The following is a 72,089-nucleotide window of genomic DNA, read 5'->3' on the forward strand; positions in this document are numbered from 1 at the left end:
ATTCTCTTTCAGTTTTATTAGTATAAGGCCATTTTACAAAATTTCAGAGGAACACATCTACAATTTACTCGCCATGCTCTAAATCTACAAACAACATCTTTCTAAATCACTTCATCCTTGTTAGGTTTATCTGATGTGTAGCTTAGAAAGGTACTTAAGGTAATTTCACAAAATTCTAGAAGCACACATCTCTACTTTATTCACCATGCTCTAAATCTTACAAGCAATATCCTTCTTTCCATCCATGTCCTTTCAATACTATCGCTTGCTCGTTTAAAAATTTTAACTTGTACTAAATCACTCCTAAACTGTATCTTCAGTTAAGCCATATATATGCTTAAATCTTTTGTTACAACTTCCATCCTTGTCCTATTAGGCATTTTGTTTGCCCTTTTATAACCTTCAAATTAAATCAACTAACACTATCGAAGATTAAATCTTTTTTTACTATCTTTACCATTGTCCCTTTAAGCCTTTTATTTGCACCTTTGCCATTTATTTATTTTCGTTAAATGTATTTGTTCTTAGTTATGTCATTCCTTGTCTTCTTGGACAGAAATTTCACAAAACTATCTAGGTATACAACTTTACTGTATTCACCTTACTCTAAATTTATACGAACCTTTCACGATCGCTTAATTTGGCTACATTCAACTTGGTGGACTCGACAAAACATCTAATATGGTTTTAGGCTGTTCTCCTGTCACGCCCCAGACTCGGTAACCGGACCTCACAAGGAACCCGATGACCGGTTCTGGCCGCAACAGCCTCCGTAGTACCCCATTCTCGGCTCTTGAGACAGGTTTTGATCCTGGGATCCTATAAGGAGGATTTCTATAACAATGTAATCATCTCTAATATGAGCATACCCAAGATCACAACAAGTAAATCTAAGAATAACAAAGGCACACATCACAAAATCCACTATGAATTTGAACTTTTACAAGCTTACATCAGGTCCAAAAGGACATACATAAGATAACAGAAGAAAGAAGGAAGAGAATCTGCAACATTAGGTCCTCGGCTCGCACACCTATCCAAGCTCTGCTACTAAGATGCCAACTTAGGATCTCCTGCACGCATCAATCGTGCATAAGCTTATAGAAAGCTTAGAGGGTGGTGAAAGTGTGTGACAATGGTGCTCAGAAGAAGATAGAGAATGCAGAAGGGGGTCATGATCAATACCAATACCACTAGCCTTATCAAGGCTATCATGAACGCAAGAAACTATACCAAGGCAGTACGATAATGCAGGAAGCTATACTAAGGCTATATAGTGCAATGAGTAATGTAATGTAATGAGTACTGGGCGTCATGCCAAGGCGATGCAATATGAGGCTTACACAGCCGATGCAAATGCAATGCAAAGTAATGCCAGTGCTCATATCCAATCCACATATTAAGTACATTTTCATCATAAAAAAATCACCGAGGTCCATTACACTGCTGGATGACTGCCGCTTTACAGACCCTGCACAGTCAAACGAGTGTAAGAGACCTCACTACCTGCCTGTGGACAGTCAATCACCAAAAAGGCCTGCCGGTAGCAGACCCATTCATGAGCTGGTCAGACTCAGCCTAGCAATGCCCCCTTACATCAGGCGAGTAAGGCCACACCTCTATCCAACCGACTACACGACAGTGGGAGTCGCGTCCTATCGATATAAGGCCCTCGTGCGCTCATATATTCCACCCGGTCACGGCGCTAGAGCAGATCCTCGGTACCATGGAAGTTTTGAGAATTTCACTCATGGGCATCCTATGCACCCGGTATGCTTAAGTAACATTTTCGGTGTCCAAACATGGCCATCCACGATGTATCTGTGGAGGTTACAGCCCTGATGAAGCAAGGGCGATAATGATCATATGTTATTTAATGCCAGATGCATGAATCACACAATCAACTATGCATCAATTCTAAGCATCCAACGTGCTCAAGAGGGAATACTACGTCCCTCGGGAAGGCATCATGCAATGCCCAATGGCACAATCATAACCACACACACAGTGTCATCCAAGCATACAATGATGTACATGGGTCATGAAGATGGGTCTAGATGCATTATGCGACGATATACAAAGTAGCACACTCCTCTATCCAAGAAGGGACCAAGACTAGGTATTTAGACAATATTCATAAGGAATCCCACGTCTAGTGGGGGCCCATTTACCTAGGGTAGCCCACGAGACTAAGCATACAAACTACCTGTCTAAATAATACAGAAATAAGTCTAGCAAGAGTTTAAAATGAGCATCTAATCACATTTAGATACAATCAGGCCTAGAGGGGTTCATAATGGGGACATTTAACCATCATTCCCCAAGAGGCGTTTCAACCATGAACTATATGGATACAAGGCCCAAGGCCCTCATTCAAGATAAGAACACAGGTAACCACATACATATACCCCTCATAATAGGCCATAAGAAAAGGATATAATACCACCTTTAACAACAGGGGCCCCAAGAGGGAAGTTAAGGCCCAAGGCTCATTTTCCAATGGCCATAGAATCCATGCATCAAGTTGGACTTGGTGGGTAGCCCGCGTACACAATATACGACCCAAAAATGAGTTCAAGTTTGGATGAAATGGGCCGAACTAAGTCAGCCCAATAATTAGCAATTTAAGTGGGCAACCAAGGGCCTAATACTATCCTTATCTTAGCCCACAAGTCCATCAAAATGGTGGAAGTCGGTCTAATGTATGGTTGGGCCAAGCTGGGGCGTCCCAACCCACTATGGGCCCATGGGATGCCCCAAAAATCTGATCTAAGATGGGGTCCTCATGTGATCACTAAAGGTGACCCAAAAGAATGCAGTGATTAAGCCCAAAGATTATAAGAAAACATAAGATGCAACACGTGCACAAGTTCTCCATATGGTGGGCCCCATAGCTAAATAAAGTTTTAATCATACAATTATACATTTAAGGCTCTTTGATAAACTTTTGGTCCGTTTGTCTTCCTAGACCTGCCAAGGTCCAGAAATTTATTAACTATGTGGAAATAATCTCCCGAAGGCCAACTATACTCACTGAGGGATCCCACCAAATGGAGAGTGTGTATATATATCATGAAAAGATCAACTGGGCCTGCTACTGGATTGTGAGTCCAATAACAACCCAAGGCAGAGAGTGCTTCCATGATCGGGCGATCTAAGGCTTGGACAGCCTGGACCAAACATACGTTAAGGTAGGTTCCACATACATGCACAATGAGCCTTAAATAAATGGCATAGGGTCTATGGTGGGCCTTTAACCACCCATAGAAAAACCCATGGGCTTACCTTAGGATCACCTAGGAGGACATTCAACCTCAACTGGTTTCCAAGAGATAGCCTGCCACTACTTGTATAATATAAGGTCTAAAGCCCACGTAATGCATGGCCTAATGGGCCATACACCAAGCCCAAATCATAGGCCAGATAGTGGGCCCTCAAGTAAGGTTTGGGCCCAACCACAAGGGTCATAATTCCACATATTGTGGTGGGCTTCATGGGCAGCCCAGTAATTCATTTACATGGGCAAGTTTTACATTTAACACAAGTGAGTTGGGCCTCACTTTTGGCCCAAGTACAGGGTCAATTTAGTGGGCAGCCAAGAGCCTAACTTCTTGTATATTATTGCCCTTAAGCCCATCACAATAGATGGGAGAGTATAACCCCAAGACCAATGGGCCTATCCAAAAGAACTGAGTCCACAAGGCCTAATCACCGCCACAAAAAGGGTGGCCATGCATATACTGTATTACATAATGGGCCCTAAGGAAATGACCCAAAACAAAAGTCATCCAATTCATGCTCTATGGTGGACTTAGAGGGCAGCCTATGAACCCAATAATATACATGAGCAGGGCCTAAACCGACAGTGTGGGCCTTGTCATATCAACCCAAAGACTTAGCAAGGCCCTCCACAATATGCATCAATGTGGGCCTTGCAAGTCAGCCCATAAATAAGTACTTCATGAGGGCATCAAGGCCCATAATACACATGATCAGCTTATAAATAGCCCATTGGGCCCACAATTTGATAAGGTCAGCCCTTGCACAAAGTTGGGCTTAAGGAAGAGGTTTACAGCCCATTGGGCATATAAAACTACTTAGAAATCTGGTTAAGGTTAGCCTACTATAGAGATGGGCCATAAGGGGCACTAATTAAGCCCAAAAATGTTTAAGAAAAGAAGGCAAGAGTGTGTACAATACTCCCTTAAATCTGGTGGGCCACATAAGCTCCAAAAAGGTCAACCATGCTGCAAAATTTGGGCCCCTTGTTGGAATTCCAGCCCATCCATTTCCTGGGCTTGCTGGAGTCTAAAAATTTATTTAATCTAAATGGGCTATTGACCCATGATAACCCACATATATTACAGTGGGCCCCACTAGATAAAAAGGGGGATATACAACACTTACTTCAAGTTGGCCATGCTGATGGAATGCAGGCTCAACAACTCAAGGTAGGAGTGTCCCATGGTGGTTAGTTCTATGGGCCTGGGTATTTGGCCCAAAACTGATCCAAATTGCAGGCCCCACGACGGTCGGTACAGAGGTCCGATGGCCCTGAAAATTTATAGAGTGGTCCTTCCATGGGTGGGACATACCTCCAAAAATTTTCATAATTTTTGGACATCTAAAAATATTTTAATTAATTTAAATAAAACAATCTGTCTAGAAAATCGGACTAGCCTGGATGTTCCAACGTGGTGGGCCAGTCCAGCCCTCGCCACGGTGTGTACAGGGGTCCATTGGACCTGAAATTTGATAGGTGGGTCCTACCATTGGTGGATCATATCTATATAAAGTTTTATAATTTTTAGACACCCAAAAGTATTTTAATAAATTTAAAGAATACAATCTATACAGGGTGAACTATTGCTGGAATGTAACTATCCTGAATTTGGGCCATCCAATGGGTGGGTTCTGGGCCTCCTAAATTCATGAAATTTGGACCCAAGGTCCCTCATCAAGCCTACATTAATATGGGACCCAGAAATATGGCCTACCTTCTGAGAAAAATATTTTTAAAACTTTTTTTTTAGGGAACTATACTGCTGGACTACACAGCGGAATTTTTCTGGCAGTCCACTATATTGGCCCGTTTGGATGCCCAAATGGGGTCCATTGGCCCTAAAATTTTGCAGGTAGGTCCTACCATGTTTGGGCCACCTCACTGAAAAATTTTAAAATTTTTGAGATAGTATAATTATTTTATTTATTTCATACAAATTATGGACAGCAAGGTCCAGATTTTATTTTCCTGCTACAGCAATGCTGCTGTCCCTGACTTGTGTACCCCATTAGAGAGGGCCCAGGTCTGCCAAAATTTGGAGAAATGCGAGGCCAACATCCCTGTCCAAGTATAAAATAAGGTGGGTTCCAAAAAGGTAGCCCACCATTTCAACAACTAGCTGACATTTATGTTTTTCCAGCAAGCAGAGTAGCTAGACAGTCCAGAAAATCTGGACCGTCCAACCTCCTTGGTCCACCCTTTTGGGTGATCAAACAGGGACGGATGAGGGTGAAATTTGTCATACTTCTAAGTGGGGTCCACACCTCCAGAAATAATCAAAAAGTTGAGGTAAAACATCCTCCAAATCAGCCCATAAACTATGCCAAAAACAATCCAAAAATAGTCCAGAATTTTTCTGGACAGCAAGGTCTATCTGAAAACAAATGATCATAGCTACTAAAAAAAGGGAGAAATACCCCACAAAATTTGTGTTGTGGTCCACCTCAATGGGCCCCACAAACTTCCAGACAAAAACCCTTCACAAAACCCATTGCATGCATCCAAATAGGAGCAAATGGGGTGTCAACGTCTAAGGGAATGGACTGCCATGGGCATCCACCTTGCTTGGACGGTCTGGATATTCCGGGGCCACTAAGTGGGCCACACATGTCAGGAAATCAAGAATAAAATAATGAAAAATAAAGATAATCTAGCCACAAGAGAGGAAAATGACATGCATCAAAGGAAGATGCCATGATGGGGTCCATGGAGAATGGCCCCATCCATGGAACATGCATGCAAAGAAATGGGCCATTGGCCTCAATCATGGAGACATGGGGGACTTCCATCATCACTTGATGGGTCCCACAAGTTCCTAAGGAAGATGAATGAGAATTTAAGAGCACCCACCTCAAAGCTTATCCTTCTTCTTCCACACTTGGGTTCTATAGCTCCAATGGTGAAGTTTTAATGGTTGGGATGGGTTTTTGAGGGTTAGATTGGGAGAGATCTAGCTTGGAAGGGGCTGGAGGATTTGAGAATTTTTGGAGGAAGGTTGCAAGCTAGAAATGAGGAGGGAGACATAAGGAGAGAGAGAGAGAGAGAGAGAGAGAGAGAGAGAGAGAGAGAGAGAGAGAGAGAGAGAGAGAGTTGTAGGGAGGCAATCATGGCCTCTCTCCTTAGTTAGAGAAACCATAATGGCCTATGGTGACAATAACAAAATGATATGCTTAGTAGGTCTCTTGGTGGTGTTTGTGGTTAGTGGTGTTAGTTATGGATCTTTGTGTAGTGTGTGGGTAGTGTACCTTGAAAATTGTGCCAAGGGAGGTGGTGGTTCACACATGCATTCCACCTAAGTGGGCTACATGATCAATGGTCATATAATGAAATGTACAAAACTTTTGATCTACATATCAGATGGATGCACAAGATGCGGCGTTGGAACCGCGGCGACGATGCGGTCGCAATGACATAGGTTTCAACTCAATTCGAGTCGGGTCTTCATGACTGGATTTATAGATGACCGCAAACACTATCTAAGCGTCACGAGTCACCGGGATTCGACAGGTAGGACCGCGGAACCAAGGTGGACAGAATGCATACTTACACACACATGCACACATGCGAACTTGGGCCGGGTCTCACATCTCTCCCTCTCAACTGTTCTTTGTGGTGTGGTTTATTTGAGTTTCCATTTGGATTAATTTTTAGTTCTAAGGGTCTATAAAAAAAATAATTATTAAATAATCAATAAAATAAAATAAAACAACTATTACCTTGTGAACATGGAGGTAAAAAGAAATAACTTGAAGTCCGATAGTTTAACTGAAGATATGATCCTTGGCGGAGTGGCGTGGCTTAATAGGATTCATGTGGTTGACCAAATTAGTTGGGACAAAATGCTTTGATGATAATAATGAGGATGAGGTGACGTATGTATGTAATCATCATCATCATCTCAGCACTATCCCAGCTAATCTAAGCTTTACAATTCTGTTATGTCCCTCCAATCCATCCATGTTCCATTCTCAACTAAATTGTTCTTCCTTAAATCTTCTATTAGTACATCCCCCCTTTTTAGCCTTCAACTTACCAGTCAACTCCTTCAAACCGGCTTAGTTCCTTATCTTCATTACACATCGCCAAATAATCACAATCTTAATTACCTTTGGTGTTACTCCTAACTTTCATTTAAAGCATTCATTTCTAATTTTCTCATTCATTGTCTTCTCACACATTCATCTCCTATTCCTCATTTTTGTAATGCTTATCGTATGAATATGTTGTTTGGTGGTTATCCAAAATTTTAATATATGTATAATGACTGTTCTCATGCATTGTAATTAGACAATTTTCAAAAAGTTTTAGATTTTTTATCCTTTATTAACCCTTTTTTCAATTTTTAATAATAATTAAAAAAAAAACTATCAGCTTAAGCGATAGCATAATTTAAAAAAAAAACTATCAGCTTAAGCGATAGCATATCATGCGATGGCATTCTTATACATAATAATTAGAAAGTTTAAAAAAACAAATATTAGATTTTTTCTTTTTTCCTTTTTTTTCCTATTTACCATTTTTTAATTTTTAATTTAAAAAAAAAAAACCCTCAGCTTGAGCGATCACATGATGGCATAAGCAATCAACCTAGGGTTATGGCTTATGTTGGTTTATTTGATTTAACAACCTTGCTCATTTTATGAATTTGTCAACTATCCAACATTTTGCCCCATATGTCATGACCAGTCTTCTACCCATCATATAACATTTCTCTTTCAGTTTTATTAGTATAAGGCAATTTTACAAAATTTCATAAGAACACATCTACACTTTGCTTGCCATGCCCTAAATCTACAAGCAACATCTTTCTCAATCACTTCATCTTAGTCGGGTTTATCCGATGAGTGGCTTAATTTCACAAAATTCCAGAGGCACACATCTCAAATTTATTCACCATGCCCTAAATCTTACAAGCAATATCATTCGCTCCATCCATGTACTTTCAAGACTATCGCTTGCTCGTTTAAAACCTTTAACTGGTACTAACTCATTCCTAAACTGTCCTTCAACCTATCAATCAACTCCTTCAAACCCGTTTTGTTCCTTATATTCATTACACGTGGCTAAATCATCTCAATCTTATTACCTTTGGTGTTAATCCTAACTTTCATTTAAAGCATTCATTCCTAATTTTGTAAATCTTCGTCTTCCCACACATTCATTTCTGGTTCCTCATTTTTGCGATTCTCATCGTATGAATATGTCATTTGGTGACTGTCCAAAATTTTAACCCATGCATCATGACTGTTCTTATACATAATAATTAGACAGTTTTTTTAATAGATTATTTTGAAGTTTTTAATTAAAAAAAAAAAACCATCAGCTTGAGCGATCGCATAAGTGATCATGTGATGGCATAAGCAATCAACTCAGGGTTATGGCTTATGTGGGTTTATTTGATTTAACAACCTTGCTCAGTCTATGAATTTGTTATTCCTCAACTGTCCAATATTTTACCCCATATGTCATGACCAGTCTTCTACCCATCATATAAAATTTCTCTTTTAGTTTTATTAGTATAAGGTAATTTTACAAAATTTCATTAGGACACATACACTTTATTCACCATGCTCTAAATTTACAAGCAACATTTTTCTCAATCACTTCATCCTAGTCGGGTTTATCCGATGAATGGCTTAGTAAGGTACTCAAGGTGATTTCACAAAATTACAGAGGCACACATCTTGACTTTATTCACTGATGAGTGGCTTGCTCGTTTAAAACTTTTAACTTATACTAATTCACTCATAAACTGTATCTTCAGTTAAGCCATATATATGCTTAAATATTTTGTTACAATTTCCACCCATGTCCCATTAGGCCTTTTATTTACCCTTTTATGACCTTCCTATATGACATTATCAAAGATTAAATCTTTTGCTAGTACCTCCACCAATGTCCCTTTATGCCTTTTATTTGCCTTTTTGCCCTTTATTTTTATCTTTTACACATAAAAATCATCTTGGTTGACTTTACCTCACATTATTACTCATTGGTGTTACTCATGACTTTCGTTGAATGTATTTGTTCTTAGTTATGTCATTCATAGTCTTCTTATACAGAAATTTCATAAAACTATAAAGGTATACAACTCCACTACATTCACCTATCTCTAAATTTATATGTAATATTTTTCTCGATCACTTAATTTGGTTACATTCAACTTGGTGGACTCAACAAAACCTGGTTGTGCTCCCCCTCTCAATTGTTCTCCATGGTGTGGTCCATTTCAGTTTCCATTTGATTTAATTTTTAGTTCTATAAGTCTTAAACGTGGAGGTAGGAAGAAATGATTTGAAAGCCAATAATTTAACTGAAGATATGTTTCTTGGCGGAGTGGCATGACATAATATGATTCATGTGGTTGACCCAATCAGTTGGGACTAAATGCTTTAATGATGATAATGAGGATAAGGATGACATATGTATGTATATCATCATCGTCATTGAAGTACTAATCCCAGCTAATCTAAGCTTTATAATTCTGTTATGTCCCTCCAATCCATTCAGGTTGTATTCTCAACTAAACTGTTCTTGTTTAAATCTTCTGTTAGTACATCCATCCTTTTTACCCTTTAACTTACCAATCAACACCTTGAAACTCGTTTATTTCCTTATCTTCATTGCACGTTGCCAAACCATCTCAATCTTATTACCTTTAATGTTTATCCTAACTTTCACTTAGAGCATTCACTCCTAATTTTGTCATTCTTTGTCTTCTCACACATTCACATCCGGTTCCTCATTTTTACAATGCTCATCGTATGAATATGTCATTTGGCGAATGTCCAAAATTTTAACCCATGTATCATAACCGTTCTTATACATGGTAATTAGATAGTTTTTAAAAAGTTTTAGATTTATTTTTTACTTTTTTTTCACCTATTAATCATTTTTTCAATTTTTAATTAAAAAAAAACCATCAGCTTGAGCGATCGCATAAGCGATCAATCAATGCCATAAGCGATCAACACACGGTTATGGCTTATATGATTTTATTTGATTTAACAACCTTGTTCATCTTATGAATTTGTTATTCCTCAACTATCCAACATTTTGCCCCATATGTCATGACCAGTCTACTACCCATTATATAGAAATTCTCTTTCAGTTTTATTAGTATAAGGCCATTTTACAAAATTTCAGAGGAACACATCTACAATTTACTCGCCATGCTCTAAATCTACAAACAACATCTTTCTAAATCACTTCATCCTTGTTAGGTTTATCTGATGTGTAGCTTAGAAAGGTACTTAAGGTAATTTCACAAAATTCTAGAAGCACACATCTCTACTTTATTCACCATGCTCTAAATCTTACAAGCAGTATCCTTCTTTCCATCCATGTCCTTTCAATACTATCGCTTGCTCGTTTAAAAATTTTAACTTGTACTAAATCACTCCTAAACTGTATCTTCAGTTAAGCCATATATATGCTTAAATCTTTTGTTACAACTTCCATCCTTGTCCTATTAGGCATTTTGTTTGCCCTTTTATAACCTTCAAATTAAATCAACTAACACTATCGAAGATTAAATCTTTTTTTACTATCTTTACCATTGTCCCTTTAAGCCTTTTATTTGCACCTTTGCCATTTATTTATTTTCGTTAAATGTATTTGTTCTTAGTTATGTCATTCCTTGTCTTCTTGGACAGAAATTTCACAAAACTATCTAGGTATACAACTTTACTGTATTCACCTTACTCTAAATTTATACGAACCTTTCACGATCGCTTAATTTGGCTACATTCAACTTGGTGGACTCGACAAAACATCTAATATGGTTTTAGGCTGTTCGCCCCCTCTCAACTGTTCTCTGTGGTGTGGTTTATTTGAGTTTCCATTTGGATTAATTTTTAGTTCTAAGGGTTTATAAAAAAAATAATAATTAAATAATAAATAAAATAAAATAAAATAACTATTACCTTGTGAGCATGGAGGTAGAAAGAAATGACTTGAAGTCCGATAGTTTAACTGAAGATATGGTCTTTGGCGGAGTGGCGTGACATAATAGGATTCATGTAATTGACCAAATCAGTTGGGACAAAATGCTTTGATGATAATAATGAGGATGAGGTGACGTATGTATGTATATCATCATCATCATCTCAGCACTTTCGCAGCTAATCTAAGCTTTACAATTCTGTTATGTCCCTCCAATCCATCCAGGTTCTATTCTCAACTAAATTGTTATTCCTTAAATCTTCTGTTAGTACATCCCCCCTTTTTAGCCTCCAACTTACCAGTAAACTCCTTCAAACTCGCTTAGTTCCTTATCTTCATTGCACATCGCCAAATAATCACAATCTTATTACCTTTGGTGTTACTCCTAACTTTCATTTAAAGCATTCATTTCTAATTTTCTCATTCATTGACTTCTCACAAATTCATCTCCTATTCCTCATTTTTGTAATGCTTATCATATGAATATGTCATTTGGTGACTGTCCAAAATTTTAATCTATGTATAATGATTGTTCTCATGCATTGTAATTAGACAATTTTCAAAAAGTTTTAGATTTTTTTTCCTTTACTAACCCTTTTTTCAATTTTTAATAATAATTAAAAAAAAACTATCAGCTTAAGTGATAGCATATCATGCGATGGCATTCTTATACATAATAATTAGAAAGTTCAAAAAAACAAATATTAGATTTTTTTTTTTCCTATTTATCATTTTTTTAATTTTTAATTTAAAAAAAAAAAATAAACCTCAGCTTGAGCGGTCACGTGATGGCATAAGCAATCAACCCAGGGTTATGGCTTATGTTGGTTTATTTGATTTAACAACCTTGCTCATTTTACGAATTTGTTATTCCTCAACTGTCCAACATTTTGCCCTGTATGTCATGACCAGTCTTTTACCCATCATATAACATTTCTCGTTCAGTTTTATTAGTATAAGACAATTTTACAAAATTTCATAAGAACACATCTACAGTTTGCTCGCCATGCCCTAAATCTACAAGCAACATCTTTCTCAATCACTTCACCTTAGTCGGGTTTATCCGATGAGTGGCTTAAGTTCACAAAATTCCAGAGGCACACATCTCAAATTTATTCACCATGCCCTAAATCTTACAAGCAGTATCCTTCGCTCCATCCATGTACTTTCAAGACTATCGCTTGCTCGTTTAAAACCTTTAACTTGTACTAACTCACTCCTAAACTGTCCTTCAACCTATCAACCAACTCCTTCAAACCCGTTTTGTTCCTTATATTCATTACACGTGGCTAAATCATCTCAACCTTATTACCTTTGGTGTTAATCCTAACTTTCATTTAAAGCATTCATTCCTAATTTTGTTATTCTTCATTTTCCCACACATTCATTTCTGGTTCCTCATTTTTGCAATTCTCATCGTATGAATATGTCATTTGGTGACTGTCCAAAATTTTAACCCATGTATCATGACTGTTCTTATACATAATAATTAGCCAGTTTTTTTTTAATAGATTTTTTTGAAGTTTTTAATTAAAAAAAAAAAAACCATCAGCTTGAGTGATCGCATAAGTGATCATGTGATGGCATAAGCAATCAACTCAAGGTTATGGCTTATGTGGGTTTATTTGATTTAACAACCTTGCTCATTGTATGAATTTGTTATTCCTCAACTATCCAATATTTTGCTCCATATGTCATGACCAGTCTTCTACCCATCATATAAAATTTCTCTTTTAGTTTTATTAGTATAAGGTAATTTTACAAAATTTCATAAGGACACATATACTTTATTCACCATGATCTAAACCTACAAGCAACATCTTTCTCAATCACTTCATCCTAGTCGGGTTTATCCGATGAGTGGCTTAGTAAAGGTACTTAAGGTGATTTCACAAAATTACAGAGGCACAGATCTTGACTTTATTCACCGATGAGTGGCTTGCTCGTTTAAAACTTTTAACTTATACTAATTCACTCCTAAACTGTATCTTCAGTTAAGCCATATATGTGCTTAAATATTTTGTTACAACTTCCACCCATGTCCCATTAGGCCTTTTATTTGCCCTTTTATGACCTTCATATATGACATTATCAAAGATTAAATCTTTTGCTAGTACCTCCACCAATGTCCCTTTATGCCTTTTATTTGCCTTTTTGCCCTTTATTTTTATCTTTTGCACTTGAAAATCCTCCTGGTCGACTTTACCTTATATTATTACTCATCGGTGTTACTCATGACTTTCGTTGAATGTATTTGTTCTTAGTTATGTCATTCATAGTCTTCTTATACAGAAATTTCACAAAACTATATAGGTATACAACTCCACTACATTCACCTATCTCTAAATTTATATGTAATATTTTTCTTGATCACTTAAGTTGGTTACATTCAACTTGGTGGACTCAACAAAACCTGGTTGTGCTCCCCCTCTCAATTGTTCTCCATGGTGTGGTCCATTTCAGTTTCCATTTGATTTAATTTTTAGTTCTATAAGTCTTAAACGTGGAGGTAAGAAGAAATAATTTGAAAGCCGATAATTTAACTGAAGATATGTTCTTTGGCGGAGTGGAATGGCATAATATGATTCATGTGGTTGACTCAATCAGTTGGGACTAAATGCTTTAATGATGATAATGAGGATAAGGATGACGTATGTATGTATATCATCATCGTCATTGAAGCACTAATCCCAGCTGATTTAAGCTTTATAATTCTGTTATGTCCCTCCAATCCATTCAGGTTGTATTCTCAACTAAACTATTCTTGTTTAAATCTTCTGTTAGTACATCCACCCTTTTTATCCTTTAACTTACCAATCAACACCTTGAAACTCGTTTATTTCCTTATCTTCATTGCACGTTGCCAAATCATCTCAATCTTATTACCTTTAATGTTTATCCTAACTTTCACTTAGAGCATTCACTCCTAATTTTGTCATTCTTTGTCTTCTCACACATTCACATCTAGTTCCTCATTTTTGCAATGCTCATCGTATGAATATGTCATTTGGCGAATGTCCAAAATTTTAACCCATGTATCATAACTGTTCTTATACGTGGTAATTAGACAGTTTTTAAAAAGTTTTAGATTTATTTTTTACTTTTTTTTCACCTATTAATCATTTTTTCAATTTTTAATTTTTTTTTTAAAAAACCATCAACTTGAACGATCGCATAAGCGAATAAGGTAGTATTTTGTAGAATTTTCTAAAGGAAACTGTGTGCCTTTTTTGGATGCGAATCAGATGGCCCACGCCACCCCAGCTATGGTGGTGATGTGTGGGCATTGTGGGACCCATTTTGATGTATATGTTGTATATCCATGCTATCCATCAGTTTTTCCATCTTCTTTTAGGGCATGGTCCTAAAAATGAAGAACACGTTACCACACCATTGTAGGTGTGGGAGGGCAACACCACCTAATCATCGCAAAGCCTTCTTTGGGATTTTCTCTTGTGGGGTCCACTAGTACATTGATGATTGAACTTAGCACTGTCAACGGGCTAGGCCAGTTGGGCTTATTCAAAATTTTAAATGTGACTGGCCCGAGCCTAGCCCATTGACAGCCCTAATTGAAGGCAGACACATGCCTTGTAAAATCCAAGTAAGGTACAATCATATGGATGGGCCAAAAGATTGTACACTAGTGCTTAGGATTTTGGTTTGTACAAAGTGGGGCACATTGTTCACAAATCTATATATATATATATATATATATATATATATATATATATATATATATATATATATATATATATATATATATGGGCATGCTCACCTATGCACGTGCGCACCTTATCACACGTGTCATGGGCGTCTAATCGGAACGGTCCATAAGATGCGGAATCCTATGAAACCCTAGGGGACAAATTTTCACCCTAATCTAAGTTGCTGGTGGGCCATATCAAAGAGAAATGCAAATCAAGGGAAGAAATTATTTTCATTTTTCATGGCCCACCAAAGTTTTAGTTCAAAGTAAAAATTGGTACCAAGGGGTTTCATGAGGTTCAAATATATATATATATATATATATATAGGCATACTCACCTACGCATCTATGCACGTGCGCACCTTATCACACGTGTCATAGGCGTCTAATCGGAATGGTCCATATGATGCGGAATCCCATGAAACCCCAAGGGACGAATTTTCACCCTAATCTAAGTTGCTGGTGGGCCATATCAAAGAGAAATGCAAATCAAGGGAAGAAACTATTTTCATTTTTCATGGCCCACTAAAGTTTTGGTTCAAAGTAAAAATTGGTACCAGGGGGTTTCATGAGGTTCAAAGTATATATATATATATATATATATATATATATATATATATATATATATATATATATATATATATATCATTACAAAATTGCCCTTCCTAATCCTAATTAGGGGGTAATAGTATTGAACATGGTCCAAATCATTAAAAAAACGAGCTTGAATTTTAAGCCTAAGCTCCCAAAAGCCCAACGGGTAGGGTTGCAAATGGGATGGGTTGGGTTAGGTTGGGTCTAGGGGCGCCTCATACCCGACCTATTTAAGAATCCACTTGGAATTTTGGACCTAGCCTTGACCCACTAAAATTCAGGCATGTTTAGGTTAGGTTGAAATCAAAAGGAGTCGACCCTCTAATTTTATGGCTCGATACTGGCCCCCTATCCAAATGACCTATTTATCACACGAGTCGCATTAAAGTGGATAGGGATGCCAATGGGTACCCAAAGTTGTGGGTACCCGATGAACCCACCCATGAACCCAAACCAATTTTAATGAGCTCAAGTTCAATCAATTGGACCCAATAACAAGTTGAGTTGGGTCCAGACAATAAATTTATCAATACTTTTCTTCTTATTTTGTTTTGGGTTTTGGGTGGTGTCAAGGCTCAACCCATTAATAACTTATGTGGGTAGGTAGGGTTCAACCCAAGCCTAACCCATTAGGAAAATTTTCTAAACCTGACCCATTAAAATTTGGGCTAGTTTAAGTTAGGTCGAAATCTAAAGCAACCGTCCCACTAATTTAATGGGTCGATACTGGCCTCTTATCCGAATCCAACCCCATTTATCATTGGGGTCATATTGAGGTCGATAGGGATGCCAATGGGTACCCGAAGCCGTGGCCTATGAACCTAACCCAATTTTAACGAGCTCAGGTTCAATCAATTGGACTGAAGAAATCATGTTGAGTTTGGGTCCAGGCAATAAATTTATCCATACTTTTGTTCTTTATTTTGTTTTGGGTTTTGGCTCGAGTCAAACCAGCTCATCTGGCTCAACCCATTAGAAACCTATGTAGGGTCATCCGGCTCAACCCATTAGTAACCTATGCAAGGTCATCCGGCTCAACCCATTAGGTAGGTTCAACCCCAGCCTAACCCATTATTTAAATGGACAAATTTCTAGCTCGAACCCAACCCACTACCCAATTAGTTTGGCTTGAACCCACCTTAAAAGCAGGTTGGGTCTGTTAACACATAGGCCAACCTGACTTAGGCCTAAGGCCAACCCATTTTAAATTAGAGCTAGGCCTGTCAATGGGTCTATATTAGGCCCAAGTCCAACCCAGGTTGGGACTCAAACCCAGACATGTTCCTTCCTCATGCAAGGTACAATTTCTACAAGGAAAATAAATAGCAACCAAAGTTCAAAATTGAAATGGTTTTCCTTACCTTCATTAATTATTTCATACCCCGTTGCCTTCATGATCTTTGGCAGCGCCACTGGAAAAAAAAAAAGAAAAAAGAAAAAGAAAAAAGAAAAGTAAAAACCAACAGGAACTGTAACTAATTGCTTTGACAAACAGTTGATGACCTGAAAGTGGCTATGCTGCATCAAACCAGCATTCATTTTCAGGTTTTTTAAAAAAAACTATATATATATATATATATATATATATATATATATATATATATATATATATATATATATATATATATATATATATATATATATATATATAAAGAATCTGGCCACAGGCAGCCACATGTTCATCTACCCCCTGTTACAACAATTTATAATAGCATGCATACCTTACAATCACGGGCCAGCCCAGCAGGAGCTTTCCCATATGCAATAGAGAAGTTAAGCATTTTTGCTTTTCATCTCTCAAAAGCAAAGGCATCCTGAAATAAGGACACATATATATAATTTTTTTAAAAAAAAAATCATTACCAAGAAACAGGTTAAGCAGCATAACATAGTTAAAATATGTTCACGAATATATTCAAACTTTGCAGGTGTGTTTGGATCAGCTATTTGAATTCAGATGACAATAACTATTAGTCTAGTATTGTGTGACTCCAGATTGCAACTATCCTACTTGAAGTTGGGACTTAAGAGACCTATAACTAATACTACAATATAAGAGTTACTTCCTCATCACTTTTTAGTAATTCATGAGGCACTGTTCATGATTGTCTTTTTCCTTCGTATTATAATTCTATATTCCTAGGTTCATTGCCTTTTTTTTTCCCCTTTCATAAGATCAGTGAAATGAGAAGTTTTCTGTATAATTACCTTTAATAGAGGAACTGGAGGTTTGTCTTCCCTGGGTTGAGGCTACCATTCAAGCAACACCCCTTTTCCCTCTACAGCCTTGCGAATATGTGGGTACATATTCATTACCATCCTTGAATGGAAATCCCCACTAGCCTTGAAGGCATTCAACATGCTCTGATAGTTTGCAAGATGCATAAAGATCCGAAGCTCCAGCTACAAGATAAAGTTTGTTTCCACAATTAAATCTAATGTGGCAATTTTAAAATACGCTAATCGCCTTGCTGACTCAGCTAAGTCAGCCTGGTTTGGCTGAGCTCCAAGTACCAGCCTGAACTCAAATCTTATATGAAAATGGCCCTGCGGATCAATTTTTATATAATTGGTAAGCTTGCAACTGACTTGGCAAAATTGTACTCAGAACTCAGGAGACAAGCTCTGTAATGCCAACTATCACAAAGGATAATAAAGAGCAGAAGCGAATGCTACCAGGGGCTCTGTGTTATCAATAAAATATTTTCTTTGCTCCTCTGATATCTTGATTTTATGAAGGACTGAACCAAAATCTGACAAGAGAAGCATAGTAGTACGAGTAATATCAAGCTTCCATAGAAAAATATGAAGAAAAGATACATGAGACTTGGAGAAAACAAAATAGTTGCACTAGTTCAGTTAGACATTGTATAGCTTAGGACCCTATACAAAGGAAACCTATCATGTGCACCTCTTTTTTGAGATGTTATGATTTAAAAGTGTGTATTAATGTCTTTTTTAACAATCCTTGAAGTTTCATTAAAAAATCAACCATTTTCCCAATGTTTCCCCATGTTTCCCAAAAAGTGTGATAAATTACCTAATACAAACGATATATCCCTTGCGATAACCGATATGTATCTGTATCACGAGGATGTGATACGTAACACGATACCGATATTTCAAACACTGAGTTTGTCCTTGTAGAGAAGCATTTTCGTCATTTACAAAAAAAATAATAATAATAATTTTTAAAAAAAAAAAAAAAACTGTCATTTCAATTTTCAAATAGCATTCATTACAGCAATCTAATGGAAGGTACCAGAATCTAAAATCCTTAAGAGGTATCTCAATGGAGGTAATTAGATTAGGTACGGAATGAAAATTCCCGCCTAATGAGTTACTATCCACTACCTCACTGTTTCCGTTAAACACTGATAGCCTAATAGGGATTGGTGCTTTCCAAATGCCGTGGAGTGTGGAGGCCACCCTCCAAAGGTAGGAGAGTGAAAGAAAAGATGGGGTCAAGAAAAACACCTCGAGAAAACTTCTGCTCATATTTTTCAGTAATGCGGCAGTCAATAAAGATGACTAGCCTAGGAATCTGAGAAATTTAATTTTTGCTGTAAAAGAATTATACTTGAGAAAACTTTCACTCAATTTATCAGTCATGTGGCAGCCAAAAAGATGACTAGGTTAGGAATATGAGAAATTTATTTTTTGCTGTAAAAGAATTATACAATTTTGTCTCTAGGTTAATCTGAAGATATGGCACAAATTAACCAACATACAGAAACTTTTCATCAGAATTCTGAAAAACTGAAACAGTTATCCCATATTTTAATAATGAATTCATGACTCTTTAACTTAAAAAAGATGCTACAAAAAAATGTATAAAGGAACTCGCAGCCAAAAAGTAAGCTGAATAGTTCCTCAAGAAAATGTATTTCTGATTCAGATAAGCCTCTCCTATAAAAGAAGAGGTTCAACAAATGAAACTAAGAAAATACTGTCAAGTACAAAGATGATAGGGGAATACAACGAAACTGCATTGGATCTGCAGAATATTACCAAATGGCCATTTTCATTGTGTTGGAAACATCCACATTGGTTGTAGATATTAAAACAACCTATTAGCTAAGATCTGAAAACATAATCCTCCACTAGTATTTGCATGTTCGAGGTAGTCAACAAGACTTGTGAAAAGAAAATCTATCCATGTCTACTTGACAGAGAACATCTTCACTGTCCTTGTGCATTTTGGACAAAATAAACTACTCAGTAGGGCAAGATCATAAAAGTTGCATAAAAATCAACTACTTAGGTTAATCTTAAAAGTTTCAATTCGAGCAGACCAGCCATAAACTGAAAATAAAATCAGTTTACCTAAAACAGAATATACATTAGTTACCATCATTGTGTGAGAACAGAATCAACATATTAGATCACCACAATTCAGGGATACAAACAAGCATGGTTTAAAAGCAGCACCCACACCAATTTCACCTTTTCCTCGAGAATCCCACCAACTGCCTTATTTTCCGACACCACCACATCCTGAAAACCTTGCAACAACTGTTAGAAAACCTCTCATGTTGCAGCATAGTTTAGAAATCTGAAAACTCAACTGACTCAATTATTGGAACTCAATGCGTGCCAAATTCTCTAGATTCATGCTTTGACATAAGCATGCAAGTCATAGAAAATGCATCACTATTGTGGAAGTTCACCAACAAATAAACTGGTGATCATGTATATATGCATGTGTGTATACACACCCCCACACATGTGCACACACTCACATCTCTATATACATGATCCCTTGTTTATATATGAGAGAGAGAGTGGTGTTTATGCACGTCCAACACAAGTCAAGTGGTCTCTATTCCAAGGTACACATTTTAATATTTTCATGCACGTCCAACACAAGTCAAGTGGTCCCTTGTTTAGTTTGACCTTTTTTGAGTTGAATGTGAGCCTATGATGTGATTTATTTGTTAAGCATCTTTGTCAGATTTCTATTGAAGGATTATGATTTCTTTGAATTTGGGGGATTTCTGGTGCATGGACCATCCACAACAGGTTTCAAACAAGTAGGTTTGTCATAGAATTAGGAAGTTGGGTTTCTTGAGAGAGATGGAAACAAATTGGATATTTGGATGGAGTGAAATACCTGGAGCTGCTGCCCTTCAACTGATGAACATGGCCATCAACCTTTTTGAAATCTACAGGCTGCTGATCTCTTCAAGAAAAGAAAAACATAGAAAAAGTGATCTTTTCAATATCCAACAAGAGAGAGAGAGAAGCAAATTCCTCACAGAGCTCTGCCCAAATCATTACGAAGCTTCTCAGAATCATCAAAGAAGAGAGACACCACTTCCAAAACAAAATCTGGGTTGCTCCCATCTTGCAACTGCTGCAGCTGTGTGTATTGATCATCCAAGAATCCCTTCAAACAGGATGAAAAAAATAAATCAGATGGCTACACCCATATGATAGTTCACCAACACTTTGATAATGGTGCTTATTACCCAGACCATCCAATCATCCAAATCGTGGGGCACATTATGGATGGAGCATATCTCAAATACCATACTGATCAAGCAATCCAAACCATCCAATTTATGGTACTTATCAAATGTATGGTTAAGAATAAAACAGTAAAGTACTGATCAAGCAAACCAAACCATCCAAGTAAAATGTATGGTTAAGAATAAAACACTGAGTAGCCCTAGTTCCAACTGAAAAAAATCAGATGGTTCCAAAATCTGCTTACTTTTACTTATGGGTTATGCTCCATCCATAATTCAGTCAAAGATTTGGGAGGTTTCAATATATGGCAATGAGGCTCCAAAGGTTTATGGTAAATGGAAGAGCCCTTATGGATTTAGTAATGTAAATCTAGGCAAAAGTAAGACCAAGAAAACCAGTCATTTAAAAAAAAAATTTAAAAAGAAAAAAACAAATAAAGTCACCATCACTTGTCAGTTTTCTTTACCAATTTCATGCAATCGTGTGCTTCAGTAGATAAGCTAGGATCCAGCCCATGATCTTAAGGTTGAGACACAGTGATAATCCAATCAAGTTACTAGTGTTATCATAGTCTTGGTAAGAAGAGTTTCAACTTACAAGTTTAGTGAAGGAAGAAGCAGTTAGACATTTATCACGAGGACACCTGATCTAGGATGATCAGTGCCATGAAAACATGTAGCTCACAAAATGTCAAACAAAATTCAATAATGAAGTTAATGGGAAAGTATGTCCAGTGATATAGAAGTAGTTAATTATGACTTAATGCTTCAATGATGTGAAGCTTCAACTTGAGTGGGAGAATTACCTGGTTATAATGATTATGCAGCTGAGTTTAACTCCTTTTGCCTTTTGGATTTGATCTTTGATTCTATTCACACTGTGATTCAACCCATTGAGTGCTGCATTGTGTGATGGACCAAAAACTAGGCTAATTTGACTATCTGATTATTATATTGGTGGAAATTTATTGGACCATTAAAAATTAAAAATATCCAACAATCTTACTTCCACAATCAAGTATCTGGGAATAAGAGGTTAATATTGTTTAACCAATCTGATCTTGGGATAGTGGGCTGCACAGTCTAGTTGGTTTTATTTAAACTGATATACAACACAAATACAATTTTTTGAGTGCCTGGGTATCAAGTGTAACACAAAGCCTTAGTAATGCAGGGGCATTTTCACACCAGGGCTAGAGTGGGGTGGCTTGTGGGATGCAGGGGAACACTCGGGGTGGGTGGCCCGTGTGAGGCGGGTGGCTCGTGAGAGGTAAGACCCATGTGATGTGGGGCCCACAAGGGGGATTTGCCCGAGGGCTCGGGCTATGAGATAAAGGGATTGTTCATTTTAGCCTGAAAATCTGCTCAATTCAAAATCATAAAAATAGAAAAAAATAACAAGTATTCCATTATTAGCATAGTGGAACTGTCTGATTTTCAAGTCCTGTGCATAAGCTTTGATTAATATAGTTCTTTTTTTTTTTTTTTTTTTTCTTTTCTTCACAAATTGTTTCTGCTTTGACTGATATAGTCCAAAATCAATCCGATCATACACCCAGGAGTTGGGTCTGGGTTTTAGAACTGGTTCTAAGATCACCAAAAGAAGTTAAATGAAACAATATATAACATAACATAGGCTATTTAATTATATCTCTAACCAAACCGATCAAACTATCACCTACGAAAGTTTCATATAATCAGTCAATGAAAATCATTACTTTTAATAGAGAGCAACTAAAACGTGGATGTGGAAAACTAACATGAATCCTCTGGAAATAAATAACTGTAGATTCTAACAGAAATTCTATTATTTAGCTTGGAGTTCTGTTTTTCATGAAAATATTAAAAGTAAGAAACCACAGTTTTCACCAAAAGCTTGAAAATGAAAAACACCTTGAAAGTCTAGCGTTTTGGAAGAAGCCAATATCTATAATTTCCTTGAAAAGCTTGAAAATGGAAAACAGTTTGCGTCAATATTTTTTCCACAAATAGGGGAAAATAGATATATATATATATATATATATATATATGGAGGTCTTCTTTTCTTTTTCCACAAATCTATTTCTTTTACATTTTCTGAGATTTGGGTTTTCTTTCCTTCCCATTTTTTAGTCTTCTTGTTTACTGTCTTTGGATGATAGATTAATTTGATTTTATCTTCTTTTTTTTTTCTTTTCAGATCAAGCCAAAAAAAGCCTCACTGTTATCTATAGTTTCTCGAAGCATGAACAGAAGCGATAGAAGATTTGGAAAGGCAAAGCAACTATTTCAAAATGTCGAAAGGTATAAAAAGCTGGGAGTGAGATAGAGCACAAGTTCAAAGTGGGAGGAGCAAGAAGGAAGAAGAATCCTGCAACTTTCTTCACTAATGTTGCGGGGAAAATCTCGACAATAGTATCGTTAAAAAAAAAAAAAAAAAAAACCCTTGAAAGTTGCTGCCTATGTACAATACTTCGATCTAGAGATGCAGCTAAATGGCATTTGTGTATCAAATACAGAAATATCAAATGAGGTTTAAGTACTCCTGGTTCAATTCGCATGATTCAAATAATAAGCTTTGATTTTAAGATGAGATAATATCATTTACATGTGGTAATATAATCTTAACATTTGATAGCTGAAGGTTCCTAAGGAATGAATGTGGAAAGTTATCTGATATAACTTCTTCAATAGGATTCACTAACTGTATTTAACATGCTTAGAGATTTTTCCTCAACACTCATATCTTGTTGTAGACAATATAAGGTCCCGTCTGGGTGCCACACTGAAATCGACCAAACTTACTTTTTGCACAATCGCTCATATAAGGTCCTCCAAGAAGCCCTTGGATCGTTGATAGTGCAGATCTGGTTGTGGTCAACCTAAGTGTACATGGAGTTGATTTTATAGGGATATATTGTCCGACTAAGAGAGTTGATTTTATAGAGACAGAGTTGTCCGGCTAAGATCTTCGTAATGCTACCAGTAGGTGCAATTGCTACTAGTATCATTCAAGAACAATTCTAAGATGCAAACCATGCATAACAGTATGAGGTTTACATATACAATCCAAGGAAGCACATCTACAAACTAATCCACTTTAATATGATTTAAAGTCTTACTTGCAGTGCTCCTTTATGAAGTCCTTCTGAGAGATCAAGTCAGTAACAGCTGTAAAACAGCAATTTTTATGCTTCAGAGCAACATGTAAAGTAAATGGTCCTTGTCCATGGCCAAGATCAAGGATGGTTTGACTATCTTGTATTCGTGCCCTTTCGCAGCTGTATATCAAGTATTGCAATCTCAGCCTCATGGTATAGACGGTCCTAAAACAACAATCGGAATCTACTGAGAGAGCTACCTGATTCTTGGGGATTTTCACAAGTTCATACATAGCCCATTCTGTTGTTACCAGAGTAGTATCTGATGTTTCAATGATTGCTTCCCAGACCAACATGGTCAGTTGTTCTTCTGTCAGCATTTTCCCTTCCGACAGCAAGAAATCAGACGACAGTCTATTTTCTGTTTGAGAGTGCAATTACAATAAAAGGATTCAGTAGTTGATTTCTGTCATTGTTAAAGAGGACTGCCCTTTTACCCCACCAAATGGTGACCAGAGCATTCATTTAGTGGGTCCCTTGATGGATGGCTTACATGAAAAAGATAAAAAAAATCCCACTGATCAGAGATCCTCATTGTTGATAAATGGGTTGAAATCTGGACCATTTCTCTAACCTTTGCAAGAATTTTGCCGTATGCCACATTCAATGAAGGAAGACCAAAGATTTGATGGCTAGGATCTCCCAAATCTAGAGAGTTGATTGTTGGGGGGGGGGGGGTGGTCCTTCCATGACAGGGGCTTCTAGATGAATTGCTTGGATAAACCAACCATGGATCCCACATGTACAAACTCAGTGTGCGATGGGAAGCTCTCTATTTGTCACCAACAGGGAGTTCATCTCTACAAATATGCAACTTCCCAAAAAATTCTGCACTTGCTTTAGAGGGTGTTTGGTTGCACCAAATTTCATGAAATATCATGAAATTTTGCACCCAATTAGACTGATTAATCATTATATTTCATGACATTTAGCACAACCAAACACACAATTCAATGTAAATGTTGGGAATCTGGTAATGTGTTGGGCTCTGGCTGATATGATACAACCCCACATCCGCCTATATCGCCCTGTAACTGCCCCTGTTTCACGCATGGGGTGGGCAACTATAGATATGATGCATAAAACCATGCCCCGACCCGACCCAATCCCGAATCTGACCCATTGACTAATTTTCAGTGAGGCCTACCCTGGCCAATAAAAAGAAAAATACCATCCATGGACTAGTTTGGATCATGTTTGCCTGTAAATGTATGAGAGCGACCTACACTTAGGCATGTGCTTATGCTATAAATATGATTTGGTTAAGGGTCTTGTTTGCCTGTAAATGTAATCTGAACAGGATTACATTGAAATCAGGACTATTAAAATTCGGATTCTTCGAAATCCTACAGAAAACAGATTGTCATAGGCACAACCAACAAAATATTCAGATCAGATGTAAGACAGATTTTTCCACACAAATTGTACTAAATTTGAGCAGCCAACCAAGCCCACGAAAAGAGTAGAATATGCACTGCCATTTATGCTTTCATGAAAACAGTATCTAATGATTGGCAAGATATTTTGTGGCTTAGCAGTGTAAGTTGGGATTTGGCAAAATCCATGTCCTACAGGGATTTCAGGATCCTGCTATTAGGCTTAAAATCTGAATTTTGAAATTTAGATTTGGGTAATCTGAATAGGATTACATTGAAATCAGGTCTAATAAAATTTGAATTCTTCAAGATCCTACAGAAAATAAATTGTCAGAGACAGCCAACAGAATATTCAGATTGGGTGTAAGACAGATTTTTCCACACAAATTGTACTAAATTTGAGCAGCCAACCAAGCCCACGAAAAGAGTAGAATATGCACTGCCATTTATGCTTTCATGAAAATAGTATCTAATGATTGACAAGATATTTTGTGGCTTAGCAGTGTAAGTTGGGATTTGGCAAAATCCATGTCCTACAGGGATTTCAGGAACCCGCTATTAGGCTTAAAATCTGAATTTTGAAATTTAGATTTGGGTAATCTTAATAGGATTATATTGAAATTGGGTCTAATAAATTTTGAATTCTTCAAGATCCTACAGAAAATAGATTGTCAGAGACAGCCAACAGAATATTCAGATCGGGTGTAAGACAGATTTTTCCACACAAATTGTACTAAATTTGAGCAGCCAACCTATCCTGCGGAAAGAGTAGAACATGTACTACCATTTATGCTTTTCATGAAACAAAGTCTATAAATGATTGGCAAGATAATTTGTCATGAAAATGGATTCTTTACTTCTAGTTTTGTCAAGTCACTTCTAATTTAAAACCTCCAGCATCAGAAAGAAGAGCAGCCATTGATATAAAGACGCATACCCTTTTTTTGAACAATGACGGATGTCTTTGCGCCAAAGGAGATGGCCCACTTGTTTTCATAGGTTTACCATTCCAACTTTCTCTAGTGTTCGGTAGCATCCTCCGAAGACCCCGGCAAAGAATTCAGCCTGCTGGGCTTTAGCATAACATGCAATGATTTGAAAGAATAATCTTTCTAGGAGGTATTTTGCATTTGCAAAGTCTAATTTGCCATAATGTGTGTGGTATCACTTGATGCACCCAGCCCAAGAACCAAGGCCATACACTCAGTGACCCTAGATTGGAGGATTTCCAAAAACTCTACCAATTTTATACCCACCATACATTAATTTAAAAGGCCTAAGTCATGGACCTCAATTTAAATGGAACATACCCCAAAATTAGATTGACTGGGGACATGCAAAACCTCATAGAACTGTTTGTTAAACTTGGACCGTGTTCAGACACACTTTTGGATGAATAAGGCACACGTTTTGAATGGTCTAGATTGTGGTGGTTGTGCACATTATCATGGATCATCACACTCTACCTTCAACTCGGTTCGACTTGGTGTACACCCCTACTTGAGTGAGGCCAATATTTGTGTTTTCGTATCATTATTAACGGTACATATGACATATAAGCATCACTGTCGACTCGGGAGGTTTTAACGATAGTAATTTCCCTACCCACATTTTCCTTTAGTGCAGCCCACTTGAGTCTTCAATCCTGATTGTTTTTGGTTTCAAGTCCTAAAATGAGCTCCCAAAACAAATGGACAGGGTAGATTTCTCACAAACATTATAGTGGCCCCACGTAAGTTTCCAGCGCAGGAACTTCCTGGCAAAGGCTTTCTTAGGAAATCCGTGTCCCTAACTTTCTGTGAGGCAATCCTTGTCCATTTTTCTCAGCTGTCTGTCTACTGTTGGAAATGGATTGGCTACTCCCCCTGCCACCAGCCCGGTGGCTAGTGGTCGATGCTCTGTGGGCCCCACCATGATGTATGTGAGTAGCCAATCCGTTTCCCTACTCCCCCTGCCACCAGCCAATGGCTGGTGGTCGGTACTCTGTGGGCCCCACCATGATGTATGTGTTTCATCCACGCCGTCCATCTATTTTTCTAGACCATTTTATAGTATGAGACCAAAAATGAGATATATCCTAATATCAAGTGGACCATATCATAGGAAACAGTGTTGAATGAACGTCGACTATTAAATCCATCACTATTGTTTTCCTGAAGTGTGGTCCACCTGAGATTTACATCCCTCTCTTTTTTGGAATAAAGCCCTAAAATGATACCTAAAAATGGATGAAGGGAGTGGATAAAATACATACATCATGGTGGGTCCACAGAGCACCGACCATCACCCACTGGGCTGGTGGGAAACGGATTGGCTACTCCCCAATGGCTGGTGGTCGGTGCTCTGTGGGCCCACCATGATGTATGTGTTTCATCCATGCCGTCCATCCATTTTTCTAGATCATTTTGCCTCGATACGCCAAACAAGGTGGGTAATACTAGATCAACAAAACGGATGGGGTCAATCTTGCACTTTCCTAAATGACCAACCTCCCCTTCCTGTCCTTCTATGGATGACCAAACTATTCTTCTCACGTTTTAGTTCTTAGCCAATCACACGAGGGTCGTGACTACTCTACACAACTGCCAGAAAACCGTGACTTCCGGGAAAAAGTCGAATGGCCGGTAATTACTCAGCCACTCTCTCATCCATCTCAAATCCACCCCCCAAACGCAGCAACCAACATTCAAAATCCCAAAATCCAATAAACCCTCTTCTCACCTACCATCAAACGCTGGCCCAAGGCCGTTTTCCAGACACCCCCACCCTCATTTTTGCACTGAGATCCTGTGCCCATGTCTCCGCCTTCGAAGCAGGGCAAACCATCCATGCCCAAATCATTAAAACCAGATCAAGACCTGATCGATTCATTGCCACCTCTCTCGTTCGTTTCTATTCTGCTTGCGGTCACATCAGCTTCGCATACCAAGTGTTTGATGAAATCACTGAGAAAGATGCGGCACTTCGGACTGCCATGCTCTCAGGTTTTTCTCTCGATGGTGCTATCGAGAATGCCCGTCACGTTTTTGATGAAATGCCCGAAAGAGATATTGTTGCTTGGAATGCTATGTTGAGTGGGTATGCGCAGAGTGGGCTGCCTCAGGCTACACTTGAACTGTTCCGGGAAATGCAAATTGCCAATTTTAGGCCTAATGAAGTCACGCTAGTGAGTGCCCTTTCGGCATGTTCTCAATTGGGTTCTCTAGCCGTAGGCAAGTGGATACATGCATACATTGATAGGCATGATAGCATTAGAGTGACTTCAACATTGAATAATTCCCTTGCGCATATGTATGCAAAATGCGGTAGATTGGATGCCGCATTCCATGTGTTTGTTGAGAGACGGCCTAGGAACATGGAGTCATGGAATACTATGCTCACCAGTTTTGCCATCCATGGATGTGGGAGTGCCGCTCTCTCTCTTTTCTCACAAATGATGAGGATGGGTTTGACGCCTGACAGGATTAGCTTTGTCGGCTTGTTGATGGCATGTAGTCATGGCGGTATGATTGACCATGCCACTAGATGCTTTGATTGCATGAATCGAGTGTATGGTATCGAACCCAAGTCCGAGCACTATGGATGTATGGTGGACGTTCTTTCTCGTGGAGGGTTTCTTGAGGAGGCCCAATTGCTTATAGATAGCATGCCTTTTGAACCAGATGCTTATGTTTGGGGGGCTCTTCTGGGTGGTTGCTTAACCCATAAAAACTATGAGCTTGGTTTGCACACAGCGAAATGCCTTCTTGAGCTAGAGCCTGATGAAGAGAGTCGTTACATAGCTCTCTTGAACCTTCATGCGATGTCTGGTAAAAGAGAAGATGCCACAATGGTGAGGAACACTATGATTGATATGGGAGTCAATAAGTCTTCTGGGAGTAGCAAGATTGAGATTAATGGCGTTGTTCATGAATTCTTATCAGGGGATGGATCACATTATCTATCTACTCAATATAAAGAAAATTCGTTTTAGCGTAGATTCACACGATTAAATTGCATCCTTGACCGGCTTGCTGTGAGGGAAAGTCATGGCATGTCAATCTAAAGTATCTGCAATTGTAACATAAGCTAGTGTTAAAGTGATTATAATGCATAAATGGAGATTTATTTATATACATTCCAGATGTGGGCACTCAAAGGGGATGATTGGTCAACGATCACCTTGTTCTCAAGAGTATTATGTCTTCAGTAGTTGCTCCAAATGGAAATGGGAAAGTGGAGGGTGAAAAGCAATAGAGGCTTGCTACAGGTAGATTTTTTTATTCAAAGGGGAAACCAAATCAACCCCACCCACTATTGTTTTCCATCAAAGAGATTCTGTATTTGAGTGACTTTGATGTTGAATAAATCATGTTGATAAGTATATGCAAAAATGCAGCAAGTTAGATTCTGCCTTGCATTTGTTTGTCAAGAAAAGGCCAAGGAACTAGGATTGATGGAATGCTATGTCAATGGATTCTGCCTTGTTTGGATGTGGGACCAGAGTTCCAACGATCTGGGAAGTTTTGATGCATCTGCAATCCACAATGGGGCCCATAAGATCAATACTATGGTTTGTCTGGATCACTGACTGTGGACCCTACAAGTATGGAATCTTGTGCATCATTAATTTATGCATTTGCTAACTCTCACTAGCTTATATTTCCTCCCGCCCTAGCTTTTTGCCTCCAGTTGACTGAATATCTTCAACTTTAATATCTTGTAACTCTGTATTTCTAGATTTGTCATGGCCTCATAAATCCCCATTCTTCTGTTTCACAATGATATCCAACAATGTTGTCGTTTCTTTTCTTTTTCTTTTTGCTTTTTCTCATGCAGAGTGTTCAAGAAGATCACTGCACAAGCATGCTATCAATTCAGAAATGAGGTGTTGTATAACATGTCTTGGTAATATGAAGGTCATTCTAAATCCACTCCAACTAGATCCAAAAATACTTGTCACGCCCTAGACTCGGTAACCGGACTCACAAGGAACCCGATGGCCGGTTCTAGCCGTAATAGTCTCCATAGTACCCCATTCTCGGCTCCTGAGATAGGTTCCGATCCTGGGTTCCTACAAGGATGATTTTTATAACAGTATAATCATTATCAATACGAGCATACCTAAGATCACAGCAAGTACATCTGAGAATAACAAATGGCACACATCACAAAATCCACTAAGAATTTGAACTTTTACAAGTTTACATCAAGTTCAAAAGAACATACATAAGGTAATAAGAAAAGAGAGAGAAATCAGCAACACTGGAGTCCTCACTGCTCAACTTTACTCCACGCTCTGCTGCTATGACGCTTGCCTAGAGTCTCTTGTATGCATCAATCGTGCATAAGCTTATAGAAACTTAGAGGGTGGTGTAAGTGTGTGTCAATGGTGCATAGAAGAATAGCAGAAGATGCAAGAAGGAAAACATACTCAATGAGGATATCACCAACCTTACCAAGGATTATCATGAATACGATGCAATGAGTACTAGACGTCATACCAAGGCAATGCATGAAGGGGCTTGTACAACCAATGCTAATGCGATGCAAGTAATGCCAGTGCTCATATCCAAACCACAAGTCAAGTACATTTTCAATCATAAGGAAATCACCGGGGTCCATTACACTGCTAAATGACTACCGCTCTACAGACCCCGCACAATCAAACGAGTGTAAGAGACCTCACTACCCGCCTGTGGACAGCCAATCACCAGTAAGGCCTGACGGTAGCAGACCCATTTATGAGCTGGTCAGACTCAGCCTAGCAATGCCCCCTACACACCAGGCAGGTAAGGCCACACCCCTATCCAACCGACTACATGACAATGGGAGTCGCGACCTATTGGTATAAGGCCCTCGTGTACTCATGTAGTCCACCCGGTCACGGCGTTGGAGCAGATCCTTGGTACCATGGAAGGTTTGAGAATTTCACTCATGGGCATCCTATGCACCCGTTATGCTTAACTAATATTTTCGGTGTCCATGCATACGACCATCAACGAATACCCCTGTGGAGGCAAGGCCCTGATGAAGTAAGGGTGGATATCCACAAGCTATGCGATGTCAGATGCATGAATAACACAATTACCCATGCATCAATCTCAAGCATCCATCTCTCGGGGAGATACCAACATGTCTTACACAATGGCACAACCATGGTCAATCATACCTCAACCAAGCAGGCATATGATGTGTATAGGAGTGGGCCATGAAGATGAATAGGGGTGCCAATAAGGTGAAGATGAACTCTCTACCTAACCATGAAGGGTCTAAGTACTTAACCAATTCCTCATAAGGAATACATCCTCTAGTGGGGGCCCATTTACCTGGGGTAGCCTACGAGACTGAGGAGAACAATGATATGGGCCTAAATAGATGAAACGAGCCTAGCAAGGGTCTATGGTGGGCCTTTAACAACCAATAGAAGCCCATGGGCCTACCTTAGGGCCACCAATGTAGACATCCAACCACAATTGGTCCCTAAGAGGTAGCCCATCTCTAATTGATCATGGATCAAGGCCCAAGGCCCATACAACATTAGAAATAAGAAATGGGCAGCCATAATCATACCGCATACATTCATGTTGGGCTTCAGAAAGGCAGCCCAAGGCCTATGCAAAACATGGGTTCAAGGGGAACACACATAGCCCAATCCATATATACCACTATGGGCCCATAGGGGAAAGGTTAAGGCCCAACATAAAGGTCATTAATCTCATATATTGTGGTGGCCTAGTGGGCAGCCCATTGCTCAAACCACATGGGCAAATGTCATGCTCTTAGTCAAGTAAGTTGGGCCTACAACCTGGCCCAAATATAAAGTTGATTTGGTGTGCAACCAAGGGCCCATATACTTGTGTAATCCGGCCCACTAACCAAACACAATAGTATGGTAAAAAAGGCCCAAGAGTTCAATGGGCATATCTGGAAAGTTCCAGCCCAATTAGGCCTAAAGAGTTCAACAACTAGCTACATTGATGGACCCAATTAAATTCAACTGTGGTGGGCCTCAAACGTGTATTTATTGAGCCCAACATTTAAGGAACTAAAGGTATAAATTATTTCCTCTAAGATCTTCACAATGTGGTGGGCCCCACTCCTCAAAATTTCAGCCCAAGGCCAAGCATAATTATAATATGTTGTTGTCCTAAATTTGGGCACTCCATTGGAGTGGGCTCAGGGCCTCTAAAACTCTAGAAATTGAGGGCCAAGGTCCCTCATCATGCATACAATGAGAGGAAACCCAAAAAGGTGGCCCACCATCAGAAGAAATATTTTTGAATTATGGTTTTTATCAAGGCATATTGCTGGACTGCACAGCAGAAAAATCTGGGAGTCCAACCATCTTGGCCCATTCTTTTGGATGCCCAAATAGGGTCAGTTGGGGCTGAAATTTTACAGACTGATACTTCTATATGTGGGCTACACCTCCACAAAATTTCAAAATTTTTAGACACTTAAAAATATTTTAATTAATTTAAATGAAACAAACTGTCCAGAAAATCGGACTGACCTGGACGTCCCAACGTGGTGGGCCAATCCGGCCCTCGCCACGGTGTACACAGGGGTCCATTGGACCCGAAATTTGGTAGGTGGGTCCTACCATGGGTAGACCATACCCTTACAAAATTTCAGAATTTTTGAACATGTATAAATATTTTAATTCAATTAAAGAAATCAATCTGTCCTGAAAATCGGACTGATCTGGACACCACATTATAGTGTGCCGGTCCAGCCACCACCATGGTGCGTACAGGTGTCCATTGGCCCCAAAATTTGGTAGGTAGGTCCTACCATGGGTGGGACACCTCCCTGTAAATTTTTAAAATTTTTAGACACCCAAAAGTATTTTAATAAATTTCGGAATTCCAATGTGTCCAGGGTGGAATGTTGCTGGAACAGTGCAGAAAATCCAGACTGTCCACCTCACTTGGACCATACCTTTGGGACCTCTATCAAGATTGGATGGGGCTGAAATTTGGAGAACATCAAGATGAGATCCCCACCTTTCATAAAAATTGTTTAATGGGTACAAAAGGTTCCCCAATCAGTCCCAAATTCAAGCCCAAGGTCCAACAAAAATCTGTCCAGAAATTTCTGGACAGCAATACATGCATGGAATAAAATAAATGTATGGGCCTATTAAGGAAGGGATTGGCCCATATATTGGGTGTCATGGCCCACCCTAGTAGGCCCCACAATTGTCCAGAACAAACCCACAAATTCCCACCCTTGCAAGAACATTTAAGGTGGCAAAAAGGGGCATCTAAACCATGATGTAGGTTGAGTATAGATGTCCCTTCCTTACTGGGCTTTTCTGGGCAATCCAAGCCCACTAAGTGAACCATAAATAAAATCATCAGATTACTAACAAGAGAAGGAAAGAGAAGGAAGAGCATCCGGCCATCAGGGGAGGGCTCTGCCACTATTGAGCCGTCCCTACACAATCACAACCACAAACAACAATATAAATACATTGTACAACATAGATCTTATGATGCATGGCCTAGATCTTTGAGATGAATGGTTGGGATGCCATCCCAGCCACATGCAAGGGTCTAAATGACTCATCATACGTAGAGAAATAGGGAAAATTCCCATGCAAGGGGTCCTCCACAAGCGAGTAGTGAGGTCTCTTATGCTCATTTGACTGTGAGGGGTCTGTAGAGCGGCAGTCATTCAGCAGTGTAATGGACCCCAGTGATTTCCTTATGATTGGAAATGTACTTGACTTGTGGTTTAGATATGAGCACTGGCATTACTTGCATCGCATTAGCATTGGCTGTACAAGCCCCTTCATGCATTGCCTTGGTATGGCGTCTAGTACTCATTGTATCATATTCATGATAATCCTTAATAAGGTTGGTGATATCCTCGTTGAACATGTTTCCCTTCTTGCATCTCCTGCTATTCTTCTGTGCACTATTAATACACACTGACACCACCCTCTAAGCTTCTATAAGCTTATACACGATTGATGCGTGTAGGAGATTCTAGGCAGCCGTCGTAGCAGTAGAGCGTGGAGTAGAGTTAAGCAGTGAGGACTTCAGTGTTGCTGATTTTTCTCTTTTCTTATTACCTTATGTATGTTCTTTTGAACTTGATATAAACTTGTAAAAGTTCAAATTCTTAGTGGATTTTGTGATGTGTGCCCTTTGTTATTCTCAGATGTACTTGCTGTAATCTTGGGTATGCTTGTATTGATAATTATTATACTATTATAAAAATCCTCCTTGTAAGATCCCAGGATCGAAACCTGCCTTAGGAGCCGAGAATGGGGTACTATGGAGGCTGTTACGGCCAGAACTGGCCATCGAGTTCCTTGTGAGTCCGATTACCGAGTCTGGGGCATGACAAGAGTTGGTATCAAAGCATAGCGAGTAATTCTGAAATAACTTGGGATAACATCGCATGTCTACTTAGCGCATAAGACAAGCAATATCCCGAGATCCTTCCTTTCACTCCGTATTGAGCCTGTAATTTTTTTGATTCCTTACATCGTCATTATTTTGTAGACGATGCCGCGTGAACGTGGCACTCGAGGTCGTGGTACCCGTGGTCGTGGCGCTAGTGGTCGCGGTGCTCGTGGACGAGGCGCCCAAGGTACCTATCCTACTCGAGCACATCCTGCTCCCGTTGTTGAGGATCCGATTCCAGAGGGGTCCCGACATAGCCTGTTCCTCCATTTGCTCTGGTTCCTCCACCTATTCCCCCACCTCAGCCTGCTGTTCCTGTTACAGAGGCTCTAGTTACTCCGGTTCCCCCACCTATTCCCCCTCCTCAGTCTGCTGTTCCGGTTTCGGAGATTCCTGCTCCACCGGCTGCACCCGTGCCTCCGCCCAAGGCGAGTGCCAGCCTTGCCTTTCCGACAGTACCTATTGGAGCCGAGCATTTCCACCAGCTAATGCAGCTTGTTGCCACCGCATTGCAGACCCGTCAGCCAGCTACCGCTAAGGTTTCTGGGCAGTCTGACTTACCGCGTGCTAGTGCGATAGCCCGAGAGTTCCGGCAGCATGATCCTTCGAGGTTTAGTGGTGACCCTGACCATTCTGCCGCCAAGGCTTGGCGCACTGAGGTTGCGAAGATTTTTGACACCATACAGTGTCCTGCGGATCAGAGACTATCCCTTGCGACCCATCTTCTTCCAGGTGAGGCCCGTCATTGATGGTCATCCATATCCAGGATGGTCGGGCCTCAGTTTGTTTGGACATGGGAGGAGTTCGTGACCCGTTTCGACCAGAAGTTCTTCCCTGAGAATGTTCAGATCCAGCGGGCGATCGAGTTTAAGACCCTAGTGCAGGGTGATATGACTGTATCTCAGTATGAGGCCCGTTTCTTAGCCCTGTCTAGATTTGCTCCTCATCTCACCAGCGATGAGAAGATGAGGGCCCGTTGTTTTGTGATTGGTTTGCGCCCTGCCCTTCGTAGTCGTGTGGTAGGGCATTGTTTGGAGACATTCGACCAGGTTGTTTATCGAGCATTGGTTTATGAGGAGTACTGGGCTATGACCCAGAGGTTGAAAGAGCAGAGTTTCGATGGAGACTGGATGAGAAGAGCACCAGCTAACAGTTCCAAGCAGCACCATCAGCAAAGAAGGAGGGGCAGATCAGGATTTCGGCAGCCTATGGTTTAGATAGTAGCTTCTTCCTCATTATCAGCACCGCCAGTCGCTTCATCTTCCGGCCCCTTTTCTGGTGTATGCTTCATCTGTGGACAGGCCGGGCATCAGAAGCGTGAGTGCCCTCTCCCCATTCAGCAGCAGAGGCCACCGCAGTTGCCTCCTCCTCGTCCTCCTCATCAGCAGCAGAGAACACAACTTCCACCTGCCGCTCCTAGGACTCCTCCTCAACAGCAGAGGCAGCCAAACAGACCTCCCCAGCAAAGACAGCAGCAGTAGCGACAGCAGCAGCCGCAGCACCAGCAGAGGGGATACCTGTATGTTGTTCGATCCATGAGTCCAGTATGTATAGCAGCCCAGCAGGCTCAGACTCAGGACCCTCAGTCTTCCGGTTTGCTCCCCCTACCAGCTCAGGGCCGTTTTTATTCTGCGCAGCAGGCGCCAGGCCAGGACCCGCAGTCATCGACCGGTGGAGTCGTTGAGGGTATTCTTCTTATTTCTGCTTGCATTGCTCATGTTCTGTTTGATTCTGGCATTTCTCATTCGTTTGTGGCCGAGCAATTTTGCCGATCAACCGGTATTCCATCGGAGTCCGTGTCTGAGGCCTTGACCGTTTCGACTCCCATGGGGAAGTCTGTTATATTGACCCGTCGCTGTCCTTCTTGCCCGGTATTAGTGGGCGAGATGTTCCTTCATGTTGATCTGTTCGTGATGCCGATGGCAGGATTTGATGTGATTCTGGGTATGGACTGGCTTGAGGAGTATCGTGTCGTCTTAAACTGTGCTGCGAGGACAGTTACATTTCACATTCTAGGCTTGCCAGTATTCTAGTTCGTCGCCGAGCCCAGAGGAGAGCCGTTATCTAGCTTCTTGGCTTCGGTCGTTGAGGATTCTGTGGCAGAGAGTATTGAGCACCTACCAGTTGTTTGTGAGTACCCGGATGTGTTTAAGGAGATCCCGGGTTTGCCGCCGTGTCGGCAAGTGGAGTTCTAGATAGATTTGGTGCCCGGTATCGCCCCTATCTCAAAGGCCCCCAACCGGATAGTACCGTTAGAGTTGAGGGAACTGCAGGAGCAGTTGGATGAGCTCCGGGAGTTAGGTTTCATTCATCCTAGCAGTTCACCTTGGGGAGCCCCGGTATTGTTTGTGAAGAAGAAAGATGGTTCGTTGCGACTTTGTGTAGATTATCATAAGCTTAACAGAATCATCATCAAGAACCGATACCCGCTTCCCCGTATTGATGATTTGTTCGACCAGTTGCAGGGTGCACAGTATTTTTCTAAGATAGACTTGCATTCCGGTTACCATCAGATTCGGGTCCGAAAGGAGGACATTCCGAAGACGGCTTTGCGGACACATTATGGTCACTTCGAGTTCCTGGTCATGTCGTTTAGACTGACCAACGCGCCCGCCGTATTCATGTAGCTGATGAACGAAGTTTTTCGGCCGTTCCTCGATCAGTTCGTGGTGGTATTCATTGATGATATTCTTGTATATTAGAGGATCATTCTGAGCACCTGCGAATTGTGCTTGAGAACCTCCGTGCCCACCAGTTGTATGCGAAGCTGGAGAAGTGTGAATTTTGGCAGGAAGAGATGAAGTTCCTTGGTCACGTTGTGACAAGGGAGGGTGTCGCTGTGGACCCCTCGAAGGTTGATGCAGCGCGTCAGTAGGGCCAGCCCATGAATGCGTCTGAGTTTCACAGCTTCCTTGGTCTAGTGGTATATTATCGACGATTTATCGAGGGTTTCTCCCGTATTGCAGCATTGCTAACCTGGTTGACGCAGAAGGGCATTGAGTTTATATGGAGTGATGCCTGCGAGAAGGCATTCACGGGATTGAAGGACCGCCTCACGTCGGCTCCTGTTCTCACCCTTCCTGATGGGAGTGAGGGTTTTGTTGTCTTTACTGATGCCTATAGAGTTGGCTTGGGTGCTATACTGATGCAGCATGGGAAGCTAGTGGCGTATGCCTTGCGCCAGCTCAAGGTCCATGAGCTAAACTACCCCACTCATGATTTGGAGCTTGCAGCAGTTATCTTCGCACTAAAGGTGTGGAGACATTATCTATATGAGGTTAGGTTCAAGCTCTTCTCGGATCATAAGAGCTTGAAGTATCTATTTTCGCAGTCAAAGTTGAACCTACAACAGAGGCGATGGATGGAGTTGCTAAAAGATTATGATTTTGACCTTCAGTACCACCTAGGCAAGGCAAACATGGTGGCGGATGCGCTCAACCGTCAACCATGAGGCCTGGTGGCACATATGATGGTTCGATAGTGGCAGATGCTCGAAGATGTTTCAGAGTATGACTTTGAGTTCGGCCTGCAGTCTTCCATTGATCAGCTTTCGAGCTTATCGATTCAACCCTCTTTGGTGGCTAGGGTGATCAAAGCTCAGCAGATGGACGAGTCACTTCAGGAGTACCGAGCAGATGCCGCCTCCGTGGAGCAGTCAGACTGGCAGATTGGTTCCGATGGTGGATTACGCTTGAGAGGCCGATTGTGTGTCCGAGAAAAGCCCAGTGAAAAAGGGGCATCTAAACCATGATGTAGGTTGAGTATAGATGTCCCTTCCTTACTGAGCTTTTCTGGGCAATCCAGGCCCACTAAGTGGACCACACATAGAATCATCAGATTACTAACAAAGGAAAGAGAAGGAAGAGCATCCGGCCATCAGGGGAGGGCTTCGCCACTATTAAGCTGTCCCCACACAATCACAACCACAAACAATAATATAAACACATTGTACAACATAGATCTTATAATGCATGGCCTAGATCTTTGAAATGAGTGGTTGAGATGCCATCCCAGCCACATCAAGGGCATAAATGACCCATCATACCTAGAAAAATATGAAAAATCCCCATGCAAGGGGTCCATCAAGGGAAGAATCCCATGCATGGACATGCATGTACAATGTGGGCCTCATGGCCACATCTAGATAGTTGTGTAGGATCTCCACCATTAATTGGTGGGTCCTACACATCCAAATGAGAGAGAGAAAAAAGATTATATGAGGAAGAAGAAAGATTTATTTGATGAAGAAAGCACCCACCTCAAAGATGACCACCAAACTTCCACACTAAGGTCCTTTAGCACCAAGGGAGATGGATCAATGATGGAGATGGGGTTTCAAGGGTTAGATGGTGGAGGATTAAGGAGGAAGGTGGCTGGAAAAATGGAGGAAAATGGCTGAAGAAATGGAGGGAAATTGCTAGAGAAGAAGAGAAGAGAGAGAGAAATGAGAGGGAAAGAGAAGGAAAAGCTTTTTAAGAGAAGTAATCATAACCTATGGTGATACAAACAATGTTTGCTAGGGTAGGTTAGGTGCGGGTGGTGTGTGAGGTCTTGGTAGTGTGAGTTATGGAGATTTAGGTGGTGTATGTAGTGTGTGTTGGAACTTGTGTAAAAGAGAGAGTGTGGGTCACATGCACCACTCCAAGGTGGGCCACATGATCAAAATCAGGGCCATATAATGAAACGTACACAACTTATGATCCACACATCGGATGGACGCACAAGACGCGGCGTTGGAACCGCGGCGACAATGCAGTCGCAATGGCATATGTTTCGGCTCGATCCAAGTCGGGTCTACCTGACCGGACTTAAGGATGACCGTAAACACTATCTGAGGGTCACGGGTCGCCTGGATTCGACCGGTAAGACCGCGGGACCAAAATGAACTAAATATATACTCACACACACACATGCGAATTCAGGTCGGATCTCACAATACTTATCTTGTAAATTAACTTAAAAACCAAGGTTTGAAATCACTATGTTATGTACTATATCATTCACCACTGATGCCACTACATATCGCTCCATATCAGGTTGTTTTGGGCCGATGCACCCATATCATTCATGGGCGATGCTGGTATGTATACGGCTATATGTACCACTTTCAGATGATACTTTATTGCCTAAAACACCAGGTTGTTTAAACCCTTTACTAATTCAACGAATTAAATGCGCTTAGTAGTGGAGTTATTATAGGAAACAGCAGTTGCTCCAAATTCTCTCTAAATTTGAACTTGTTATAGATGTACAGAAGAAATGTCATGCCCCATATCTAAAGGCCAACAGCTTCCATACTACCCCGAATCCAGCACTCAGCACCCATCTACCGAGTCCTAAATTTGGCATGCCGCAATAAAGATTTCGAGTATATATATATATATATATAACCAGGTAATTCTCCCACTGAAGTTGAAGCTTCACATCATTGAAGCATTAAGTCATAATTAAATACTTCTATATCACTGGACATACTTTCCCATTAACTTCATTATTGAATTTGTTTGACATTTTGTGAGCTACATGATTTCATGAGACTGATCATCCTAGATCAGCTGTCCTCGTGATAAATGTCTAACTGCTTCTTCCTTCACTAAACTTGTAAGTTGAAACACTTCTTACCAAGACTATGATAACACTTGTAACTTGATTGGATTATCATTGTGTCTCAACCTTAAGATCATGGGCTGGATCCTAGCTTATCTACTGAAGCACACGATTGCATGAAATTGGTAAAGAAAACTGACAAGCGATGGTGTCTTTATTTGTTTTTTTTAAAAAAAAAAAAATCTTTTTAAATGACTGGTTTTCTTGGTCTTACTTTTGCCTAGATTTACATTTCTAAATCCATAAGGGCTCTTCCATTTACCATAAACCTTTGGAACTTCATTGCCATATATTGAAACCTCCCAAATCTTTGACTGAATTATGGATGGAGCATAACCCAAAGGTAAAAGTAAGCAGATTTTGGAACCATCTGATTTTTTTCAGTTGGAACTAGGGCCACTCACTGTTTTATTCTTAACCATACATTTTACTTGGATGGTTTGGTTTGCTTGATCAGTACTTACTGTTTTATTCTTAACCATACATTTGATAAGTACCATAAATTGGATGGTTTGGATTGCTTGATCAGTATGATATTTGAGATATGCTCCATCCATAATGTGCCCCACGATTTGGATGATTGGATGGTCTGGGTAATAAACACCATTATCAAAGTGTTAGTGAACTATCATATGGGTGTAACCATCTGATTTTATTTTTTTTTCATCCTGTTTGAAGGGATTCTTGGATGATCAATACACAGCTGCAGCAGTTGCAAGATGAGAGCAACCCAGATTTTGTTTTTGAAGTGGTGTCTCTTCTTTGATGATTCTGAGACGCTTCGTAATGATTTGAGCAGAGCTCTGTGAGGAATTTGCTTCTCTCTCTCTTGTTGGATATTGAAAAGATCACTTTTTCTATGTTTTTCTTTTCTTGAAGAGATCAGCAGCCTGTAGATTTCAAAAAGGTTGATGCCCATGTTCATCAGTTGAAGGGCAGCAGCTCTAGGTATTTCACTCCATCCAAATATCCAATTTGTTTCCATCTCTCTCAAGAAACCCAACATCCTAATTCTATGACAAACCTACTTCTTTGAAACCTGTTGTGGATGGTCCATGCACCAGAAATCTCCCAAATTCACAGAAATCCTAATCCTTCAATAGAAATCTGACAAAGATGCTTAACAAATAAATCACGTCATAGGCTCACATTCAACTCAAAAAAGGTCAAACTAAACAAGGGACCACTTGACTTGTGTTGGACGTGCATGAAAATATTAAAATGTGTACCTTGGAATAGAGACCACTTGACTTGTGTTGTACATGCACAAACACCACTCTCTCTCTCATATATAAACAAGGGATCATGTATATATAGATGTGAGTGTGTGCACACGTGTGGGGGTGTGTATACACACATGCATATATACATGATCCCCTGTTTATTTGTTGGTGAACTTCCACAATAGTGATGCATTTTCTATGACTTGCATGCTTATGTGAAAGCATGAATCTGGAGAATTTGGCACGCATTGAGTTCCAATAATTGAGTCAGTTGAGTTTTCAGATTTCTAAACTATGCTACAACCTGAGAGGTTTTCTAACAGTTGTTGCAAGGTTTTCCGGATGTGGTGGTGTCAGAAAATAAGGCAGTTGGTGGGATTCTCGAGGAAAAGGTGAAATTGGTGTGGGTGCTGCTTTTAAACCATGCTTGTTTGTATCCCTGAATCCATTGTTTAAGCTCTTAGCTGTATGAATTGTGGTGATCTAATATGTTGATTCTGTTCTCACACAATGATGGTAACTAATGTATATTCTATTTTAGGTAAACTGATTTTATTTTCAGTTTATGGTTGGTCTGCTCGAATTGAAACTTTTAAGATTAACCTAAGTAGTTGATTTTTATGCAACTTTTATGATCCTGCCCTACTGAGTAGTTTATTTCGTCCAAAATGCACATGGACAGTGAAGATGTTCTCTATCAAGTAGACATGGATAGATTTTCTTTTCGCAAGTCTCGTTGACTACCTCGAACTTGCAAATACTAGTGGAGGATTATGTTTTCAGATCTTAGCTAATAGGTCGTTTTGATATTTACAACCAATGTGGATGTTTCCAACACAATGAAAATGGTCATTTGGTAATATTCTGCAGATCCAATGCAGTTTGGCTGTATTCCCCTATCATCTTTGTACTTGACAGTATTTCCTTAGTTTCATTTGTTGAACCTCTTCTTTTACAGGAGAGGCTTATCTGAATCAGAAATACATTTTCTTGAGGAACTATTCATCTTACTTTTTGGCTGCGAGTTCCTTTATACATTTTTTTATAGCATATTTTTAAGTTAAGAGTCATGAATTCATTATTAGAATATGGGATAACTGTTTCAGTTTTTCAAAATTCTGATGAAAAGTTTCTGTATGTTGGTTAATTTGTGCCATATCTTTAGATTAACCTAGAGACAAAATTGTATAATTCTTTTATAGCAAAAAATAAATTTCTCATATTCCTAACCTAGTCATCTTTTTGGCTGCCACATGACTGATAAATTGAGTGGAAGTTTTCTCAAGTATAATTCTTTTACAGCAAAAATTAAATTTCTCAGATTCCTAGGCTAGTCATCTTTATTGACTGCCGCATTACTGAAAAATATGAGCAGAAGTTTTCTCGAGGTGTTTTTCTTGACCCCATCTTTTCTTTCATTCGCCTACCTCTGGAGGGTGGCCTCCACACTCCATGGCATTTGGAAAGCACAAATCCCTATTAGGCTATCAGTGTTTAACGGAAACAGTGTGGTAGTGGATAGTAACTCATTAGGCGGGAATTTTCATTCCGTACCTAATCTAATTACCTCCATTGAGATACCTCTTAAGGATTTTAGATTCTGTACCTTCCATTAGATTGCTGTAATGAATGCTAGTTGAAAATTGAAACTACAGTTTTTTTTTTAAAAAAAAAATTATTATTATTATTTTTTTTGGAAATGACGAAAATGCTTCTCTACAAGGACAAACTCAATGTTTGAAATATCGGTATCGCGTTACGTATCACATCCTTAGGATACAGATACATATCGGTTATCGCAAGGGATATATCGTTTGTATTAGGTAATTTATCACACTTTTTGGAAAACATGGGGAAACATTGGGAAAATGGTTGAGTTTTTTAATGAAACTTCAAGGATTGTTAAAAAAGACATTAATACATACTTTTAAATCATAACCTCTCAAAAAAGAAGTGCACATGATAGGTTTCCTTTGTATAGGGTCCTAAGCTATACAATGTCTAACTGAACTAGTGCAACTATATTCAAATTGAATGCATAACATTTAGAGTGTATGTGATGATCATTTCATCAAACACTCCTGAATACTTCGAAATTAGTCTCAATTGACAGCTGGTTGAAGGGAAATTTAAAATAAAAAAAAAATTATTAATTTTTAATTAAATAATAATTTTTATTTTCCACAAATTAACAAGGACTTAACAAATTAGTGGATCAGCTCTCATACATGCTTGATTTCATATTTGGAATGCAACATTGCAAAGCAATTTGGGAAATTTCGAATTTTCCCAAATTGGACCACCTACACTCAAATTTAGAAATTAGAGTATATGTGATGATTATCTTATCAATTACTCCTAAATACTTCGAAATTAGTCTCAATTGACAGCTAGTTGAAGAAAAATTTCTTTTCAAAAAAATGGAGAACGTGAAGAACCAATAGATATCGAAATCAAAGCTCCAATTTCATGATTTTTCATACAAAACATGAAGAACCAATGGATTCGTAACCATTTGACACTAATTTAATAGAATTTCAACAACAAAAAAAAAAAAAAAAGATTGGAAATTGAAAATGCTCACTTCACAGTCATTTCGATGCACTTCACAGTCAATTCCCTTCACTTCACGGTCATTTCCATGCATTTCACTGTCAATTCGCTTCACTTCACGGTCATTTCCATGCATTTCACGGTCAATTTCGGCGATTCTGTTTTGATTCACGGTCATTTGGATGCACTTCACGGTCAATTCCCTTCACTTCACGGTCATTTCCATTCATTTCACAATCAATTCGCTTCACTTCACGGTCATTTCCATGCATTTCACGGTCAATTCTGGCAATTCCGTTTAGATTCACGGTCATTTCCATGCATTTCACGTTCAATTCACTTCATTTCACAGTCAATTCCATGCATTTCACGGTCATATCCGACGATTCCGTTTAGATTCATGGTCATTTCCATGCACTTCACAGTTGCCGTGAAGATCTGACCGTGAATTGAAGGGAATTGACTGTGAAGTGCATGGGAATGACCATGAATCTAAACGAAATTGCCGAAAATGACCGTGAAATGCATGGAAATGACTGTGAAGTGAAGCAGAATCACCGGTATTGACCGTGAAATGTATGGAATTGACCGTGAAATGAAGGGAATTGACCGTGAAGTGAAGGGAACTGACCATGAAATGCATGGAATTGCCGTGAAGTGAAGGAAATTGACCGTGAAATGCATGGAATTGGTCATGAAGTGATGGGGAATCGTCGGGATTGACCGTGAAATGCATGGAATTGACCGTGAAGTGGAGGGAATTCGTTGAAATTCACCGTGAAATGCATGGAATTGATCGCGAAGTTAATGAAATTTACCGCGAGCTGATTGAAATTGATCGTGAAGTGAATGAAATTGACTGCGAAGTGAATAAAATGAATGAAATTGACCGCGAAGTGAATAAAATGGATTTTTGACCATCGACTCGATGGAATCTTGGAAAATAACTACGTTGGTTGGCTAAAATAGCTTCTCCTACCCAAAATCATACATGGTACATTAAGTAACTCATTCTGATTGACCAAGTTGACCGGGTCCACCTCACTGGCTTCTTTTTTCTTTTTTTTTTCCTTTCTTGTTGTAATCCCCATCGCTTTTTGTGGATCTCATTATGAGGTATGTGTTATATCCAAACTGTTCATCTATTTGACGAACTTATATTAAGTCTTGGGACAAAAAAGAAGATAGATCTATCTATCAAGTGCCACACTGTAAAAGGCAGCGGAGGATAGGACGTCTACCATTGAAACCCTTTTAGGGGTCAAGAAGTTTTGGGTCATTATGAAATTTGTTTTTCCTCTTCATCCAGGTCTTTGTGACCCTATGAATGGACTTAGACGGGGAGGATTTCTCACAAACATCACAATGGGCCCCCAAAAATTTTTTAATGGTCGACGCTCATTCAACACTGTTTCCTGTAAGTTGGTACACTTGAGATTTGGATATACCTCATTTTTGGTCTCATACCATAAAATGACGTGGAAAAATATATGGACGGCATGGATGAAAATACATAACTGTGGAGCCCATGTAACTTTGATATCTTTTGAACCGTTCGTATAACTCAAAGTTCGAGGAGCGTCAGCGCTCGTCTTCGAGCACCAGGTGATCTGCTTCCGGAAAGAAAGCAGGGGCATTTTCGACCTGAGAAATGAGGCTGTACAGCTGGGCCCTATTGCTGGGAGGCCTTACAAAGCCTTGACAAGACCGCTGTCAGTAGGTATGTCTAGATAATACCCAATCCGCGCCCAGAGACAGTGGGACGAACCATACGTGTATTATTATGAGTGCGTGTTAATGAGCACGAACGAGCGGTTAGCCAGATAACATCTTAGGGCCCGTTTGGCCACCTGCATTAGGTGGGATTAAATTAATACATGTGTAAGGTATTGTCTCTGGATTGGGTGTATCCCATGCTGTTTAATGGTATGTTATATGGGAGTAACTTTTATCCCATGGGATTGGAGCCAAACCTTGTTTAGGAAAGATAGGATTGCAAAAGTCATGTACTTCGGATATGGATGCGGATTTCCCGCGAACCACTTTTGCAGGAACTTCATGCGACGTGAAGTTAAGTGGGACCCACCGTGATGAATATAAGAAATCCACCACGCCCAACAGGTTTACAAAATCATTTTAGGTGATGGGCCCGAAAATGATCTAAATCCAAAACTCATGTGCGCCATGCATAAGATAAACGTGTGTAGGTAAATTCCTATTATTGAAACCTTCCTGGATCCACCGTGTTTTTTTTTATACCATCTACACAATTTACAAAGTAAATTCTATACACATATTGGTGAAAAGTTATAAGTTATTATGTTTCAAATCTTGTGTGGCCCACGTATGTCTCAATGGTGGACATTCAATCATCGGTCGTGTGGCCCATATGAGAATTGGATTTTCGTAATTTCTGGTTCCATGTCATAACATATTATTCAAAAACTAATGAATGTGGTGGATTTTCCATAAACATCACAATGGGCCCCGACTAGCTCTTCTTTGCATGTAGATCCTGCGAAAGGCGTTCACAGGAAACAAATCGGATTGCATACTGAGTTACTCAGTACACTCTTATTGTACTGAGTACACTCAGTCGGGCCCACCGTGAGTGTATTGTCTTATCCACTCCGTCCATCCTTTTTTTCAGATCATTTTAGTGGTTGAGACAAAAAATGAGGTATATATAAATCTCAAGTGGACCATACCATAGGGAATAATGATTTCCACCGTTGAAACCTTTCTATGGCCTACAATTATGTTTATCTTTCATTAAACATGTTCATAATATGACAAAGACATAGATTAAGTGAAAACACAAATATCAGATTGATACCAAACTCCGTGGCCCCTAAGAAATTTTCAATGGTAGATGTTCAATTCACACTGTTTCCGGTGGTGTGGTCCATTTGAGCTTTGGAAATGTTTCAGTTTTAGGCTAACGATCTAAACTTATCTTCTAAAATGTATGGACGGATTAGATGTAATCAAATACAGCACAAGGGACCCACAGTCAAGCGTCATACCCAAATCGCTTGAACCATGTGGATGTCACTCAGCTGGGGAAGTAGAAGCGGGATACAGCAAACTCATGAAGGATTGCCAAATCCTTCCCCTTGACACACGGTATCGGCGAGATACCCGAGGAACATTATCCCGGGTTGAAAAATGTCTCCAAACATGACTATACGGTGGATATGTCAGGCAGATGAATGCAATCCCGTCTACTCCCACTTAATGCAGGTGGCCAAATGGACACTTAGTGGATGTTACCTTTACCATAGGGCCCACTTTGAACACATGTAGTATATCCACTCCGTCCATCCGTTTTTACAAACCATTTTACAATATGATCCCAAAAATTAAGCACATCTAAATCTCAGGTAGATCACACCATAAGAAACAGTGATGATTTAATGCTTATCATTAAATACTTCCTGAGGCCTACTGGCAGCAGATACATAATGTTTATTTTCCATCTAAATAGTTGATAATGTGCAAAAAGAGACGGACTAAGGTAAAATAGAAATAGTATGTTGATCCAAAACTTTTTGGCCTAAAAAAAGCTTTTAACAATCATTCATCGCTTTTTCCACTTTCTCCAGTAGTGTTCTATTTCACTTTTTGTAGTGTTCAATCCTCTCTCTCTCTCTCTCTCTCTCTCTCTCTCTCTCTCTCTCTCTCTCTCCATGTTCTCTCTGCCACGCCCCCTCTCCCTCTCTTTGTCTTCTCTCTCTGTTTTCTCTCTCTAACCCTCCCTCGTCTAAGGACCCTATCCTTCTAGATGGGCCCCTTGAATGGGAATGCCCCCAAAGAACCTCATTGAAGACCCACTTACCAAAATTAACATCCCAGATTTATAAGGCATCTTCACAATAGAAGAAAAACCAGATAACATACGTGGATCCTGGGATATCTCAGCAACATTTCCCAATCTTTGCCTTCAAATCTCGATCACTGAGTTTTGGATTAGAGCATTTGAGTAGAAATGGGATCTACAAAACCGATGGCATCTCCATCGTTGATGTCTGTTGATCATCTCAAGATGTTGTTGGCAATGTGCCGATTTCAGGCGAGCATTCTGTTTCTTTGTGCTTTTAAGGCTTTTGATGGTTAACTATTAAGCCTATGCCTGTCATGAGTTTGTGTCAATGGCTTTGGTCGTGAGTTTTCTCCCTACAGACACAAGTTCGATTCCCCTCTCCGTAGATTACCAGTCACGAGTTTAGGAGAATGGCTTTGGTTGTGGGTTTGCTCCCATAAACATGAGTTCAGTTCCCCTTCCCGTGGATTACTCGATGTATGTGGTTAGAGCTGGGCACGGGAAGACTCGACTTGGATGATTCGTTCAGACCCGACTTGACTCGAACCTAGTGGGTGAGTTGATTTGAACTGAGTTGGGGGTGGCGGTGGGGGTGTGGTTCTATGTTCACTATTAAGCCTATGCCTCCCTATAGGCGTAAGCTCATGATGCTTAATGACCAAGTTCGATTCATTCCCTATGGATAACCCAATGCACGTGGTTGGCGGGTGATTGCATACATCCACAGGGAATGGTCTCGCCTTAAAGGGGCAGGGACACCCTGTCGTTATAAAAAAAAAAAAAAAAACTTAACCAAAACCCGTCACGAGTTTGGGCAAATGTCTTTGGTGGTGGGTTTGCTCCCCAAATACACAAGTTTAATTCCCTCTCCGTGGGTTACTAGTCACGAGTTTGGGAGAACGGCTTTGGTCGTGGGTTTGCTCCCCATAGACACGAGTTTTATTTCCCTCCCCATGGATTAGCTGTCATGAGTTTGAGTGAACGACTTTGGTCGTGGGTTTGCTCCCCATAGACACGAGTTGGATTTCCCTCTCCGCGGGTTACTCGTCACGAGTTCGGGAGAGCGACTTTGGTCATAGGTTTGCTCCCCATAGACATGAGTTCGATCCCCCTCCCCGTGGATTACTCGTTATGAGTTTGGGCAATCAACTTTGGTCGTGGGTTTGCTCCCCACAGACACGAGTTCGATTCCCCTCCCTGTGGATTACCCGTCATGAATATGGGTGAACAACTTTGGTTGTGGGTTCGCTCCCCACAGACACGAGTTTGATTCCCTTCCCCGTAGATTACTCGATGTATGTGGTGTAACATGGGAAGTTTTTTTTTTTTTAATTTTATTTTTAATCCTCACATCTGGAGACTCCTGAAATCTTAACCCTCAATTTTATTTTATTTTAAATTCCTTCCATTCCTTTCAAGCTTCATCCCGCCCTTATAGGCATAAGCTTGTGATGCTTAACGACTGAACAAGAGCTTCATTTATTTATGAACAACAGATTGACTCCGCTATTGGCATTGTTTTGTTTTTCTCTCCTTTTCTATCAATGAGTTTTGATGCACGCCATCATAAATAAGGGGCGTTATATTTGTGCCAAACGGAGCCTCGACTAGTAAGGCGCACTATTGCGCACTTCGGGCGGCCTTAGCTTCTAGCTCTCTTGATCAGATCGTCGTATTTTACGGTGGCAACTCCTGAAGCATGGGAGCCACTCCTAGACCAGTAAAATTACATGAACAGCAGGGCGTTTCCAGTCAAAGTCTTCAGCTTAGACTTCAATGTATAAATCTCTTTTTTCTTCAAAGTGGATCCATTAGGTACCAACCCAGCCCAGCCCATTCCGACCCACTGAAGGGGCTTATCGTCTGGTGTTGGTTGACCGACTTCGATTGCCTTTAAGTTGTTCGCTCGGCTAAAAAATCCATCTGCATGCATCCCTTTTTCGACCCTGTGGATTACCCGATGCACGTGGTTGGCAGGCGACTGTGTGCATTTGCAGGGAATGGTCTCGCCTTAAAGGAGTGGGGACACCTTGTCGTTAAAAAAAAAAAGAAGAAGAAGAAAAAACTTACCAAAACTCGTCACGAGTTTGGGCGAATGTCTTTGGTGGTGGGTTTGCTCCCCATAGACACGAGTTCAATTCCCCTCCCCGTGGATTACTCGTCATGAGTGTGGGCGAACGACTTTGGTCGTGGGTTTGCTCCCCATAGACATGAGTTCAATTCCCTTCCCCGTGGATTACTCGATACATGTGGTGTAACATGAGAAGTTTTTATTTTATTTTATTTTATTTTAATCCTCACATTTAGAGTCTCTTGAAATCTTAGCCCTCAATTTTTTTAAAAAAAAAATCTCGTCCATTCCTTTAAAGCTTCATCCCGCCCTTATAGGCGTAAGCTAGTGACGCTTAATGATTGAACGAGAGCTTCGTCTATTTATGAACAACGGATTGACTCTGCTCCTGGCATTGGTTTGTTTCTCTCCTTTTCTATTAGCGAGTTCTGATGCACGCCGTCACTAATAGGGGGCATCATATCTGTGCAAAATGGAGCCCCGATCTAGTAGGGCGCATTATAGCACACTTCGGGTGGCCCTGACTTTCGGCTCTCTAGATCAGGTTGTCATATTTTGCGGTGGTGACTCCTGAAGCACGAAAGTCACTCCTAGACCAACAAAATTACATGAACGGCAGGGCATTTTCAGTCAAAGTCTTCCGCTTGGACTTCAATATATAGATCTCTTTTTTTCTTTATAGTGGATCCATCAGGGGTTAGCCCAGCCTGATCCCCCGTAGGGTCTTATCATCTGGTGTTGATTGACCAACTTCAATTGCCTTTAAGTTGTTCGCTCGGCCAAAAAGTCCTTCATCTGCATGCATCCTCTTTTCGAATTAGAAATCTCACCGTGCCTCTTATCGCTTTACTCCTACTGGTGATTATTTTCAGGTTTTGGTGTCTTGGACGATGGGGTAAGTTCCCATGAATGTGCACACGATTTCTTTTTATTGGAATATCTTCAATAGGCAAAATCACACACCACTTTACACAAGGGTTGATTAGCCATGGAATCAAAGTAATAACTGTTGATCTTTAATTAGGATTAAGACAAATAAGAACAGTCGCACTCTTACTTGAAGATGAAATTAGGCTCGAATAAGGAAGTCACTCGTAACAAAATGTTTTTTTTTTTAGTTGAAAATATTGGGGCATCATTTAAAATAGACAAATTTTATGCATCATCTACGAAAGGATTCTAAGCCATAATCAAACATAAGGAAATTTTGAATAAGTAAGAAATAAATTGATAAGAAGAATACCAAAAGATGATCTACTCTGAAATAAAATCAACATATCAAAGCCTTTGATCCTTATACTCCAATCTAAACTTTTATTATCAAAGTGGCTAGGGGAAAAAATTTAGAATTCGAGTAAGAGGATTGTGGTATCTATTAATAGTGAATTAAATGTTAAACTCTAGAATTTTATGGGCAAATTTAGATCAAATTAGTTAAAACTTTGCTAGTAGCATAAGCATAAACATTTGAAGTCCACATATGGGTAGATTTTACCTTGTATAAAAATTGCTTACTCCAAGAATTGCCCTATAATGACAAAACAAAGAAGAAAATGCTAAATGCTGAAAATTTAAAAAGAATTCATTGGATTTACCTTAAAAAGAAAGAAAGAAAAAAACATAGTTTAAATAGAGTTCGATTCCCCACATACAAGGGAAGCATGTGGGTTTGCTCCCCACATTCGAGTTCGATTCCCTTCCTTGTGGATTACCTGTCACGAGTTTGGGCGTGTAGCTTTCGTTGTGGGTTTGCTCCCTACAAAAACGAGTTAGATTCTACTTCCTGTGGATTACCTTATGTACCTGGTTGGCAGGTGATTGCGTGCATCCGCATGGAATAGTCTTGTCTTAAAGGGGCGGGGATACCATGTCGTTATAAAAAAGAAAATTCCAAACTTACAGGTATGGTGTTTTTCATCGTTGTTATAGCAAAATTAGAACGACAAGAAAGAGTACGAAAGAAAGAGGAAAGGAGTTGAAGGAGCTTAGAAAATGAAGAGAACTTAACAGGAAGTTTTTAGATTCTAAACTTTACATAGAGCTTAAATTTGAAGAGAGTTTAGAAAATGTCTTACTTTTGAAACTGTGGAATCCAATGGTTTGTTGGTTATTTCAAATCATAATGATGTTTTTTTTGGCCAATTGACCTGAAGGATGCCTTGTTCTAGTAGTAAGGGTGCTTTTCTGAACTCCTTTCAAAGTTATTCTCTCTAAGAAGTGAGAAGTCCTTGGGGCTCATTGATAGTAGACCTTAAGCGTGTCACAAAAAGTTGTTTATCCTATTAGTTGAAGACTCCCGAAATCTTGGCATTTTGTCATTGCTCCTTAATGGTGCGCTAAAATCAATCTTACATTATATACACAACTAACAACTAACAGTTTGGTTTATGTTGCGGAAGGGTTTGGCTAGCGATGTTGGTCGGTGCTCTACAGGCCCCACCATGATGTATGTGTTTTATAAAAGTTCATGAATTTTCACGTATCATTTTAGGGGTTGATCTAAAAAATGAGGTAGATCTAAATCTCAGGTGGACCACATAATAGTTATTGAATGTCTACTTTTAAAAACCTCACGTGGCCACTGTAATGTTTCTTTGACATCCAACCTGCTCATGAAATCAGACAGAGCTTGATGAAGGGGAAAAGTAAATATCAGCTCCGTCCACAACTCTGTGGCCTCTGTACGTTTTCAACAATAAGAGTTCCATCCCCACTATTTCTCATGTGTGGTCCCCTCAATGCTAACATCTTCCTAATTATTGGGCTCATGACTTATGAGGAGGCCCATTGTGATGTATGTGGTTATCCAGGTGACCCACTGGACAATAGGGTCCACAATTATGTTTGGGTTTATTCACACAGCTCATCCAGGGGCTAAGCCTATTGTGTTGTATGTGTTTTATACATGACATCCCGTTGGCTATCTCCACAGGTGTTTTAGGGCAGAGGCCACCATGATGTATATGTTTTATCCAGGCCGTCCATCTTGATGATCTATTGTATATTCACAATTAAAATCGTGGCAAACCTAAGGGTCAAGTGACCAACCCACCTGAGGCTTAGGGTTGGGTGGATGTCCACCTGTGTTGCCTTAGGCTCATCGAGCTGTTTGTACAAGGCCCACAACTTTGGGCCATGCTGTCCACATAGTATGTGTCCCATGCCATAGAGTCCGCCATGATGTATGTATTTGATGGACATGTTGCCCATCTGTTTTACCAGATCGATTTAGTACGTAAGGGCCAACGGGGGCCATGCCGCATGAATGGTTCACACTGTTAGTGGAGCCATCCATTAGGGCCAATGGGATTCCTTATTTAAGCCCAAGCATATGCCACGTTTAGTTTTGTTATGAGTCGCTGATTCGGCCCTTGCCCTAAACGATCTTTAGGTCCACCTTATGTAATGAAATGAATGCTGATGGAGGTAGTCTTGTAAGTTCTCTAATATGGTGCTACCCAATAAGAGATTTCTTGAGAATGGAACCACTAAGGACCAGATGCTATTTCAAAAGCATGCAAAAATCTGCACTTGAAGATGGTTAAGGAAATTGTTTGTGTTTAGTTCTAGTTGCATAAATGAGCATGATGTGAAAGTGGAACAAAAAGCATGGGAGAAAATGGATTGTATGACATAATACTAAAATGTTTGCAACTTGTTCTCTAGTTATTCCATTGAATTCCGTCAAGTCCATACACGTATACAGCCCTGCCTATCACACATGTACACAAAAATGTGACATGCATGTGCAAATATCCAAGCAATCATTCAGTCCAACTACACTAAGTAGATTACCTGGGTTGAAATCTAGCAAGTCTACTTAGTTTGGAAAAATATATATATATATTTTATCCATCCATTAGCTCCAGGCAAAATATAACATTCCACACGCTATTGTCTCTATATATGATTATATTCAATGCAATCCTTCATGTTGACCCCTTTATGGATGTAAATGAGGAAGAGTCATGAAAGCAAAGAGGCATGAGTTGCCTCACCAATCCACATATCTTCCCAAATCCACACTCGAACCGACTCATAAAACAATCCTGCTCCCCAAAAAACTACACCTTGCTTAACAACAAACAGCTTGGAAAAACATAATCTATCTATCCATTAGATTCTTGAAATTCATATTCAATGCAACCCTTCACCTTGACTCCTTCATGGATGTAAATGGAATAGAGAAATGGAAACATAGAGGAAAGAGTTGCCTTGCCAATCCAAGAACTTCCCAAATCCACATATCATCCAACCTTTCCTTGAAAAGGATCCAGTGGAATATAAAAATTATCTATCGACTAGGTCTGACTGTCAAGACCGAAACCTAGCTAGCAAGGACCTATGCTGGTTGCCTCAGCCCTGGTACGACCCGAACCCAATCCATTAGCCCTATCAACAAAGTTCTCCAAGAGGATTGTTAGGCACACGAGTGGATGAGGCATGTCATCTACAAGGCATTGCACGTGTAGAGCAATGGAATATGGAAGTTGTCCATCAAGATCAAACTGTCAAGGTATTCTCACCAAAAGATCAGGTTGATGGGCTCACTAGGTGGGCCCAACTCAATTCTTTGTTCAAGTAGTCAACTGACCTGCAAACCCAAAATAAGACTACCCCTAAAAGTCCAGTCTCATCAAATATTGACAGGAGATAATTATCATGTAGGTTTTTTGCATTTTAGCTTTCTTTGTTTTTCATTGGGCTATGTTTCTTTTGATTTCCCTTTTCTTTTCTTTCTTTTTCTCCTTTAATTCATTTGGTTCGTTATCATCATCATCTAAGCCTTGTATTTGGGTTCAGCTACATGAATCTTGTTCTATTTAGGGTCAGCTACAAGAATCCTATTCCAACATTCCACTCTATCAAGGACCATATCCTTAGTTAAATTGTCATTAACATATTCTTACTACTTCCCCCACGTCATTTTGGCCCTTTCCCTTGTCCTTTTGTGATGTAATCGTCCCACATCCCACGTGTGCATGCTTTGCATGTGTTTACAAGAAAATGACCACCTTCCTTTTTAGCCCATCATCACTTCCTATTTCTTTCAAATCTCTAGATTAGGAAATATGCTCTTTCTTTCATATCTTTATTCTAGGCAGAGAATAATTTTAAATATTTTCTGTCTAAGTATCTTCAGATTTTAGGCATTTTCTTAATTAGAACGCTTTATTATTTAGGTGCTTTCCTAATTTTATAGATTTTTAAATTCCATATCTTTTATTACAAATTGTAAGGTTGATTATAAATAGGACCTATGGCCTATGAAATTTATAAAAATAAAAAAATAAAAATAAATAAATAAATAAAAATTTTGATTAATATTCTCTTTATAAAATTCTCTTATTTTATCTACGGTGGTGGTTGTTGGAGGGAGGGAGAGTGGTCTCTAGTTCTAGGCTAGAGGACCGTTGAGCTTGCTCACGGTCATGCATTTTCTGATCTATAGGATTCGGCTAGAGGATCATTAGGTCTTTCCCACAATCTCTTTCTTTTCTTATTGATCTATTTGTTTTTCCTTTCGAATTTACATCAAATTGGTATCAGAGCAAGTTCTGCTCTTGGGAAAACTAGAAGGAAATTATTTTTTTTCATCTCAATCTAACCTTTCATCTTTCCCCTTCATCCATCCATCATCTTTCTTATTCTTTTCTTTCATCTTTTTACCCATCTCAAAATCACCAAACCCTAACTCTACAAAAAATATTCTTCCAACCTTACCACATCCGAATCCCATTCCAACATATCAATTCATTGCCCTTCCTCTCTTTCCTTACCCAAAATAAATAAATAAATAAATAAATAAATAAGAAACAAAAAGAGAGAAAAATAAGATTTGTTTTCATGCTTTGCCAAAGCCCGTTGTCTTATGCACCGCATTAGAAGGGGGATGATTTACAATCCTAAGATGACCACACAACCTCAAGATGAAACTTTCACAACATTGCAATAAGTGGTCGATTTGATCACAAAACGTGTGAATGACCTAGGGGCCCATTCCATAGCCAAAATAAATGCTTTGGAAAGATGTATTATTGTTTTCAAAAACGTAAACAAGGGAATCAATCCAGACCACCAAACATATATGTATGACCTTGATGGAGAATTAGAGTCTGGAAATGTTGACTCAAGAAGAATATGAGCCTATCTACGGGGCCCAACAACATCACTATGCGCAATCGAGAGCCTGAGGGATGAACAACCTCCGATGGGATCATCCAATTTATCCCAGAGGAGGAATGAATATTCGTACTTCGGATCCTGCCAAACATGTCAAGATTGATATTCCACATTATGATGGTAATTTAGATTACAAAGTGTTCAATAACTGGCTAAAGTCAATGGAGTGATATTTTCATTAGTACGAAATGGAAGAAGTCGTCAAGGTGTGTTTCGCTACCTTGAAACTTAAAGGCACGGCTCAAGAATAGTAGTACACCATCAAAGAAGATCTACAATAGTGTGGCCTCCTCCCGTAAGCAAAAGCTAGAATGAAGCAAACATTTCTGCCACTAGATTACGAGCTGACCTCTTTTCAAGAGCTCTTCACGCTTTGATAGGACAATTTAACCATAGAGGAGTACACTCAATGTTATTATGACTTAGTCATTCGATGTCATTTAACAGAAACTGGAAGACAACAAGTGGCACGTTATTGTAATGGGTTACGATTCGAGATTCAAAGAGAGTTGGTAACTGTTCGGCTCAACAGCGTAGACGAGGCATATCAAATGGCCTGAAAAGTGCGAGAGCAGAAGTTGGTTATAAGGCATGGTAACCCTCAAGGAGGGAGCTATGCATCCACCCACCCCACTACTAGTGGCTCCACTTCACGCCCACAACCATTCATGGCCCACACTAATTTACATTGGGATTACAAATTTGGTCAGAACTTCGCCCAATCCGCTTTCAATCCTCTTCCCTGAAATGGTGATACAAAGGGAAAATCTATTACAGTAACGTAAGGAAGGTCGACCAACAATTGCTTAAGTGTGGTGGTCGTGGACATTACATGACTGGGTGTCCCTCTCGCAATCTTCAATTTTGCAAGACAGAAAACATCATTACAAACCAAGTGGAAGATGAACATACAAATGATCCAGAAGATGATGAACACGAACTTGAGGAAGGCCTCGATGGCCTAAATGAAAATAAGTTATCATTGGTAGTCAGAAGGATTCTGATAGCACCAAAGGAAGACACACAAGAAGATTGGTTACAAACAAATATTTTCCATATATGAATATCGTGTGGTGGAAAGGTTGTTAAAGTCATTATTGACAGAGGCAACAACATGAACGTGGTCTCACAAAGCATGGTGGACAAGTTAAAACTGAAACCTCAAACACATCCCAAGTCATACATGATTATGTGGGTGAATGATACGTTCATCCCTATGACTAAGAGGTGCTTAATTAACTTCTCTCTGGTTCGTCATGAAGAATCGCTTTGGTGTGACATCATTCCAATGAAAATCACACATATATTACCGGGGCACTTGTGGATATACGACAAGGATGTAATGTTGAGAATTTTGACCTGCGTAATCACACAAATCCAGATCTAGGATAGAAATTCAATGGCACTAAGCACATATAAAAGAACACCCAGATTTAACGTGGAAAACCCTTTCGAAAAAAAACCACGGCACAAAGTGACAAATCTCCACTATGAAAAATAGAAATTACAAAGAGAGAGGACTTATCCGATTCGAACAACCTCGAATCTCACCCTTGCTACACCCTTTAATTTTCCTAGAACCCCTTTAGAAAGCTTTTCCCATACCCTAAAAAAGCCCTAAGAACACCTACTTATAGTTTAGACAACTTCCCTTCCACATCCCAGTTACGAAAGGACTCAAAATCCGTAATCCGCACAAAATCGTGGAACAAATCTGCATAACCACAACTGGTCGTGTGCCACTCACGACCAGTCGAGTGCCACCTACGACCGGTCGAGCATGGCCCACGACCGGTCGAGCACCTCAGACCCTAAATTTTTATGCTCGCTGGACTTTGAGTCGAGCGGGCTATGACTAGTCGAGCCGCTCCCATGACCGGTCGAACCTGACCCACGACCGGTCATGAACGTTCAAATTTAAGACATATCTCAACAATCTCCACCATGTCTTCAATCTTGAACTGTGTAGCTTCTTGACCTCTTCTCTTATTTCTATATCACATCATAGCTTCTTGTGCACACTCCATCTTTCTTTTACGCCATTACCAAGCCTAGAGAAGTTACACAGAACTTGAACTTCCCTATAGGAATGATTTAGGTGAGCAAGTCTGCCAGATCAAAAATCCACAAGCTCAACCACCTTTGCTCCTGTCTTCTCAAAAGAAAAACGTAGTCTTCTTACCATCTCACCGCTACCCAATATTGCTTGCCGGGGTACTTGCTCACAACACTGATAGCCTGTCAAATAACCGGTCTAATCCAGACCATGACATACACTGCCAACCACATTCGAATAAGGCTCATGAGATATCTTGCTTTTTCTCATCTGTTTTGGGACAGGTCCTGAGGAAAACTTGAGGAAAGATGCGTAGGGAACATTTTCTGACTTTACCCGGTCCATCACATCCTTGATCAATACCTACACACAAGGTATTCCTCCTGTGATTACCAAAGCCTACTCCCCATTCAGTTTCAATGTTGAGAACCATCTTTGTAGCCCCTCGATCCTTCATCCATGAAGGAATTAAACTACTGCCTAGGCGATAGGTCGAACCACGACCTCCTGCAAAGTCTTTTCTCAACCCTTTTAACTTCGAACCGCTCTAGTTGTTTCATGTAGATCTGCTCTTCACTTTCCCTTGCAGAAGTGCAGACTCCACATCTATCTTTCCAGCTCAAGATCACATTGGCTAACCAGCGCCAATCATGGATCTACTAGATACCTGTTATACCGTCGGCGCGAATATCTCTGAGAAGTCGATCCCTTCTCTCTAAGTATAACCCTTTGCTACCAACCTCGCCCTGTACCTATGTTGTATCCTTCTGAAGATCCACCTACATCCAACTGCTTTCCAACCCACTGGAAGCTCCACCCGCTCCCATATGTCGGTCTGGTATAACAAATCCATCACATCGCTCATAATCACCTTTCACTTCTTAGCACCACGCTCACCTAAAGTCATCTGAATAGAAGATGAATCCCCTGTGATATTGGAGTCGTCCATGCACCTCGCCGATATCCTGCGATCATGCCGTGTGATTTTTCTCACAGGTAACTACTCCACCTGCTCTGTATCTCTGTCCGCACGTCTTAGCCTTCCTGCCCTGCTCGCTCATTTGGTCATGCCCAACATGTCACACACGTGCAGAGGTGGAATCCGCTACATCCATTGCTGCTCCACCTTTTGAAGTGCTCCCGATCAACCTATACAAGTTACTGAGTTGTTGCGCTTTCATGATTACCCGTGCCCCCTTAGATACTTTAAGAGAACCATTAATACATGTGTATTTGCATCCTTTTTCCTCAAGCACACCAAGAGAAATCAAATTCCGCTTCAAATCAAGAACGTGCCTCACATCTGTCAAGTTACGCTCCACCCCATCAAACATCCTAATGCGCACCAAACCAACAGCCATAACATTACAGGCAATGTCATTGCCCATAAATACATGTCCACCATCGCACTCCCTGTAGGTGATGAACCAACTCCGATGAGGAGTCATGTGAAAAGATGCCCCTGTGTCTAGCATCCACTCGTCCTTACGATCATCGTATGGCTGTCTGAGCGAAAACATACATAAAACATCACCATCACATCCATCTGACATGGTAATGTTGGCCTCCCTGCATGAAGCCTCAAAATCTTCCCTCTTCGATTTAGGATTTTCCTAATCCTTCTTCACATGTCTTTCCTTCCCACAGTTCCAGCACTTTACCTTTCCTTTGCCCTTGCCCTTAGATTTGGATCTAGAACCTGAAGAACCTGTACCTTGTCTAGAATTCCTACCCACTGTAAACAGTACATCAGAAGATGTCCCCATGTCGCTATTCAGATGTCTTATAGCCTTCCCTTAAAAGGCTGAGATAACGGTGTCGACACTTAGGGTTTTATTCATGCTGCACATAGTGTCCTTGAATGACTCATAAGACGCCGGAAGAGAATTCAGCAACATACATGCTTGTTCGTCATCTTTCATTACTTCCTCAATATCCTGCAATTTGCAAACTACTTTATTAAAGTTGCTGATGTGAGCTTCCAGATCTCCGCCCTTTGCTATCTTGAAGTTATACCACTGCCGCTTCAAGTGTAGGCGATTTTCAGAGAATTTTTTCGCATAAACATCCTCTAACTTCGCCCATAACTTAGCCGCAGTTTTTTTCCTCATGACATTGTAGACAACTTCATCCGTGAGACATAGATGGATCGATGATAAAGTCTTCTTATCAAGAGCATTCCACTTATCATCAATCATAATAGACTTCCACTCCTCAAGAGCACCATCTTCGCCTTGCTTGATTAAGGAATTCATTATCTTGATCTTCCATAACTTAAAATTATTTTTCCCTGTGTACTTCTCAATCTCATACCTAGCGCTCGCCATTATTACTAATCCCTCAGATTCAGATATGGGCCCCAATGATAGCTTTGATACTAGTTGTTGGGGATTTTGACCTGCGGAATCACACAGATCTAGATTTAGGATAGCAATTCAATGGCACCAAGCACATACAAAAGAACACACAGATTTAACGTGGAAAACCCTTTCGAGAAAAAATCATGGCACAAAGCGACAGATCTCCACTATGAAAAATAGAAATTACAAAGAGAGGGGACTTACCCGATTCGAACAACCTTGAATCTCACCCTTGCTACACCCTTTAATTTTCCTAGAACCCCTTTAAAAAGATTTTCCTATACTCTAGAAAAGCTCTAGGAACACCTACTTATAGTTTAGGCAACTTCCCTTCCGCATCCCAATTGCGAAAGGACTCAAAAACCGCAATCCACACAAAATCGCAGAACGAATTTACGTAACCACGACTGGTCGTGCGCCACCCATTACCGGTCGAGCACCACCTACGACCAGTTGAGCATGGCCCATGACCGGTCGAGCACCTCAGACCCCAAAATTTTATGCTCGCTGGACTTTGAGTTGAGCGGGCTACGACTAGTCGAGCCGCTCCCACGACCGGTCGAACCTGACCCACAACCGGTCGTGATCATTCAAATTTAAGACATATCTCAATATGTAACTCATAAGGGTGGCAAGAACGCATACAAATTTATATACAAAGGAAAGCCTATTATTCTAAAGTCTTAACCTTATGAAGGATGACAAATTTGAAGAGGCAAAGTCAGCTTCTATAGTGTTGAGTATGGCCCAATTCCTGGAGGAGAGTCGTGAATGTGAAATCACGTATGCTCTAGTAGGATGTAAGATCGATACGATTAATAATGTTATTATTCAACCACCTGAGATTCTGGTCATTTTATCCCAATTTCAGGATTTTGTCCCTGATGAACTACCAAGTGAGCTTCCACCCATCAGCATGCAATTGATTTAGTACCTAAAGCGCCATTACCAAATCTTCCAGCATATCGAATGAACCTGACAGAGCGTGCAGAGCTTCTTGGACAGGTGGAAGATTGTTAACAAAAGGGTTTATTCCTGATAGTGTCAGCCCGTGTGCTGTGCCAACATTGATGACACTAAAGAAGGATGGCAATTTGCGAATGTGTGTTGACAGTCACGCCATCAACAAGATAATAATAAAATACCATTTTTCCATTCTACACCTAGATGACATGTTGGTAAATGCTACAATTTTTGCGAAGCAGGTACCATCAGATAAAAATTCGTCCTAACGATGAATGGAAAACTGCTTTCAAGACAAAGGATGGATTGTATGAATGGCTAGTTATGCCCTTAAGCTTGACAAATGCACCTAGCACACTCATGCGGGTAATGACGCAAATTCTACGACCATTCATTTGCAACTTTGTCGTCGTATATTTCGATAATATCACCATCTATAGCCATTCACGAGAAGATCATCTAGACCATCTTCGCCAAGTGATGAGAGTACTATGCCATGAGAAACTCTATATTAATTTGAAAAAGTGTACCTTCATAAGTTCTAGCGTGATCTTTCTAGGGTTCATCATTTCAATAGAGGACATGAAGGTTGATTCAGAAAAGATAAGGACCATTGTTGAATAGTCTACTCCCATAAACATTCATGAGGTTCACAGTTTTCATGGGCTTGCGAAATTTTATCGAAGGTTTATTCGAAACTTTATTTCCATCGTGGCGCCAATTACTGAATGTATGAAGTCCAGTCCATTTGAGTGGACTAAAGCAGCAACAAATGCATTTCAAGAAATGAAGCAGAAAATGATAGAGGCTCCAGTTCTTAGACTTCATGATTTCAAAAAAGTGTTTGAAGTTACCTGTGATGCATCACACATAGGCATAGGAGGGGTTCTTAGCTAGGAAGGACATCCGGTGGCCTTTTTTAGTGAGAAACTTAATGAGGCATGAAAGAAGTATTATATTTACGATGTGGAGTTTTATGTTATTGTACAAGCTCTGAAGCATTGGTTTCATTACCTCATTTATCGAGAGTTTGTGCTCTATTCTGATCATATGACATTAACTTACTTGAATTCTTAGAAGAAGTTGAGCGCCAGGCATGCTATGTTTTACAAACTCTACCAAAATCATTGGTTTCAAGCAATTGGTACTCCCAGAATTTTTAGAAATTTTCCAGAATTGGAAATGGAATGAAATTTGGTAGGAATAAATTATACTTCATGATGAACTATCATAAAAAAAAATAGAAAATAATTTAGCAACTAAAAGTACCAAAAAATTTACCGGTAATAGACCTATTGAAACTGAAAATTTCTACAACTTCTTGTTGTCGATGAACCGCACGTTTCTTTTTCGTTTAGAATTTTTTGTATTTAGTGTCTTCTTAGAAATTGCTTATAATCATACTAGGAATCATCTTATATGATTAAATTAATATTTTCTATTTTTAGCATATTTTACTAATTCGGATATTTTCTACTATAGTTGAATTAAGGTCCTTAATTAGGGTGCTTAGAGCCAAATCACTGTTTTCGATAATTGCGAATAGGCCACACTATGAATTTACCTAATCTAAACCACAATTATCGTGCATGAGAAATCTCACTACCCAATTCATCCCGAAAATGCCTAGATTCACTGGATTAAATACAGATCACAAGTTAGTGGTCCGCTAGACTCGAAACTATAGAATAATGACTGTCTTACCCGGCTTGAAGTCCATCGCGGATGTTGAGAAGGGATAACATCTCAAATCGCTCAACTTGGACTCAAAAGGTAAGTGTATGGGATGTGTGGATATTCCTGAAATCAATCCAGAACTTACATTAGTTGCCTATGTCCTAGTCTTTACCGAAGTTGTGGCTTTTGGGCAGTTATATTATGACTAAATTTAGGGCAACAACCTATAGTAATATCCTACTCGAATCTGTATAGTCGCAGGCCCGATCGATAGTCGGTGACCGTCAAAATGACTTCTGATCATACCCATCAATTTAAGCGTCCAAATGGAGGGCCGATTGTGTCTATGCGTAGATCATCACTAGGGTCAACTTCCTACGGTGGGTGTCAACCCCTACACCCCATAATGACTCTCAAATAGTAGAAATACACTCCGTTAGGGCTAGTATAATAAAAACTCGGCCCTTAAGGCCATTTGCACCAAATCCGATGTTATAAATAGGGATTTCGGGGGCACCCCTTGCCCCCATCCGAATTTGTCCTAGTAAATGAGAGAAATAAAGGAAGAGAGGAAGAGAGAAAGAGGAAGAGAATGAGAGTGAGAGAGAGAAAGGGGTTCTTGGTATTACTTTCACCAAATTCCTCTTGACAAAAACCCTTGGAGATACCATTTCTTTCACTTCCACTTATGATTGGAGGTAAGATTTGCATCCCACCTTCCAATTTAAGCTCCTTAGTGATGAATTCCATGTATCTTACACAAATTCTTCTATTTAATCTATGAATTACTATTTTTCCCTAAAACCCTAACTCTAAAATTTGTCTATGTTAAGATTTGGGGTCCCGACAATTGATTAGGAGTGGCCCATTTTATTACGAAAGCCATATTTACACGTGGCCCCATGTGGATGCTGTGTATGCCAATTTTGAGCCTTAACTCGTCAAATCGAGTTAGAGTTTACTCGAACTAAGCTAGGTAGAATCATTAACGCATGATTAAAATCTAATTAGATTATAATTCACATTACTAACAATGAAATTTCCAATGAATTAGGATTTAGAGCATTTTTCTCAAATTCCAGGGGTTAAGGCCGCATTCGAGTCGATGATTTCGATTCTAAAGTGAAGATCTACTCTCAATCTTCTACTTGACATTTTAGAATAAATAAATATATGTGTTTTTATTTGGTTGATAACATACTCGATGAAATGCTTGAATGACATGAAACTCTTAATATTATAATTTTTCAATGTTGAATGCATAGAAATGCTAATATGGTTGAATTATGTTGTTATGGTGGATTGAGTTTTACAAATTATTTAAATATGCGGATAACCCACTTTAGGAAAGCTATCACAAGCTTATAGGCCAACCAGAGTTGAACATGGGTGATCGACAATAGTTGGAGCTATACACGATGCTTTACACCTAATCCCAATTTGCTCAGGGTCCTCCACAGTAAATCACAAGCTCGATCATTTTTGTGCTTAGTGATTGTATAACATTCAATAGAATCTGTGATACCATCATTACTATTGATTTAGTCTACTCATAATCATTAGTGCGCTACGATCTCCAAAGACTCACGATAAAATGTTGTTCGAATGCCCCCATGTCAAATTACCTGGCCGATGGTTCCATGCCAGAGTACCGTTTGAACGACCAAGCGTGAATGGAATTAGGTGACGAGTCATTTCCTTTGTATTGATTTAGTTTTGAGTGACAAGTCCGTACATTTGAATTGATGGTTCATACTCAGTATTGGATGATGACTCGTACCTTGTTAATGCCTTAATTTGGATTAATGGATACTGGTGAGGAGTCGTCATATGCCGCAATGAGCTACGTGATTTAGATAATGACTCGTGATATAACGGCGATATCCTAACTTTGTCAACCTGCTATATGAACTGAAACTAATAATTACTTGGCTAATCCTACATATTATAAGATAAGTTACGATTTGACGTTAGAGTCGCTTGTGATAGAATGTTAGCATTTGCAAAATAGGCGTGAAAGTCGCTTGTGATGGAGTAATGGATTGTAAGGAGCATGTATCATTTTATCATGACATTAATACATTTACCAAATAGATTAGAAAATTGTTTGTTTGTTACGCCATCATTACTTGCTATCGGTTGTGTTAGTAACATATGTAACTTACTTAATAGTTGCGCGTTAAAGATAACATGTTTAAGTGTATTATATATATAAATAGGTATTTGTTGTGAACTTGTTATTCACTAAAATGTCTCAAGTGACAATCTTGAGGGTATTTTTTCACTACGTTGGCATTTAACACCGCCTATTTGACATATGCAGATAACTTAGGAATAGGACTAGTCGGTGGTGCGCTTGGGGCGCCCAATAGATCCCTAGCTTCTTCTCGCTTGGTAGTTGTTCTTTTGTTCCTACTATAATTACTGTGGAATGTATAATTCTCACATGAGTGGTCACCACTTTTGGAACTGTAACTTATAAGTATTAGCCATATATTTTTAAATTTTGTTATCTTTACATCGCTTTGGTTTCGTTAAGTTAAAATGCGTTGCTCTGATTATTTATGTCTAAAATGAATGTGAAACTAAATGAGAACACATATGCATTTTATTAAGTTAATACATGGAACTTGGGATTGGAGTCTATATACTCAAGTGCCAATTTTCAGGGCGTTACAAATTTTCTTTGACAAGTGCCAAGGAATCCCACAACAATTCACAAGAATAGATCACATAGAGATAGAGTTGATGTGGAAGAAGGATGAAAAACTCATTCCTTTATCTCATCTTTATAAAATTTCTTTCATTTTTTTGATTCACATGCCTAAGGGAAACGGTGTCTAGGGCTTCTTATTTCAACTCCTCGAAAATATGATCAAATAAATAAGGAGGAAGTTAGAATTTTAGGAAAATACCAGTATAGTACTCTGCCACCTTACGGACAACTCTACGACCTATTACGAGTGAAGTGCATTGATCTGCATCATCAATGTGGATACTCATTATCTAATTCCTCAACTACCATGACCATTCACTAATGATCATATCCCATATCAATTAAAAGTGAACCATTAGATCTAAACCATCAAGTTATCATCAAGTGTGATCAAAACAGTTTTAACTGTTAAAAACCTTTAAAAAATCGATTAAAATAATCAGTGATGGACCTAGTAGAAAAAATCATTTGATGAGTCCCCGATTTATTCAAATTAAAGCCATAAATATGTTCCTAAGTAAACTAGTGGATCCCTTATAGAACTATGCAAGAATCAATATGTAACGCCCTAAAATTCGGGGGTCGAGCATAACTCAACTCCCGAGTTCCAAAACATCACTTATGCAACATACTTAATGATGGATGTATGTTGTCTGTATTAGTGCATAAAACATGGAATAGATTAAGCAAAAACACAGATATAATTCAGGGATAAGTGAATAAAGCAAGCGGAAGACTTATAGAAATATATGTGTACAAGTGTGAATCCCTGAAGTATATATACAAACTAGATCGTATGAAGTTACTTATCAAAATTACAAGTATCAAGTTAAATCATTTAAATCTCAAAAATAATCCCAGCATCCCGCGCATCAGAACAAGGCTCGTTAGAACCCGTCTGAAAATTGCATATAAGAGAAAGCAGCCTCATCATCATTCATCTCCCGCTCTGCCTCAGAAGTCGCATCAACATCTGTAACATCAGAACCTAAGACAGTCTGGTGGGTGTTTAACACCGCCCCAGAACGTGGGAGTGAGTGATCAACTTAGTGGAACAATAAGACACTGGTTAACATGTTATCAGATCAATTAAGCAGTAATGATAAAGCAGAAAATTAAATAAATCCTAAGTACTCTTGTTAATGCAAGGATGTATGCAGAATGATGCGTGCCCTCACACATACACCCTCAGCGTCTTCATCTTACGTTACGCATGACACCACCTCAAAGTGCGCCACATCTACAAAGCACATGCAAATGCGATGCATGCATATGATTACCAAGTTGTTATTAGTCCTTTTCATATAGTAGGATTGGGAAGCTAAGATACCTTCCTCATGTCACCATCCAAACAGTGATCCATTCTAGGGTCGTCAGTCCTAGACATCTCATACGATCATATGGTTTCAGGTCGTAGCAAAGGGCTCGTCACCAATCAATGCACGCCTATCATACCTTCGCTACTACACTAAGGCTCGTCACCTCAATGCGGTATCCAGGCATGCTCGAGGTCACTACAAAGGGCTCGTCACCAATCAATGTAGGCCGACAGCACGAATATAGTGTCCCATACCACCATAATCGGCTCACGAGTTTGGTTGCTCACTGGTCACTACGGGGAGGCTCGTCACCCAGCATAGGCCGACAGCTCGACCACGGTGTCTCATACCACCATGTCCGACTCATGAGTCTTAGCGGATCAAGGTACCAAGGTTAATAGGATTTCATTGGTAAGTTCGGTACCCTAGATTCAAGCAGTAGCGTCCATACATAGTGAACATACATCGGACAATCGAGTTACTTGACGAACTCGACTAGCACGAGCGCACGTTGGGTTGAACGATATAGAGTGCGCAAACACTCCGCGTAGCCAAACCACTGCCGTCAACTCTAATACGGCTCAGGTTCGTCTAATTACGTCTGTTGTGGCGAAAGCAATCTCAGCCACAACCTTAAGGCAGATTACCGATTTCCTAGACTATTCATAGTCCCAAACACAGTACACTACAACAGATAATCATATTAAATGTAGAACAGTAATGGAACAACAACTCAAATCATGTGGTACTCAAGCATTTGAAGAATATCAACTTAACATAAATGAAAGCATAAGTAATGCTTGAAATTAAATAACAAGGAATGTAACTTGCAAGAAGGAAATCACACACACTAGTGGGAGAGTTGAGAATCGCTTCTCAACGCCCATACTAGGTTGAATCATCACACTTTAGATCATTCAGACATTTCTACAAACACTTAGAATACAAAATACAACATATATGACGTATGTTGAAATACACACATTTGAACAATTCCTTTTATCAAGGAGTTGTCATACACACATCTAGCATGCATACATGACAAATAATTATGGCAAACATAAGTGCATATTTTATATGTATACGGTACTTTATACATACACGTAGAATACACAAATCTCAATATAACACATGCATATCAGGAACGCAACAGAAATACAACATTTGGCATGTGAAATCTCATCCATAACAAGAATAAATCATTAACTGGCATTGAAAGCCTTGAAAACCATAACTTATACACTTAAAGTCCGCACCTTAAGCCAGAAAAGAAACACCGAACTGATTTAGACGAGTTGTCTTCGTCAATGGTGATAGAATACCCTAAAGCAAGAATAGAAATGAGATACAACAACACCAAGACTATTCTAAGCTCTAACACAGGTTAGGGTTAGGTTAACTTACCCCAAGATGAACTCAGAATCGTCAGAATAACGATTCAAAGTGAAGTTTCAAAGATGTAGAAGAACAGGAAAGAATCCAAGATGATTCACCAACTTCTCTCTCACTTTCTCTCTCTTTTTCACTCTCTTTCCAAGCTAGGGTTAGAGAAAATTCGTATGGAAAAGAGAGCTAGGGTTTAAGGACTATAAATAGGCCTCAAATTGATGAAAATAACCCCAGGGCCAAGGTATACTTAGGGTATAACCAAAACCTGCCTCTCACGATCCAACGAAGCACTTCTGGTGGGCCAAATACTACGAAAGATCGGACTTAAGCTCACTGACTATGGATCTAGGTCAAGCTGAGTTTTTGTACCGACCGGCTCTTCAGATCAGCCGTGGCAGACCACACTCAATTCAACGGTCACAGAATTTCGACCAGGTCCACAAGCACAAGGACATGCCTGGGCCACCTTCCCTGATCAGAGGGTGAAATTGGGTCAAAATCCAATGGTCAGATAGCTTAAAATCATCGCGCAAGCGACACGACTCAGATTTCATAAAAGCTTAATAAATATCCAACCGTTCTCACACTCTCCACTCCGAACTCAATCAAATCGACCCAGAACATCACATGGACTTAATTTTCGAGGTGATGGTCAAGCCCAACATGGTGACCGCAACAGCCTAAGATCATCGCTATCAGACTTTCGACGCGCGGTCCAGGTCCGATCCAGATTTTCCAAAAATTCCTCAGAACAACTGAATTTAGCGATGGATCCCAGATTTCAGAGTAACATAGCGCTAACTAATCTACAAGTTTTGAGCCATGCAGATACAATTTAAAGTGATTAATGCAGATTTCACAATCAATCGAGTTTAGCGCTAATTACCCCAAAAGCAACTACTTAAGGAAAGATTAGCCCAAAATTTTCAAGGTCGTTATAATCTACCCCCCTTAAAGAAAATTTTGTCCTCGAAATTCATACCTTCATATAATCTTCAAGGATCAGAGGGTAGGTCTTCCTGACCTCAGCTTCAGATTCCCATGTAGCCTCTTCCACACCATGATGCGTCCATAACACCTTCACAAGAGGGATAACCTTGCTACGCAATACCTGCTCCTTCCTGTCGAGAATACGTGTCGGTCGCAGTACATAAGTGGCATCCTCACTCAACTGCACTTGCTCCCAACTGATAATATGCGAAGGATCAGGAACGTACTTCTTCAGCATAGAAACATGAAATACGTTATGCACGCCCGCAAGAGGTGTGGGCAAAGCAAGGCGGTATGCTACCACTCCCACTCGATCCAGAACTTGAAATGGACCAATAAATCTCGGCGTCAGCTTCCCCTTCTTACCGAACCGCAGAACTCCCTTCATAGGAGAGACCTTCAGAAAAACATGGTCTCCAACCTCAAACTCAAGCGGTCGACGCCTCGTATCAGCATAACTCTTCTGCCTACTCTGGGCTGTCAGAAGTCGACGTCGAATGATGTCAACCTTCTCTAAAGTCACCTGCACCAATTCCGGGCCAAGCAAACTACGCTCACCACCGCCAACAATGTGGTGCTCTGCACGGCGACCATACAACGCCTCATAGGGAGCCATGCCAATACTAGCCTCGGAAACTATTATTATACGCGAACTCTGCATTCAAGACAATCATCCCAACTGTCCTTGAAATCCAAAACACAAGCTCGCAACATATCTTCCAGGACTTGATTCACACGCTCCGTCTGCCCATCTGTTTGCGGATGAAACGCGGTGCTGAACTTCAGTTTCACACCCATTGCTTTCTGGATACGAGTCCAGAAGATAGATGTAAAACGTGTCTCTATCAGACACAATCTCCAGGAGAACTCCATGCAGACACACTATCTCCTTGATATACAACCTAGCCAACTCGTCTGCAGAGTAAGTGACTCTGATCGGTAAGAAATGCGCCGACTTCGTTAATCGGTCGACGATCACCCAAATAGAGTCATATCCCTTCCTCGTTCTCGGCAACCCAGAAATAAAATCCATAGAGATGAAATCCCACTTCCATTCAGCTATGGGCATGGGCTGCAACAACCCAGGAGGCTTTGCCTTGACCTGCTGGCACGTGAGACAACGAGAAACAAATTCAGCAATCTGGACCTTCATATTGTCCCACTAATAGGATCTTCTCATATCCTGATACATCTTCGTGCTACCTGGATGCATCGCAAGTTTAGAACTATGGGCTAACTCGAGAACCTCCCGTCTCAAGTCAGGGATGTCAGGAACACATAACCGGCCACGAAAACGTAGGCCCCCATCAGAACTAACACTCCAGTCAGAGTTCTCATCTGTACCAACCCGCTTCCTCATCTTCACCAAAAGCTCATCATCTACCTGAGCTGCAACGATCCTCTCGTCGATAAGGGGCTGTACACGAATGTGTGTGATAACCTCATACAGCTCAACCACCGTAAGCTTCTACTCAAAATCGCGCACGAACTCCAACATATCCCACTCTGCTATCATCAGTGGAGCCGCAAACTCAATAGCCTTCTTGCGACTCAACGCATCTGCCACAAGGTTCGCCTTTCCCGGATGGTAAGAAACATCGAACTTGAAGTCCTTCAATGTTTCCATCCATCAGCGCTGCCTCATATTCAAATCACGCTGCGTGAAAATATACTTAAGGCTCTTGTAGTCGCAAAAGAGCTCGAACTCCTCACCATAGAGGTAATGTCTCTAAAGCTTTAATGCGAATATGACAGCTGCTAATTTCAGGTCGTGCGTAGGGTAATTCTCTTCGTGTTTCCTCAACTGACGCGAAGCATAAGCAATCACCCTGTCCTTCTGCATAAGGACACAACCCAGACCAACGCGAGAGGTGTTAGTATATATAATATACTTAACCCCTTGCTCTGGTAATACTAGCACAGGGGCGGACGTCAACTTGTCCTTCAGCTCCTGAAAAGCTAACTCCGCCTGCTCATTCTAAGCAAACTTCAAATCCTTCCATGTCAGCTGCGACAACGGTCTGGCAATCTTCGAGAAGTCTTGAACGAAGCGTCGATAATAGCCTGCAAGACCCAGAAAACTCCTTACCTCAGTAACTGAACCAGGCTGCTTCCAGTCCTACACTACAGCTACCTTGGCAAGATCGACGGCTATCCCTTCCTTGGACACCACATGTCCCAGGAACTTGACTTCCTCTTTCCAGAAATCACACTTCTTGAACTACGCGAAAAGCTGATTTTTCC

General features: G+C 40.0%; 1 protein-coding gene and 1 long non-coding RNA gene across 2 annotated transcripts; one reads left to right on the top strand and one right to left on the bottom strand.

Moving 5' to 3' along the window:
- Positions 1 to 16,217: 16,217 nt before the first annotated feature.
- Positions 16,218 to 21,128, bottom strand: LOC131250735 (uncharacterized). Its single transcript, XR_009173427.1, has 5 exons — positions 19,968 to 21,128; positions 18,207 to 18,283; positions 17,739 to 18,077; positions 17,252 to 17,344; positions 16,218 to 16,942 (listed from the first exon to the last, which is right to left on the bottom strand). It is a non-coding gene; the product is annotated as an uncharacterized LOC131250735 (long non-coding RNA).
- Positions 21,129 to 28,134: 7,006 nt separating this feature from the next.
- LOC131251851 (pentatricopeptide repeat-containing protein At5g66520-like) lies at positions 28,135 to 29,490 on the top strand. Its single transcript, XM_058252845.1, has one exon. It carries the CDS (start codon positions 28,135 to 28,137, stop codon positions 29,488 to 29,490), a length of 1,356 nt encoding a protein of 451 aa, XP_058108828.1.
- The last annotated feature ends 42,599 nt before the right edge of the window (positions 29,491 to 72,089 follow it).

The sequence above is a fragment of the Magnolia sinica genome, chromosome 7 (genome assembly GCF_029962835.1).
Source record: "Magnolia sinica isolate HGM2019 chromosome 7, MsV1, whole genome shotgun sequence".
In the NCBI taxonomy this organism is placed as follows: domain Eukaryota; kingdom Viridiplantae; phylum Streptophyta; class Magnoliopsida; order Magnoliales; family Magnoliaceae; genus Magnolia; species Magnolia sinica.

Bases quoted from the DNA above. Each gene is read 5' to 3' on its own strand.
- LOC131251851 (XM_058252845.1), top strand. From the start codon at position 28,135: ATGGCCGGTAATTACTCAGCCACTCTCTCATCCATCTCAAATCCACCC.